At 38.8% G+C, this 62,713-nt stretch overlaps 6 protein-coding genes and 1 non-coding gene across 8 annotated transcripts; 4 read left to right on the top strand and 3 right to left on the bottom strand.

Annotated features, from left to right (window-relative positions):
- The first annotated feature begins 2,214 nt into the window (after positions 1-2,214).
- Positions 2,215-8,176, top strand: LOC104111174 (putative proline-rich receptor-like protein kinase PERK6). Of its 2 annotated transcripts, XM_009620811.4 has the most exons (9): positions 2,216-2,362; positions 2,562-3,068; positions 3,856-4,428; positions 4,898-4,984; positions 5,650-5,720; positions 5,818-5,894; positions 6,450-6,591; positions 6,697-6,858; positions 7,455-8,176. In XM_009620811.4, exons 2-9 carry the CDS (start codon positions 2,642-2,644, stop codon positions 7,674-7,676), a joined length of 1,761 nt encoding a protein of 586 aa, XP_009619106.3. In that variant the 5' UTR covers positions 2,216-2,362; positions 2,562-2,641; the 3' UTR covers positions 7,677-8,176. The 2 variants fall into 2 exon arrangements, with proteins under 2 accessions (XP_070043625.1, XP_009619106.3); XM_070187524.1 differs by lacking the exon at positions 3,856-4,428 and having other exon boundaries at positions 2,215-2,362.
- A 498-nt stretch (positions 8,177-8,674) lies between these two features.
- LOC104111171 (cyclase-associated protein 1-like) lies at positions 8,675-15,254 on the bottom strand. Its single transcript, XM_009620809.3, has 10 exons — positions 14,788-15,254; positions 13,663-13,831; positions 13,527-13,591; positions 11,168-11,477; positions 10,944-11,091; positions 10,651-10,760; positions 10,489-10,544; positions 10,329-10,385; positions 10,075-10,218; positions 8,675-9,045 (listed from the first exon to the last, which is right to left on the bottom strand). The coding sequence occupies exons 1-10, from the start codon at positions 15,064-15,066 to the stop codon at positions 8,959-8,961; spliced, it is 1,425 nt and encodes a 474-aa protein (XP_009619104.1). The 5' UTR covers positions 15,067-15,254; the 3' UTR covers positions 8,675-8,958.
- A 2,770-nt stretch (positions 15,255-18,024) lies between these two features.
- LOC104111173 (NADH dehydrogenase [ubiquinone] iron-sulfur protein 8, mitochondrial) lies at positions 18,025-29,012 on the bottom strand. Its single transcript, XM_009620810.4, has 8 exons — positions 28,856-29,012; positions 20,979-21,078; positions 20,461-20,514; positions 20,281-20,372; positions 20,021-20,134; positions 18,672-18,739; positions 18,476-18,587; positions 18,025-18,344 (listed from the first exon to the last, which is right to left on the bottom strand). Exons 1-8 carry the CDS (start codon positions 28,907-28,909, stop codon positions 18,249-18,251), a joined length of 690 nt encoding a protein of 229 aa, XP_009619105.1. The 5' UTR covers positions 28,910-29,012; the 3' UTR covers positions 18,025-18,248.
- A 14,073-nt stretch (positions 29,013-43,085) lies between these two features.
- TRNAQ-CUG (transfer RNA glutamine (anticodon CUG)) lies at positions 43,086-43,157 on the top strand. Its single transcript has one exon. It is a non-coding gene; the product is annotated as a tRNA-Gln (tRNA).
- A 1,816-nt stretch (positions 43,158-44,973) lies between these two features.
- Positions 44,974-45,711, bottom strand: LOC117273535 (probable LRR receptor-like serine/threonine-protein kinase At2g16250). The gene has a single exon (XM_033652714.1). The coding sequence runs from the start codon at positions 45,709-45,711 to the stop codon at positions 44,974-44,976; it is 738 nt and encodes a 245-aa protein (XP_033508605.1).
- Positions 45,712-49,296: 3,585 nt separating this feature from the next.
- LOC138899699 (uncharacterized) lies at positions 49,297-50,499 on the top strand. Its single transcript, XM_070186382.1, has 2 exons — positions 49,297-49,694; positions 50,031-50,499. The coding sequence occupies exons 1-2, from the start codon at positions 49,297-49,299 to the stop codon at positions 50,497-50,499; spliced, it is 867 nt and encodes a 288-aa protein (XP_070042483.1).
- Positions 50,500-52,447: 1,948 nt separating this feature from the next.
- Positions 52,448-52,894, top strand: LOC138899698 (uncharacterized). Its single transcript, XM_070186381.1, has one exon. The coding sequence runs from the start codon at positions 52,448-52,450 to the stop codon at positions 52,892-52,894; it is 447 nt and encodes a 148-aa protein (XP_070042482.1).
- The last annotated feature ends 9,819 nt before the right edge of the window (positions 52,895-62,713 follow it).

Here is a 62,713-nt window from a genome sequence, read left to right as displayed (position 1 = left end):
TTGGCTAGCTTAGGTTAGTAAAGATGTATACTACGGGCAAGCTTATGGTACGACCACAGGATGTACATGAATTCTTTGTGAGAGTGAGCGAATTTTGTTCAATTGTGTGATGTCCTTAAATATGTTCAAGGGCATACATGAATGTGTGGACTATTCTATATTCACTCTTTTGTTTGTTGGTAAGGGCACATGATCTGATGAAGGATTAGTGATGTTGTAAACTTCTTTTGTTGGGTGAGTGCGCGAGTTGATGGTGCTTAGTGGTAACGAGTCGGCTCTTGAGGAAGGGTGGTGATCGATCGGTTGTTTGAATTGATTGAATTGAAATGTTTATACTTGGGCATGCTTGAAACGAGAAGAATGTGAAAGTTGTATGTTAGTGCTTGATTGCCGGTATCAATCATAGTCAAGGGTAGAGTGTATGGTTAAAAATTAAAGTGCTCCTTTCTAGTTGAGATGTGTACGTTATTGGGGTGTAGTTGATAGTCCAATTGCTCGAGGACGAGCAAGAGTCTAAGTATGGGGTGTTGATAGTTAGCTTGAAGTATATATATTTATATGTATATCGCCTCATATTTTACTCGTTTTTCGTGGATTTGGATGCAAAATGTATTGATTTATGTTAATTCATGATATTTTTATATGTAGGAATCATCTGGAGGCAATAGGGGGCTATAGGTATGAGATTAGAGTCAAAAAGAAGCAAAAGATGAAACATTGGCCATTGTAGCGCCACAGGCAGCGTAGGGCGCTACCTGTGGCGCCATTTCCAGAATGCTTATTTTTCCAACGCCCCACACTGTCCTGGGCGCTGGTGACGAAAACTTCTCCAACTTTTCCCGGGACAAGGTTATTTCGTCCCATGACCTACCCAACGCGTATAAAAGCAAGACTAAGCCTATTTTGAGAGGGGATACGCCACTTTGAAGGAAAAATACACACGAGGAACATCCAGGAGCGAGGATATCTCAGTTTTCTTCATCTTTTCTTAGTATTTTTAATTATTCAACACTTGTGATTTTGTTTTGATACTATCATGAGTAGCTACAACCCATAGTTTTGGGGTTGTGATTTAGCCATGAATATTGTCGTTTAAAGTTGACTTAACCTTTATTACAATTCACTAATATATGGTTGTTTCTTCAATTCTATGATTAATTGCTTAATTGCCTGGCCAACAGTTAGGTTTTATTTACTATCTATGTTATGCTTGGGAAAGCCATGTTTAGATTAGAGAAGAATTGAAGAGAGCATGATCTTAACTCTAAGGGGGCGAATTTGTGGTTAGGATAGGAATATATCTAGTCACCGTGCTTAATTAAATATCGTAATCGTAATGCATTCTTAATAGATTGATTCCATAGGAATATAGGCGTTAATCTATTTTGAATAAGCGAGTAGTACTTCGGGAGAAGGTTGCGAGAGCAATTGTTCGATTAATTAGCAACCATGAGTGAATTGTATGAAAGAGAGAGTTAATTAGAACACAATAGGATTGGTGAATCAATCACAACCCTGGAATATTCGTCTCTACTGAATACACAATAACCACTTTGTTGCTTGATAAATTAGTTACTTGTTAGAATTATTGCGTAGAATAATCACACTTTTGAAGTCGGAAATACTTGACTGAATAATAATCTTAGTGAAACTAGTGAGTAGTTAACACAAGTTTTTGTGGGTTCGACACTCGACTTATCATTTTATTACTTATACGACCATATATACTTGCGTGTGCATTTGGGAGCAACAAAAACTTATAAAGAATACATTACAGCAACACCTCCAGGCTCAATAGAACTACTTCTGATAATTAAATGAAGACGCTCAATTAACAATTTGTATTTAAAGTTAACGAAACGGGGCTTTACAGCGTCAACGAGTTCTGAATCAAGACCTTGCCAAACATTCAAAAAATGCGCTTAGTGTTCTGTTAGCCTTGGTTAATAACCGGATTGAAATTACGTCCTTTTTCTTTGAGATAACTCTCTTCCTTTTGATCCCCTTTGTTGGAGTTATTATTTCTTTAGTGACTCGAATCCAAGAGTCTATGATTATAGGTGGGGGTGCTGATCATTTGAGCAACCCGTCTTGTCACTCTGGATTTAATCAAAGGTAATAACACAGAGATCAAAATAGAAATAAAGTAATAATTACTCATATGGTCGAAAGCCGTTATTTCTCCTTAAGATATTAGTAGTAATAACAAAAGAAAATAGTAATTAGTCCTTTACTTTAGGAGGAATACGAGGAAGGAAAAAACGACTCATAGTTGCTTTGTAAAAAAAAACTATTATCAGGTAAACATGTTTTCTCCTTTCTTTCCTTTGAGAATCCTCCCTGCCCTTCTCCTAAATTAAAGGTATCACCTCTCCTCCTCCTTTTTTTCTTCTTAATTTCTCTCTAATTCTTTGTTAACATTCTTAATCTTTGATTTAATATATCATTATTACGATGCCTCATATTCATTGTTAAGGAAGAATTTGATGATGTTTTATGATAATCCAATATAGTGGCATGTTTTTACATGTGATTAATTAGTGTCATGATTTCTTCAACAGGATTGATTATTTTGGGAGAGTGACAAGGATCTATACGACGTTGTTCTTTTACCTATAGGATAACTAGGGCCTCTTCAAAAATGTCTTCATCTAATGACGATTTATCACCTAGTTCATCTTCTGCAAATAGTAATAGCGTTTCTCCTAACGATAACGATAACAATAATAACAATAACGACAATGACAAATCTCAGCATTCGTCTGATTCATCTAAGGGAGGATCGCAATCACCTCCACCCCCACCACCGCCCCCTCCACCACCACCGCCACCGCCACCGCCACCGCCACCTGACTCTCACTCAAGACATAAGTCACCACCACTACCAAAACATTCTTCAAATGATAGTGACAATAATCATGAGAAAGCAATACTTATAGGAATTGCTGCAGCAGCAGGACTATTACTTCTTGTTATGCTAGTTTTCGTAATATCTTGCTGTAAAAGGAAAAGAAGAAAGCCACGTGATCAAATGGGCTTCTACAGGGACAATTCTTATAGAGCCAAGGGTATAAATCCTTTCTCTTTTCATCTCTAATTACCTTACATATATTGTTATATTGCTGATATAATGTTTTTTTTTTTCCTTACATCATATCTTAGCTATATAAATATTTTTTTTTAGCCAGTACACTGAATTCAATGCCTAAATAATGAAAAGCATATTAGTCAAGTCCATTATTTGTGCTTAATAGCATGCTTGAGCAATCTTCTAAAATCAACTTGTTTTAAGAAGTGTTTTTTTCAAAAGTGTTTTTCTCAAAAGTACTTTTGGTGAGAAGTAGTTTGTGTTTGAACAATCAATCTGAAAAACACTTCTGAGAAACAATTAGTGTTTGATCAAGCTTTTAAAAACTGCTTCTAAGTGTATTTTTCTCAAAAATATTTTTCAAAAAAATACTTTTGGAGAGAAACTACTTTTTTCTGCTTCTCCAAAACTGCTTCTGCTTCTACTCAATACCACTTTTTTCTTCTAAAAGCTTGGCCAAACACTTCAACTTTGAAAAAGGCATTTTTGTTTTTTGCCTTGAAGAAGCTTGGTCAAACAGGTTATAGGAATTTAACCACTGTACATTGACAATATAAAAAGTTCTTTAGACTGTCAAGTCATTTAATTTATAAGATCATTAAGTATAGTGACTCGTAATAAGTGAAATTAGTAACATGAAAAATAAGGTACGTGACCTTCTAGTGTAAAAAATTCGAAGTAGATAATTCTTCTTAATCTTGTTAGCTTTCTTGCTTATTGCCATTTTTTGGTTTGGCCTCTAACCAAAGTTTCACACATTAGTACAGGTGGTGACTATTATAACAATGAACAACATGGGAATTGGAACAACAACAATGTCCAATCTTCAGAACATGTTGTTAAAATACCCCCTCCAACCAATAGTGCCGGAGTAAGCTCAGAATATAGTTGGCCAATACCACCACCACCACCGCCACCAATGAGCAATACGAGCTCTGCTGATTTCTCTGGCACACAACAACAACAACAACAACAACGAAAACCTCTGAATTTTCTACCTCCAAGCCCAATAAATATATCATTTGGTTTTACCCAAAGCAATTTATCTTATGATGATTTAGTAACTGCAACTGGCGGGTTTTCTAAGGCTAATCTACTTGGACAAGGTGGTTTTGGATTTGTACATAAAGGGGTTTTGCCTAATGGTAAAGAGATAGCTGTAAAAAGTTTAAAATCTAATAGTGGACAAGGAGAAAGAGAATTTCAAGCTGAGGTTGAAATTATAAGTCGTGTACATCATCGATATCTTGTGTCTTTAGTTGGTTATTGCATTGCTGGATCTCAAAGGATGTTAGTCTATGAGTTTGTTCCTAACAACACTCTTGAATATCACCTTCATGGTATGATATTAACATTACTTAACACTCTGTTTAGCACGAGATAAGTCATTTTCCGCGAAAATGTTTTCCATGAAAAAGTAAGTTTCTGGTGTTTTCTCTAACCAGAAAACAATTTCAAGAAAAATATACTTTTTTTAAATAAAAAAAAACTTCAGTGGAAAATGACTTTTATCGTACCAAACACACCTAAAAAACTGTAATATTCTAATTTAGTTTTTTTTTAAATGTTACTTAGCTGTGTATTTAGTATGACAGAAGCCATTTTCCGCGAAAATGTTTTTCATAAAAAAGTAAGTTTATGGTATTTTTTCTAACCAGATAATATTTTTAAGGAAAACATACTCTTCATGGAAAATGACTTTCATCATACCAAACACACTTTAAACTATAATATTCTAATTTGGTTATATTATTTTTTTTAATATGTTAGTCCTTTCTTTAAAATTTATCTCCTTTTACATCCTTGTAGGACCTGGTAACGCAGTAATGGATTTCCCTACGAGAATTAAAATTGCAATAGGAGCAGCCAAAGGGTTTGCTTATCTTCATGAAGATTGTAAGTTTACTTAGTTTTCCCTCTAGATAATTGAGATATTTAATTTTTCCCTTCGTGGTTAAGTACTCTTTATTAAGATTAGATTTTAAGTTACAACAACAACAACAACAATAAAAAACCCAGTATAATCTCACAGGTGGGATCTTGGGAGGGTAGTGTTACGCAGACCTTACCCCTACCTAGAGAGGTAGAGAGGTTGTTTCCGATAGACGCTCGGCTCAAGAAAAGGTGGAAAGAGGGGGAAGAAAGAAAGTCGAGGGAGACAAAAGACAATAAGGAAAAAGGGGAGAAAAAATAGCATCAAATAGTAACAATCAGGGAGCAACAATTTCCAGTAAAAGGGGAGAAAAGATTAGATTTCAAGTTAAACCCTTAAAATGTTAAATCAAATACATAGATAATATAAAAAAATATTTACATTATCAGTTGTAAAGGGTATCCCGGTGCTCAAATCACCTCGCGTTCACGCAAGGTCCAGGGAAAGCCGCATGCGGCCCAAGAGGTGTGATACAAACAACCTATCATAATGCAAGTATTAGTGGCTGCTTGCACGTCTTGAACCTGTGACCTATAGATCACACCGGAGACAATTTACTATTTACTGTTGTTAGAAGACTTTCCTTCTTACATCATCATCAGTTGTATAATCCTTTTATAAATTGCAGGCGACCCTCGCATTATACACAGAGACATTAAAGGTGCAAATATCCTACTTGACAACAACTTTGAAGCCAAGGTATATATACATAAGTTACTAATAGAGGTATTTTCCCTTTAGCTTAATACAATGTTCAGCTCTATTATGATCCTAACAAAAACATTTTTATCATCAGGTGGCTGATTTTGGGTTAGCTAAGCTTTCAGCCGATAACTTTACTCATGTGTCTACCCGTATCATGGGAACTTTTGGGTAAGCATTCTAAATATCTGAGTTAATTTGCTTTATCTTTTTTGTTTTAGTTGTCATTTAAGAATAACAAAAAACTTTTGTTCCGAATTATTTGCTTTCTATCATTGAAGGCGTGGATGTCGAGAATTAGGGTGGAAGACTAGTTGAGTGTTTCCTTGTTCATACTAGTAGTAATAGTGTTAGTCTTGTATTTTCTTATTCGTAGATTTCTATTACTATTTGCTACTCTATTTCTTTTGCTTTGGTTTTCATGTTGGATTGTTGATGTTACTACTTGTTGTTACTGCTTCTTTTTCATCTTTTCTTGAGTGGATGGTATACCGGAAATAACATTTCTACCTTCCTAAGATAGGATAAGGTCTGCGTACACAGTACTCTCTCCAGACCTCACTTGTGGGATTTACACTGAGTTATTATTTTTGTTGTTGTATCATTGATGTTTCCATTGTCTTAAAAAAATTATACATATGACATATTTTAATATATATTGTCCACAATAGATTGAAGAGATTGAAGAAAACTTGAAATGTTTTTTTGTTTTATTTCAAAATATAGGTACCTCGCACCAGAATATGCTTCGACTGGAAAGTTGACAGAAAAATCTGATGTATATTCTTATGGTATTATGCTATTGGAACTTATAACTGGACGTCGACCTATAGATGTCAACAGTGATGGTGACAATTTAGTTGATTGGGTATATATATCTTCATCTTTTCTGCTTGAAACAAAATTTAATTAGCCTTAAATTACTTTATATGAAATTATTAATTTGTAAATTTATATTTACGTACATATCCAGGCTAGGCCAATTCTTAGTCGTGCAACAGAGGGTGGAAATTATGATGAATTAATAGATCTACGCTTGGAAGGAAAATTTGATGCTCAGCAAATGCTATGCATGGTTACTTGTGCTGCTGCATCAATCAGACATTCTGCTAGAAGACGTCCAAAAATTAGTCAAGTAAGTTTTCTTTTCTAATATTTTCTATAGTACTCAAATCAGCCTCTCTGCCTTTAAAGGCAGAGGTCACTCTACCCTCCCCAGATCCCACTTGTGGGACTATATTGGGTATGTTGTTGTTGTCGTAGTACTCAAATCACCATAAAAATCCCATTTTATTAGTAATTGGATTTCCTAATTTAGTAAAAAGAGATGTGAGTCATATAATATACAAAAAGAATAAGGCAGTTTGGCGCACAAAGCATTCCGCATTCACACAGGATTCTGGGAAGAACCGCACCCCTAGGGGTGTGATGTAGTCCGCAAAGCCAAGATTTTAAGTTATGATTCCGGGATTCTAATCCTATTAAGTTATAGGGTTCTAAGTTAGTTAATAGATTTTTTTAAGGCAAATACAAGGTTTGAACTAAAGCTACTGGGTTCGGCCCAACCCGTTCCCGGCACTCTAACTCCGCCCCTCGATGTAGACAGCCTACCCTAATGCAAGCATTAGTGGCTGCTTCCACGACTTGAACCCGTGACCTATAGGTCATCCGTAGACATATAATATACGAGTATTAGAAATGGCTTGTTGACGATTGATAATAAATTTGCAGATTGTACGTACTTTGGAAGGTGATGTTTCTTTATTGGATGATTTAAATAAAGGATCAACACCAGGTCATAGTGGAATACCTGGATCAGGAGAAAGTTCTGAATGTGATGGACGTTCATATGACATAAAAAAATTCAAGAAATCTGAAATATCAAGTGAAGAATTCACAAGGAGTCAACATGGATCGACTGGTGAGTTTGTCCATTCCAGAGGTGAAGCATAACTAAGAACATGCAGCCCTTGAGCACAGCATTTGTGAATGTAGATGAGTAGAGTTAAAATTATAGCCGTCCGACCTGAGGAAAGTGCGGTCAGATTGGGAATCCCCAGTGTCTTGGTCTTTACCTTCGCTTCGAGGGCGAAGAAGGAAGGAAGCAAAGCAAGGCTTTCTGAGCTAATAGCAGTACATTGTTTTTTATTTATAAAATATAAAGTGTAGATATAACACATACCTTCATTCTAGACTTGAAGGATGCTTTAGGTACTGAAAAATAGTTTTTTGTATATATACTTCCACGGTTCCACCATAAAACATACATTAGACTGATGGTGGTAAATGTATATAGCTGCTCGTCAAAAGCAGCGTGACATAGTAATTTTATAGGTTAGTTTGTTGATAAGTTGAGTCATTTTATTTTGTTTTGGAATTTAAGACAACAATAGTGCGCATTATCAATATGTTATGTTTCTTAATTGAAGTTATATAACGTACCCATTTGTCAATTGCTTGTATATGTACTATACATCTGTAGGCAAGTTTCAGCTAGAAGCTAGAATTTATGAGGATATCTTGCTCTGTGCATTAATAATCATTCGGTTGAGATCATTTTCTTATTTAGCTTCAAACCCTTATTGCCTGTTACTCTCAGTTTAACATAATTCGTTTAAAGTTATATCAGAATCATAACTACTCAACACAGGTTTCAAAACATAGTTTTTGGCAGACAAGAAATGTAATTTGACAAAGCATAAGAATGATGAAACCAAGCCGAGCTATGTTTTCATTTTTAGTTTCTTTTGGAAAGGTTTAATTAAGAATGATATTTTGAGGAAGTACATTAGTTCAGCTGAAGGAATGTGGAATCCAAGTGCAGACCTTATGAACTGAGAAATAAGAGATTATAACAATGACCAGTCCGATAACATTATATTGACAAGTATTTTGCTCACAATCACAATACTGCCTAATTTAAAATCTGCACTTATCTGCTGAATAAACCATTAGTAGAAACATTACCACCTTTAAAAGGAATATATGAGAAAATTGATGGCTTACAAAGATCAAGCTTTAGTACAAAAAAACAGACGTGTTACAACAACAAAGTCACAGACACTCATTTTAAAAAAACTGCCAACAGGAGATGCGCATAAAATGCACAAGATACAATGATGAGGACATAACTTACACTCAAGAAAGAAAACAATCAACCACCCTTTAAAACTCTCAATCAAATTGGCAAATAATATGAAAAGCATAAGAAATTGAATGTCGAAATTGTCCCCAGTTAACCTCCAGAATGGGAGACAGGTGTCGTCACAAATTGGCCATTCTTGTATACATGAGAAAATTGCTGTGGCAAAGCATGCTCACCCTGCAATAATTGCCCATATTAAACTAGTTCGACCTCATCACAAAGACAAAAAGTAAAAGAAAAAAAAAACTGTTCGAAACAGGGAACACAGATAGATTTTACGCTGCCAGAAATAAGTTCAGCCCCTTTTGTTAATAGGACATAGGTACTCCAAAGTCTACACTATTACTATGATATATCCTTGCCCATCAGTTAAGATGCCAAGTGCTGTTCATCTAAAGCTGATTGAATAAGAGGAAGGAAATATCATCATCTTTTGCAAGGAGAAAAGGGCGTCTTCAGATTTACTTGCTTGTGTGAAACTCAAGATGTTGCAAAAAGAACCCAATGAGAAAAAGAAAAGAAAGAAAAACACGACAAGAAGATGAGAATATCACACAGACATAGCAGGATCTTCTTTAAAAATACATGGTTTGGCTTCAGCTCAGCGCTTAGCTCACAGCTTACCTTACAGTTTTTAGATGGTGTAAAGTATGTACAGAACTATGCTTGAAACCAATAACAGAAAACTCAGATTATAAGCATCAGCAGCTCCTTTTCTGTTTTGTCCCGTATCAAAACACCAAGGTGGCATTTGTCAATGAGTTCACTTGCACATAAAGAGGCTTCACGTTGCAAGTTGGTTTAAGTAAAGTTGAGAACAAAATCTAAACTTGAACTTCGAAAGAAACTTTCAAGTTGAATTGTGGTTTGAAGTTTCAAAATCTACACCCACATTGATCTTCTACTTTCACAAACTTTTCTTTTTCAAAACATAACTTCACTTACAGAACTTTTTACCAAATTCTGATTTAAATAATTTTTTCTGAATTCAACTTCAAATATATATGTCCAAAAATTGCATGAGTTATCTTCATGCACACACTTGTAAGGTATATTTCAATTAAGCACTTGTTACCAAGTGAGATGTCATTTGGAAGTCATTAGCTTCTAAGTTCATTCACATCTGATTTTGATGATTAGCAGTTAGCACAAGCACAAAAAGAAATACATGAATAGATAATTAAGAAAAAGGGAAAAAGAACATGCCCAATCACTATCAGGTCCAGCATCAGGAACCAAAACATTGATTTCACTTGACTTGGCTGTTGTAATGGAAGTCTCCAAAGAACCTTTGCTCAAGTACAACTGGCATCCAGTTGTATTATCGACTGAAATTGTTGGTGCTGAACCCTAAAGAGCCCACACAACAGAAAAAAATGCAATCACGAGGTCATGATACATAAAAATGAAGTTCAAATAAAAACATCAGTAAACCTCAAAGGAAAGCATTATTTGTATACCTGACATTGCACCTCCACACCATTGCAGTTGACAACCTCACAAGCTGCCACAACATCCTGTCCACCAAATTTATAAATCAAAATAAGCGCTTAGGTCTAGAAAAGAACCACCATTAATACTTGAACAATGTATTCCCTCCTTTTGAAGTCAATCACTGACCGTGAATACAACTCCCATCTTAGTGCACTTATCAACTGTTATGTTGTTGACTTTCCCTGTGACATCAAACAAACATCATCTCTGCATATTAGAACACTGAAAACCAACTCATCATTCTCCAGATTGTACCAGTACTTTATATTAGAGGAAAAATGAAGTTACCTTGGATCTGCAGAACTGAATCTTTGCAACCAAAAATATAAACAGATTGCTTTGCATCGCAATCATCAATGACTAGATTCTTTTTTCCTATATGATTCTCGACCACCCATCTGGAGCAAACACAACATCAAAGTCAGAAGCATATCTACCTAATCTCAAGCATGGATTAATCCCCTATCCCGGAGGGATAGCGGTAAGGTCTGCAAAAGACCCCACTAGTGGGATTCTACTGGGTTGTTGTTGTTGTTGTTGTGGTCAAGCATGGATTAATTGAAAGCAGAAGTTTTACTCACTTACGACCCATCTGAAGCTCCAATTTCGGAGGTCCAGCTTTAGAAAAAGAGGGTGAGCTAACATGACCTTCCTTTCCTCCTGCACTAATGACACCAGTTCTGTCTGCCCAGTTCTTTGTCTTCATATCATCTGTCACCTTTCTCAATCCTAGACAAAAGAAAAAAAATCAACTAAGGGCAAAATGATATCTACATTAAACAGGAGGGACGGTAGCTGAATTTACCAGAAGTCACTGGCTTTCCCGAATTAATTTCATCAAAAACAGCTGTCATCCCTTTCGTTTGACGTGATGATGAAGCCTGGGGAGATTCAGAGCTGAACAAAGAAGCTGGCGGTGGAGGAGGAGGCATGGGAGCACTTGGTGTGGGAGCTTTTGGTGGTGCAGATACAGCAACTTTCCCTGTAGCACTCCATACAGGACCCAACGGATAGTGACTCTTAACATAATCTCGCAAGCCAGGGAGATAAAGCTCTTTCAAGGCTTTTGCCCATTCAACATGATTCGAGTCTTTGTTTCGGAACTCCACAAGGACCTATATATCATGAAATTTTAATAGAAGTTAGAACAGTATTACACTTTATATAGTGCGCTATTAATGAGGGCAAAATAACATATATAACAGAAACCAAACAGCAGAAAATAAATTGGAATATGATCTTCCAGCTCGGAAGAAAATCCTTTTCCATCAAGGATTGAATGGACTTGGTTACTGTTTTATTCTAGCTGGCAACTCAATCAACTCTTGGTATTTTTTTTTTCATTTTTGTTTTGGAGTCCTAAAATTATGGAAACAAAGATAAAATACATTTTGTAAATCCCCAAGGAGATGACGTAGTGGTTGAAGCATGGGTGTAATAACCTAGAGCTTCCAGGTTCAAATCTCAACTACAACACTAGGGTGAGCTTATGTGCTAAAAATAATTCAAATATCTAAAAAATACAATAATAAAAATATGTCTAAATTATGAGATAGGTGTAAGGTCTGCGTACACACTACCCTCCCCATCCCCACTATGTGGGATTATACTGGGTGTTGTTGTTGTTGTTGTTATGTCTAAATTATGAGATATTATGTGGAAAACTTACAAGGTATTCCAAGAAGGAGAACATATTGATCAAGAGGAGAATCCAAAGGAGATAAAAGGAAAAGAACTGACATAGAAATTTCGTATTCCATTTTTTTTAATTCCACCCTAGCTTTTGTTTTGATTTTAGAAATAATTGTATCTGTCTCGATCTTTTTTTATGAAGTTATACCTATCCCGAATAGGTCGATTTTGGTCAGAGCACCCAAAATTGATTATCCGGTACGGATAGCACACCCACATCCACACTAGCACTTACGTCGTGTTGACACGGTGTGGCACCGAAAGTGAAGAGTCCGAGCAACTTAGTTTTCAGAATAATAATAAGTGGATTTACACTTGTTTGGGAACCGTTCTACAAACAATTAGCTACAAATTCACCCTCTCTTATCAATCCTTTATCCTTGCCACCACTCTAACCTCCGGCCTTCATTTGGTGATTCTGGCTTTGACTTCCTCATGGAGCCCTCCCACAAATCGAGAACTTGGTAATGGAAGGCCTTGATTTTCTGTTAGAATTCCGAGATCAGATACCACCAATTCCTAGGAGGCCTCTAGGAACTCAAAATTCTGAAGTATTCACTTTGTCCATAGGTGCTTTCGGCCCTTTCGACTTCTCCTCCCTCCTTATAGATTGAGTTCACACCCCTCCTCCACTCTTTTAGATGCCCGTCATCCTTCACTTCAAATCGCAACAACCTCTCATGATGTTTTTTTAGGGGATTCAGACTGCTAGACAACACAGACTTTGACATATGTCTGCTATGTTTTGTTCAGTCAAAGCAGACGGAGCTGAGCACTTAACAGATTGCCTCTTTCTTTCTTGCTTTTTTCCCCTTCTTTTTCGTCTATAACCAAGAAATCCTTGTTTCCAACTTTGAAACTTGCCGGATATTGTACCCATACCTCTACCAATCTCCACTTAAATACCAAGCCGGGTTCACTGATTCGAGTTCGAACCTGTAACTTGTGCTTACCATACATCTTATACTAGAAACTTATATGTCAATGGCAGGGTTTGAACTTGTGATGTGCGTCCAACATTTAGAAATTGACTGTAGCCTTCAATAATAAAGATATATCACCAAGACACGATCTTTATACCCTATCCTACACCTTGAACTATTACCATATATCACATATTTTTACACCCAACCAAAAACTAGAAACCGACAGAGAAAAAAATTTCAAAGTTAAATATTTCCATGGAAGACGTTTTGCTCCAATCCAAAGCACCAAAAATAGCATTCACTTCTTGATATTGCATAAAAGGGCATATGGCGGGAAGGTTAGAAAGGTGTAAATGGTTCTTTTCCCCCAAAATAAAGGACGTAAATTCAAGAAACAACATCAATCAAGGAAATTTAGGGTATGAACAAAATGATCGTGGTTCCTTTCCACCTAATTTTGGCCAGGCCACAAAAATATTAGAAATACTTTCTCAAGCAAGAGAATGATCAGAGGAAAGAGTGAGCAGCTAGAGGAAGTCCAATTACCTTGTTATTGTAAAATTCAGCCATCTGCCAACTTTCTTCCACGTGTGCAATAGGCATACTCAAACCTAGAGAGCACCAACATCGTCAACAAGTGGACTGGGACTTAACAAAGTGGAGAACTTAGAGAATATCCTACCACAATCCTTTCCAGTGTAAGCTATCCATGCCAGGGCTGTCAGACTATCAACAGCAGCCTTCAAGTGATTGAAGAAATCAGGTCGCCGTCCTTCTATCATTTTTGTAGCTTTCACAATCACATCATTCAAAGGCTTAAGAAATTCAGCCAAACCAGACATGTCAGGTTTCTGCACGATCAAGACCAAAAGTGAGCATAATATGGGTGCATAAGAAAGAAAAGTATATTTCAAACACGTAACAGATTCGTTTGTTAATCAGAGCACATTATCACAACAAGACATCTCAACACTATGTTTTCTATATAATGAACAGCACGCTGTTTAACAGATAGTCCATTAACAGTCTATAGCTGCAGTATGTGTCTTGCATTAAATGAAAGGAGATCAACTTGAAAGATTCCACATAACTTGCATAAGATATTACATTTCAAAGTGATAAAATCAACACCTATATTTTGACAAAATTTGTGAGTGCAATACAAAAACTCGGATAGCTCACGATTGTTTCAATTAGCAGAACTGCAGAAGTTACCGATAAGACCCCTTTTATAAGTAGAAGTTACCAATTAGACTTATTCTGCTTCTGAGCTCTATCTTCTCCATGCAGTTGAAACGAGACTTCTTATCCTCCAAATTAACCCCTCTTTCCAGAGAAATTACAAGTCCTATCCAAAAAGTCGGACATCTCCTGACTGTTTCAGTTAGCAGAATTCACCAACAAGACCTATTCCAGCTCTTGAGTACAATCACCTCAATGCACTTGAAACGAGTCTCCCGAAGCTCCAAATTAGACTATTCATATATTGTAAGAATCACTCGTGCTTTTCCACTCATGATGCACAAATAAACCACATGAAATACAACAATGACAAAACAAAAGGGACATGCTATATAAGTTCTAGCATTTGTACTACTAAAATTAAATAGACAAACCGAAGTAAATATAACTTCCATCATAATTATTCAACTGTTAATCGACGCAGTCAACTAGTATATCAGAATTTAGACAGTGAAAGTGTATCAATCAATTACGTTTCTATCTCAAACTAGTAAGAATCAGCTATACAAAAACCTCTCAATCTATAACGTTCGATATATTGAACTAATTTAAGAGAGCTAATAACCTGAGTCTGCTTGATTTTGATAAGAAGTTCACGCTGAGCTTCAAAAGCCTCCTCAACAATCTTTGTCACATCCAAAACTCGCCCTCCAATCTTCTCTGCAGCACTTCGAACTCTCCCGACGAACTGAGACCTCAGATCGTCAAAGGCAATAATCGACGGATCTAAAACAGCCGCAGCTTCACCCTCCCCCGGCGAAACTCCTCCGCTGAAGCCGCCGGCTGACAGTGCCTCAAGCCGTGTGACGGCGGACTCCAATCGCTGTATCAACTTCTCATCCATCGGCAACGTCAACGCATGAAGCTAGAAAACTCTAGCTGTCTATCTATCCTCTAGAACTTTCTCTCTCTAGAACTGAAGTTGTGATTCGTAGATAGAGTAGATCTAAGGATCGTGTGTGTGTTGTTGTGATGTTTCTGTGTCTCTCTCTGTGTGTAACTGTGTATGTGTATTGAGTGGAGAATGTTTGTGATAAAGTTATTTGAAGTCTTTACTTTTGAAACGCCGAAAGGGGGAAAAAAGAGAAATTTTGCGGATGTGGAATATTATTATGTTTGCTGTCTGAAGTTTAGGCAATCGGATTTGAGGGCCTACACGTATCTGATTAAGTAGAAAATTATGTCTTTTCTGCGTTGTAACTCACTTGGAAAGTGTTCTTTTTTCTTTTCTTTTTTTGACTGTGTTGGATGTCACGTACCTTGCCATATCAGTGTCCCTAACCCATTTCACCCCTTTTTTTTTATTTTTTTTCTACTAAAATTTTCTTTTTCTCTATCACTATTGTCACCATTACCGTTACCATAAAAATATTATATTTCAAATTTAATCTTTTATATATGGATTAGGGGCGCAGAAGTTGCATGTCATGTGACATCCACCTCATCAAATATCACTGTCACGTAGGATTGGATGTCCACCTCAAACAAACTTAACAGAAAAGGCGTATATTTGAACCAATAATATTACGACAAGGGTATATTTGAACCTAAAATATAATGAAGGTGTATACGGTCAAAATCGAGTTTGTCCTTCGTATAATTAGTCAAGATTTGAACATGATGGACCGAGGGTCGTCATTATAATATCGAGATATGATGTGAAGCTAGATTATCGAGCTCAAGATTCATGAACTAATCAATACCGAGCTCAAGCTAATATCGAGCTCCAGTCGATAGCGAGCAATGATGAGAAGTGGTCCGAGCTCGAGTCAATATCAAGCTCAAGTCAATATCGAGTTCGAGTCAATATCGAGCTATGATGTGAAGTTGTGTTATTGAGCTCAAGAGCCAGAGACCGATCGATATCGAGCTCGGGTCAATATCGAGCTCGAGATCCAGAGACCGACCAAGATCGAGCCAAGAGACAAAGAGCCGTTGTAGCCGCACTAGCGGAGAGAATCTCGGCGGGAATTAAGGAAAAGTTATTTAACTAATCTATCATAGAATCTCCACTATGTATTTTTAATAATATCTAAAGTAGGATTCCTCCACTATATTAAGAGTGGCTATCATTTCTGCAAGGGGATCCATCACACATTGAACATTCAGACATCAATACACTCTCACATTTCAGATATTATTGAGATTTACACACATATAGTAAATATTATCCTTTTGGGGTTTTTTTTTTTACATTGGTTCATCTTGTTCATTTATAAATCATTCTCTACTCAATTTAGGGTTTGTATTTTATTCCCTTTTTACAATCAATATTTGATATATTTCTACTTATTTCTCCAATTTGTACCAAGTTATACCACGTGTCCTTAAAACTACGTATAAATTTAACTCTATCCGTTTTTCGGGTAAACAGAAGAATATATTTAAATATTTTCTCATAGTATAAGGGTATATTTGGTCCTTTACCGATTTTTTTTTCATTATTCTCTTTAATATTTCTTCCTTAATAGTAATAATCTCCCTCTGAGACAAAAGTACACACAAATCTAAACACTCTCCAAACTGATTAACAGTGACGACAATTTTTTGGATATAATTCTCAAATGAGATATAAGACCGTTTTCTAGAAATAGCTTGTCCCTAATTGAACGCAAGGAAGAAGAGTGGGTTCCCCGAACCTTAGCGCTACCTCTGATTTTTCGTCTTGCGCAACATCTGCCTTTACTCGAGCCAATTATGCGTGGCGCTGAAGAGTAAGGCGTCCCGTAATAGGCCAGCCGTCCTACCTAAACCAAACCGTCATAATTAATGAACAAGTGTAAGCTTCGTTGCCCAATAGTTTCATAGAGAGTAATTGCATTTGGATTAGAAAACACACCCCTCCGCTTTTCTTGCTCCAACATTTATTTTCCAGAATTGTTCTGATATATTATTTTGCAGACATTTTAAACAAAGTATAGTCGAAACTAATGAGAGCGTGCTGTAAAATTCCTACCCTCCAAGTTTACTTTACTTCACTTAATTGTGTATAAAAAGGTTGTGGAAAATATCAAGATAGTACCGGTTCAGATTTTGCTTGTAATCTTGAGTCAAACACAATTTGCAGATCAAGATAAAAGGATTGCTATCTAAAGTTTACCAATATTGATATGACACATCATTGTTCAAGTGGTAAGATTGAAATCCCGAAAATACAGTAACAGTGAGCAAATAGAGGAGCAGCCCGTCTTATACAATAAGCACTCAATCCTTGAACCTAAAAGAGACACCAACAACAAACCCAGTAAAATTCCACAAGTAAGGTCTGGGAAGAGTAGTGTATACGCAGACCTTACCCCTACCTTATGAAGGTAGAGAAGTTGTTTCCGAAAGACCTTCGGCTCAAGAACAGTAAAAATGAAGCAATAGAGAAGCAATAGCAACAAGGTAATAAGACAATGGGAGCAAATAATACAACGAGTAATAACAGAAATCCAGGGATACGAAACGACAAGAAAAGTGCCAATCCTACCGAAAATAATGACACACCGTATAAAAACAAGGGACTAGGACCCGACTAGTACTACTACTACTGGTAAGACAAGGCGAAACTCTAGACTGTCTATCAACTCGCCACCCTAATTCTCGACCTCCACACCTTTCTATCGATGGTCATGTCCTCGGTAAGTTGGAGCAGAGTCATGTCCTGCCTAATCACCTCACCCCAGTTCGTCTTAGGCCTCCCTCTACCCCTCCTCTGACTCGCAATGGGCAACCTCTGGCACCTCCTAACCGGGCATCTAAAAGAGACACCATGTTTGATATATAATTGCACTGATGAATCAACTAAATTGACAAGATCTTCAGAAAATATCATCTTGAAGCACTAGCATCAACCTTTTCAAATATAAAAAGATGTAGCTCCATATTTTCACCAATTTGTATGTATATACTAAATAGAGCCATTTCAACAACAGAAAGACAAGGGAAAGAACAAAAAACAAGGAACAGACTTCCAACAGTTTCCTTTACTTTATTAATTACTCAGAAGCTAGAAAGTTTCATTGTATCTCAACTCAAAAGTACTCAGCGGTAGAGGCTTTCAGATCTCAGATTCTCAGCAATCTCAGTTTCCCATCGATCACCATTCTCAAGAAGCTTCTCCTTGTCGTAAAGAAGTTCCTAATGGATTAAGCAACGCATTAGTCAAGCAGTGTAGTTATAATCCACATTTTCATGCTTCGGAAAATAGATTATTTGAATATTTCAACTTTAGCTTTGACACTGTAGCTAATTTACTTATTACAACAAACCTCATGAGTTTCAGTTGCAAATTCAAAGTTGGGCCCTTCAACAATTGCATCAACAGGGCAGGCTTCTTGGCAGAATCCACAGTAAATGCATTTCGTCATGTCAATATCATACCTGTAAAATTCAATTTACACATAAGCATGGGTGATGGATGTCTGAGTAGCTACTATAACACTGAAAGAACCGCCCATAGTCTACCTAGTCGTCCGACGACTCCCATCCTCTCGGGCCTCGGCCTCAATAGTGATAGCTTGAGCAGGGCAAATCTGTTAAAATTCCATTTTTATTTGTTTCAGTACTTAAGACACATCATACCATATAGAATTGAAGTAGGCTAGTAACATCATTGACATGAATCATAGATTAAATTAGGAAGCACCACAGTTCATAATGGTAGACGCAGCAATCCTTTGAAGAGAGGATGCAAGATCACTGGTCTAGTCCATGGCAGCTCCTTTTTTTCTAGTTTGGGTTGTCACAACGTAAACTAAGTTTAAGCATTCACCATACCGGTGACCATTTACACTTCTTGGAGCTGCTCTATAAAGCATAAACTGCATTTGCTTTTTCCAGACAAGAATGCTGTAATTGTCACAGCTTTCACAACCTTGAGAGTAAAGCATACATCATCAACTCTTGCCTTTAATCACCATGCTAACTGATCCGGAAAACATGAGATGTTTCAAGGTTGAATGCAATAAACTAACTACACTCCATCGAATCATCTTAGGGCAATTTGAACCCTTTCTCTTTTTTTTTTTACGGTCAATCAAGAAATCCCAAGGGCCAGTAGTGGTGGTGATGCACGGTTTGCAAACCAGGTGGATACTAGGCTCCCCCTCTACCCTTCTCCCCTTAAATACCAGGCTTTTGTCCGCTGCAGTCCGCTGCAGGATTCAAACTAGTCACTCGCGCCTACCCCGCACATTATACGTTGCACTCTTACCACTAGACCAAAGTCTTGAGGGCCATCTTGCACTTTCTTCAACCGCTATACGCTTTTTTTAGTAGGGAGGGCAGTGAAGAAAATTAGTGCCACAACAACAAAAATTTTGAGAGTGTACACTTAAGTGCATACACTACCTTGAAGTCTAAAAGTAGAAGCTACCAAAAATACAAACAGTTTAATATCAATTTCAAAAATACAAGACCAACTTTGATATTCTACCTTCTCAAAGTCTCACATTATTACATGATAGTGACCATGCATACGCAGGCATCTAAATAATTCATGAGGGTAACCAACGGTGATCAGTGTTGGACGTAAGCAAGACGCAAAGAATAACATGTAGCACTATCCTTTTTTTTAAACTGAGAAATCTTGTGGGTTAGTTATCCCAGCCCCATTTGGCGTGCAGGTCCAAAACTCGAGAGTATGCGCCCACCCCTCTACCCCCTCCCACTTAAATACTAGGTCTAAGTCCTCGGCAGGGTTCAAACTGGTACCAGACTCTCGCATTGTACTTCCTTTACCACTAGACCAAAGCCCCTATGGCAACTGTATCTCACTGTTTCAGCTGTTATAGTTATCTCAAACTAGCACTTACAGCTTCACAAAGTTTACACGCAATGCATCGTTCTTCTCCAGTTGGATAACGCCGAAGAGCATGTTCTCCACGAAAACGAGTGCTTAAAGGGCCCTTCTCAAATGGATAGTTAATCTGCAAAGTGAAAATGGTTATTGGATTTTCTGCTCAATTGAGGTAAAGACACCATAACATGTAAAAACCATGTTTAGGTGAGATGGAGCCCAGCCAATCAGCAAGTGGCTGAAAGGAAAAGATAGTAGAAGCAGAATTAGACTTACTGTTACTTTCTTTTCAAAGAAGTACTTGAGCGTCAGCATCAGACCTCGAACCATTTCAGTCAAAAATAGTGTATTGATGCTTCGCTCAAAAACTGCATTTATTTGACAACTTTCAGCACTCAACAATGCAAGCAGTGCAGAGAAACCAAATGCAAAGCTAAGTAGAGGAAAGGATTTTACCTGAATTCCAATCTTTTGATAACTCCTTTGCTAGCTGCTCTCTTTCTTCATCATCTGAAGCATGAAAAAAGGTAACTAGGATCATTTACATTCTACAAAAAGAACCCAGTAACTAGATATCAGGAAACAGCTTGACAAATGATCCCATCAACTCTGATCCAAGTAGTTTCACTTGCAACATTTTAAAACTGGAATAGATCGCCATATTGTATCACGAGACAACAAAGTTTATTTCACTTTGTCCTTAATCTCAGTGGATAGTGAATATGGACATTCATACTCCAGACATGAACATAATCTTTTTTTATGTTTGGTGGCAGAGGTCATACTACACTGCACATTGTATGTGAATTCTAGGAGGCAAAAAATCATGCACCTCTGGGCACTCATCAGTAGCCAATACAACATTAGCCTAGGCTCGGTCATCCATATACGTGCTTTATATGTTAAGATATGCAAAGTAAAAGGGGGCTTTTGACCTGGGGAATTTTGGGATGACTGGAGAACTTAGCAAATACCTTTGTCGGTAGAAAACGAATGCTTAGTAGCAAATGAGCGGGTACCAAGCAGAGTCCCACTGGGGGCATTAGTCCCTTGCAATGCTTGTCCTGCCAATACCTGTATTTCCCAAACAAAAAAGAAGCAACCAAACCATTAGTTTTGAGCCTTTTGACACACTTCATAAACACATGCGCACATGTTTATGTTGCAATACACACCAAAAGCCTAAAGTAGCCAAGTAACCGACACCTCTCTCCTCTCCACCAAAGTTTCTCAAACAGACAGAATATCTAAATGGTGTCAATCATGAATAAAGGTCAGCAACAAAAGATATCCATTATATTCTTGTCTTTTTCCTTTTTCACCTACCCCAAACCTCTTCTTCCCCCGACTCATGTAAGCTAATTCAAATATCAGATCAGCCAAATATCCTATGATGGTATGCATTGTAAGGGAAGGAAAAAATGGAAATGCAGCAAAAACCCATTCTTTATCCTACTTTTTTCAGATATTCTTCCAGAATAATGAAAACGTGCCTTGAAGGAACTCCAATCTGAAAAATAACAGTATGCAAAGCAAAGGTGCCGAGTAGTGTTGGCATCCCATAGCGTTCGATGGCAAAGAATCAAAAGCAAACACTAAATTTACAAGACAAGGAAATTCTCCTCTCAAGCATAAGCTAAGGGTACATGGATTATGGCAAAAGCTTACAGTGACATAATCTAGTGACATGCAGGTAAGTTTCAATTAAACAATCAGCTTCTTCTCAACCCAAACTATGGGTTTCGCTATATAAATCATATACATCCATTACCTCTATCCAAACTTAATTTCCAATATTGTGCAGATAAGTTTAACGTCAATAATAACATCAGGGTTTCAAGAAGCTCCGGGAGTAAGCAAGGATTATGAAATGGTTAGATGCACATAATTCTACTGAAATTAGAATGTGCAGAGAATACATAAATGTTTGAGTGTTTTTTCACGCGGTCACAGTTCAGTCCAATAATAGAATTTGGTTTTCGAATATTCTGATGCATATTTTGATTATATATAAAGTTTACACCCTCCGAGTTTGCTTATTCTAGTGTGCTTTCAAGAAATTATAAGTGTAGGAGTATTGTACTCCTATTTACAATTTCTCCTATGATCAAGACTAATTCTGACATGTTTTATTTCTTTACCTGTTTTTCTGACCTTTAGTGGTAGATTATAGTTCCCGTTAGTTCCTTTATTTTATTTCTTCACCTGTTTTGTGACCTTTAGTGGTAGATTATATTTTGGTAATTCATTGTATCTTTGGTCGCTTGTTTTCGGGATAGTGCTTGCGTAGTGACTCATAGATTATAGTGGCTTTGGTGAACGATGGTAAGGTAAAGTCTTGTCCTCGGGCGTGCGGGGGGTAGGAGGGCTAAGGGAGCTACTAGGCTCAAAGTGGGGTCTTGAAACATAGGAACTTTGACTGGAAAACCTGCAGAGCTAGTGAAGATTCTCGAGAAAAGAAAGGTTAATATAGCTTGTGTACAGGAGACTAGGTGGGTAGGAGATAAGGCGCGTGATGTGGGTAGTTTCAAACTTTGGTATCCTGGGAAGGTGGGGGGCAGGAACGGGGTAGGTATCTTGATTGATAACGACCTCCGTGAACTAGTGGTGGAGGTTAGGAGGGTGAATGACAGGCTGATGACTATTAAGCTAGTTGTTGGAGGTTTTACTTTGAACATAATCAGTGCGTACGCACCCCAAGCAGGCTTGGATGAGGAAGTCAAGAGGCGTTTCTGGGAGGATTTAGATGAGATGATGCGTGGTATCCCGCACACCGAGAAGCTTTTCATAGGAGGAGATTTCAACGGCCACATAGGAGCGACGTCTGGGGGGTATGATGATGTGCATGGTGGCTTTGGTTTTGGAGATAGAAACGGAGGAGGAACGTCTCTGCTGGACTTTGCTAAAGTATTTGATTTGGTGATAGCAAACTCGAGTTTCCCAAAGAAGAGGGAGCACTTGGTCACCTTCCGGAGTTCGGTGGCCGAGACTCAGATTGATTATGTACTCTGCAGGAAGTCCGACAGGGGTCTTTGCACGGATTGCAAGGTCATCCCGAGTGAGAACCTTTCGACCCTTCATAGGCTCCTGGTCATGGACCTTAAGATCACGAGGAAGAGGAGGAAGAGGGCGACGTATAGCCAACATAGGATAAAGTGGGGAGCCTTGACGGAAGCTAAAGCGCAGGAGTTAGGGGTCAATCTGGTGACTATGGGGGCTTGGAGGAGTAGTGGGGACGCAAGCACTATATGGACCATGACTGCGTAGTGCATTAAGGAAGCCGCGAGAGAGGTATTAGGGGTCTCAAAGGGTTACTCTGGTGGTCACAAGGGAGACTAGTGGTGGAATGGAGAGGTGCAAGGAAAAGTGGATACCAAGAAAGCAGCGTATCTGAAACTAGTGGAAAGTGTAGACGAGGAGGAGAAGAGGGCGAATAGGGAGCATTATAAGTTGGCTAAGAAAGAGGCTAAGCTAGCAGTTACGACGGCCAAGACTGCAGCTTTTAGTCATTTGAATAAGGAACTCGAGGGCCGAGGTGGGCATAAGAGGTTGTTCCGATTAGCCAAGGCGCGAGAAAGGAAGGTGTGTGACTTGGACCAAGTGAAAAGCATCAAGGACGAAGAAGGTAGAGTTTTGTTGGTTGCGGGGCTTATCCGTCGGAGATGGCAGACCTACTTCCATAGTCTCTTGAACGAGGAGGGGGACAAGAGCATTGTACTAGGTGATTTGGAACTCTCCAGGAGTCGTTGCGACGTTGGGTATTGTAGGCGGATTAGAGTTGATGAAGTTGAGGGGGCTATGCGTAAGATGAGCAGGGGCAAAGCGACCGGGCCGGATGAAATCCAGGTGGAGTTTTGGAAGAGTGTGGGCAAAGAAGGCTTGGAGTGGCTCATTAGGTTATTTAATGTCAGTTTTAGAACGAAGAAGATGCCTAAAGAGTGGAGGTGGAGCACGATGGTTCCTGCATACAAGAACAAGGGTGATATCCAAAATTGCAATAATTATTGGGGTATCAAGCTGCTTAGCCATACTATAAAAGTTTGGGAGAGAGTGGTAGGGCTAAGGGTGAAAAGGAGTGTGACTATTTCCGAAAATCAATTTGGGTTTATGCCGGGGCGTTCGACTACAGAAGCCATCCACCTTGTTAGGAGATTGATGGAGCAGTATAGGGAGAGAAAGAAGGACTTGCATATGGTGTTCATCGACTTAGAAAAGGCGTACGATGAAGTTCCGATGGAGGTTTTGTGGAGATGTTTGGAGGCTAGAGGAGTACATATTGTCTACCCTAGGTTGATTAAGGACATGTATGATGGAGTAAAGACTCGAGTGAGGACGGTGGGGAGGACTCGGACCATTTTCCGGTTATGATGGGTTTACATCAGGGGTCGGCACTCAGCCCGTTTTTGTTTGCTCTGGTGATGGACGTACTGACACGCCACATCCAAGGGGAGGTGCCGCGGTGCATGCTATTTGCAGATGATATTGTATTGATTGACGAGACGCGAGACGGTGTGAACGCGCAATTAGAGGTATAGAGGCAGACCCTGTAATCTAAAGGTTTCAAGTTGAGCAGGACCAAGACAGAATACTTGGAGTGTAAGTTCAGTGGCGAGACTCTAGGAGGGGAAAGGGAGGTGAGGCTGGACTCGCAGGTCATCCCTAGGAGAGGAAGTTTTAAGTACCTCGGGTCTATTATTCAGGGGGATGGGGAGATTGATGAAGATGTCGCACATCGTATTGGGGCGGGATGGATGAAATGGAGACTCGCTTCCGGTGTTTTGTGTGACAAGAAGGTGCCACCGAAACTTAAGGGTAAGTTCTACAGAGTGGTGGTCAGACCAACGATATTGTATGAGGCTGAGTGTTGGCCAGTCAAGATTGCTCATGTCCAGAAGATGAAGGTAGTAGAGATGAAAATGTTGAGATGGATGTGGGGGCACACCAGGTTAGATAGGATCAGAAATGAGGTTATTCGCGATAAGGTGGGTGTGGCCTCTATTGAGGACAAGATGCGGGAAGCGCGGCTTAGGTGGTTTGGTCATGTGAGGAAGAGGAGCACAGACGCCCCGGTGAGGAGGTGTGAGAGGTTGACATTGGAGGGCCTACGGAGAGGTAGAGGTAGGCCAAAGAAGAGGTGAGGAGAGGTGATTAGGCAAGATATGACACAGTTTCAGCTGACCGAGGACATGACCCTTGATAGAAAGGTATGGAGGTCGAGGATTAGGGTAGTAGAGTAGGTAGTGTAGAGTGTTCATAACATTAGTATTGGCACACAGTCTCGCTTTCTTTTGGTAGTAGGTTTTTATGACTAACCGTTGTTTTCTTTCATTGTTGATCACTTTACTGTCTTGTTGTTTTATTCTGCTTTTATATGGCTTTTTGGTACAGTCCCTTCTTGCCTATATTTTCATTAATGTGGTGCTTATACTATCCTGAGCCGAGGGTCTATTGGAAACAGTTTCTCTATCCTCACAAGGTAGGGGTAAGGTCTGCGTACACACTACCCTCCGTCCCTCCCCAGACCTCACGGTGTGGGATAATACTGGGTATGTCGTTGTTGCTGTTGTTGATCAAGACTAATTCTAGGTACAGATTGTAACTCCCTAGACGGAGACATGATTCCTTTAAGCATATTAACAACAAGTAAAAAATCCATCTCTAGTACTAGGTTATTAGACCATGATAAACACACCAGGGTACCCCAAATGGATCTGCCAAAAATTGAAAAGGTTTAGCAAAAACTATGACCAATTCTCCATTTTTTGTTCCTAACAACTCATATCCGGAACTAACAGTTGCATCACTACTAGTTGTTAACTTAAGCATATTATCTTATTGCTCTCTCTCCCATATAATTGATCTGCTAGTGAGCTTCAGTTCATATACTTCCACTTCACTGCATATTATATTCTAACATCACCAAATTTCTATACTTGGCCAACTCCTCTTCAAGAATATTGTCAAATGAAAAATAATTTCATGAATAATCCTTGGAATATAGCATTTTAATCTTCCATATTAGCATAGCACCTTGCTTCCACAATTTCAACCAAGTGAAAATTGGGTGCTTGACACAGACTTTTATGAAGATAATTTTGAGCATTAACCTTCAACCAATTATGTAAAAAGTGTGTTCATGTCTGGCTATGCCAAATACTCCTGCAAAATAGTTCCATACTATTCTTGCAATATCCCCGAAAACAAAGACATGTTCATCAGTTTTTCTTTCTTGAGGATTTATGCAACAAGTACACTTTGAGACAAGAAGAAGGCAAAAGTTCAATATTGTCTCATCCACTAGAATTTTCCATTTAATTACTCTCCACACTAAAACTAAATTGTGTGGATCCTAGGAGTGCCATAGATTTTGCAACAAAATGGTTTTTGTGTTGTCCTTATGCTATTAATACTGTGAAGAATTGGGACATCAGCAATACGAGGAAAGGGATGAATTTGTTGTGGTTGGGTCAACGATGGGAAGATAAATCTTGATATTCGTTAGACTTGTTCGAGCTTCTGAACTAGTTGGAATGGATTGTGTAGAATAGTATCACCCAAACAGAGTATCAATGCAATTTGGATTTAATCAAGATGTGCCCCAATTGGTTTGAATCATGCAAGTGATACCCCACAAATTGCTTGGAACAATTATGAAGACCAATTAAAGATGACAAACTCTATATACCTTCGGGGCTCTTCGACTCAAATGTTGGCAGACGATACTTAGAGTGGTGGAAGAACCAAAAATCACACGTGAAGATGCAGTTGAGCATGTAATGAAGAGACAACGGTCTAAAACTCATGAAAGGATACCAAGAATGTCTCTGTGACAGTAAGAAAGATGAATGCCTATGTATGTGGTTATCAAAAAAAATATGAACGCCTCTGAATGTTGTGAGTTTGTACAAAAATGTGATGAGGTTAGAATAGACGGCAAGTACAACAATGACAATGTGGCTTTAAGCTCAACTTGCCTAATAGTTTAGAACTTGCAAATGAGGGTCCAAATGCAAACAGGAGCAATGGTAGATATGCAGAGCCTTCAGCAGTCTCGTCGAACTGAGTTCGCATATGGGCAAAGGTTCCGTGGAAGTATGTAAAGTAACTACAATATCGACATAACTAAAGGAAATACGCATATAGGAAACACAACTGGGCACATCTTGATTAAATTCAAATTGCATTAATACTTTGTTTGGTGATATTGTTTTACACAATCCATTTCAACTAGTTCAAAAACTCGAATAAGTCTAGCAAATATTAAGATTTCCCTTTCCATCGTTGACCCAACCACAACATTCTCACCCATTTCCATGTAAAATATTTTGATGTCCCAATTCTTTACAATATCAATAGCATAAAGGTGACACATAAACATTCTGCTGCAGAATGTATAACACTCCTAGGATCCGCACAGCATAGTTTTTAGCATGGAGAGTAATTAAAACGAAAATTCCAATGAATGAGAGAGTATTGAACTTTTGCCATCTTTTTGTCTCAAAGTGTAGTTGTGCATACAACCTGAAGAAACAATGTTGAACATGTCTTTATTTTCGAGGGGTTGCAAGAATGGTATAGAACTATCTTGCAGGATCATTTGTCATAGCTAGACAAGAGCACACTCTTGGTACAATGTTACAGAATTGGTTGAAGGTTAATGCTAAAAAAAAAAAATCGATGAAGTAAGTGAAATATCATTAAAAGGCGAGGATTACAAAAGAGGGAAGATGTTAGCTCCAATACAAGGTTAGTACTCAAAATTATCCTCATAGAAGTCTGTGTCAAGTCACAAAATTTTCACTTGTTGGGAGTTGTGGAAAGCAATGTGCTCTACTAGATACGGAAGATTAAAATGCTCTATTTCAAGGATCATTCATGAAGCTAATTTCCACTTGAAATATTCTTAAATACGAGCTAGCCAAGGATAAAGATTTGGTGGTTTTGGAATAAAAGTGAAATATAAGTATGCGAACCTAAGCTCACTAACAAACCAATTATATGGGAGAGAGCAATCAAATAATATGATTTAACTAAACATCAATGGCAGTGGTGACGCAATATGAGTTCCGAGATTGGAGGAATTGTTAGGAACAAAAAATAGAGAATTGGTCATGGCTTTTGCTAAACCTCGTGCAATTTCAAGTAGCTTCATTTGGTATATCCTGGTGTGTTAATTGTGGTCTAAATAACCTAGTACCTAGGTTAGTCTTGATCACAAGAGAAACTGTAAAAAGAGTACATTATTGATACACTTAGAATCTTCTTGAAAGCACACTAGAACAATCTAACCAACTTGTAAGGATTGAGTAATAGGCCAACCTACCGTCACTCTCTTCCTTTATCCAGATTTACCAAAGCACCAAAGATAAGGAAGTTAAGGCAGTTCACATCAAGCCACCTTGAGGAACGTCATGTGATGATCAGGATACAAGAAACGACGAGGGGGAGGGGGAGAATTATCCAACTCTAGTATTTTACGAGTGTTCTTTTCAGGAAATGTTTTCCAATGAGCAAAAATACTTTGGGAAACATTTCTTAAGCATTGATAAAAAGGTCCAAATATTGGATTGTGTTTTGCATTGAAATATTTGATGAAATTTTGAAATACCAATAATAATGTCTAAGCGTTGGTTAGAACAAGTAAGTAGAAATATTCTCAGAGAAAATTAGGTCCGCTCTTAAGTGATGATAGTCATTTTCTAGGTTTCAATTGGAAAGGAATAATATTCTATGACTAACAATTTATCACGTGGATCGACTACGCGAAGCTCAGATAGTGAATCCCAACTAATTTGGGATCGATTGGATGATTAATGGATTGGAATTTGTAAAGAAGAGAATGGAGACTTACAAGCTGACGAGAACGTAAAGCAGACAGAGATTTGCGAGCTAAGATGGCAGCCATTAGAGATGAAAATGGGGCCTCTTCCTTCAGAACCAGAGCGATCGAGCAAGAGCTGAAAAGCTAGTTTTGGGTTAAAACGTTGCGTTTTACTACTCTCTAATACTGCCGCTTGTTTGGATGGTTACCTTTAAATATAATTTTATTTTAATTATCACTTAAATCATTAAATTTTTGTTACATAAAAATTAAAAGTAATAATCATTTATATCTTATTTTTTCTCTCATCTTGCTCTTTCTTATTAGTAAATAATCATATTTTATGTTTTACCCTACTTTTTTATATAACAAGTCCACCTCATGTTTACTTTTTCTTTGTGATATTACAAGTTTATATTTTTTATTGTTGGTGCATGACATCATAAAACGACGACAAACGATATAAAACATCCAAACATTGTTAAATTTTTACCCGTAGTTAATAGATTACATCAGATTTTTATCGTAGTTAATTGAAGGGTAAGACGAATTTGAGTTTTTTACACATATGATCTCTTTGTAAAAATTATTTTCGTAACTAATAGTATTTTCTGTTTGTTCCGAATATAGCAGATTTTATTACAGATATGGCATTAAAAAAAAACTCATTAATTGGTATCCCTTAAATACCGCTATAAGGGGCATCCTATTTAATAGCCAAAATGCAAGCACCCAATATCTAAGGAAAAACGTTACAATCTTCACTAATACCGTTGCATAGTTTTTCTTTCCATAAACAAAAAAAAATGCGAAAAATCTCAAAGAATTTTCTATTTCGCTGATTTATGCCATCTTCTTCAAATAGGATTATTGTATTTGTCGAAGATACCTATCATACCTTTGTTCTTCAATATTATTATGCTCATACATAATAGAATATCATTGTAAATCTATACACTATTAAATATCATCATTATAATATATATATATATATATATATATATATATATATATATATATATATATACACATATTTATACATAATTATATACTATTATAATATTGTGTATACAGGGGCGGAGCTAGCCTTCTGCTTACAGGTTCGGCCGAACCCGGTAGCTTTTGTGCAGACTCTGTATTTGTCTTGAACGATTCATGGAATATGTATAAATTATTATTATAGAATCCAGTAATTTAAAATAACTAGAATTTTGAACCCATAAATTTCATATGTATTCCTTGTATATATCTATTATCTACTATTATTAACATCAATGATACACAATCAATATACACAATAGCTGAAGAATTTTTGATAAAATATAACAAAAACATATACCTGGGTTTTACTTAGTATATTATCTGGTATAATTTATATATGATTTACATTGTGTATAATTTATCTATTATAATTTATTATAATTTATACATTATTTATACAACATATATTATTGCAATTATGAGGTTATATTCCAAGCTTCGGTATGTATATTATTATACATGTTATTTTCCAAATTTATAAATTTTATTTTTATAAATGAGAACTAATGGGTTATGTAAAGTGAGCAATAAGCGTAAGTATTTTTTTGGATAGTATAACTTGATTAGCATTATATTTTTGTATATAAAAATGATAAATGACTATTGTATTAAAAATATTCTCTAGCAAAGAAATGGAAGACAAGTGTTTGAAAACATGTGCAATATATATGGAAAAGAAGGGATTCAACCGTTATGAAGCTGATGTAGGGCGCTAAATTAGGCCGTGAATCAATTTAAAGAGAATATTACGAGATAAACTAAGCCCCTTTTGACTTTTTGTTAGAAAACTAATGCTTTAGATTTCTTTAAACGTGATTATCGATCCAAATTGATAGCTTTCTGCTGGGGTTGTATTTATCTTGTTGCCATATATGTTGTTTACTCTAAAATTCGAGTAACAATTAAACTTATTTAGTGGTTTTAAGGATACGTAATTTAATCAAATATCAATTGACAAACAAGGAATTGAAATAGATAATCAGAATAGTAAAATAAATCAAATCAGTGTTCTAGCAACGCTTTCGACCTCGGTTCGAGATGGTCTCGAGGTTGGGTAAGAAGAACAGTAAAGAACAATGATGAACAGTAATGGATAATAAGTAAAATAGAGAGCGGCATTTTTGTATATTTTTATCAGTGAATCAATGCCCCTTACAAATGAATAGGGTCCCTCTTTATCTAGTAGAGGAATCCTAAATAAGGTACAATTCTAATAACGGAAACAATTCCCATGATTGACGTCAATAACCGCTTGATTTGATCTGTTCCGGGATCTCCGCCGAGATCTTCGGTCGGTTGCTAATATCTTGCCATTCTGTTATCACGCCTTACTCGAAGTCAGTCATGCTCGGTCTCGATCTTTAGCGAGCATTTCGATCTTCATGCACCATACTCTGCCATTGAGCTCGAGCCTGGTCTATTACGAGCTTACTCTCGAGGCAGCTTCTCGTGCCTATGAAATCTAACATGCCTGATTTCGACCGTATACAGATAGTCCCCGCGTTTCTTGGAATAAAATGATAAGAAACGGTTTAAGCCTTGATTTTTCGAAACCTTGATCATGACGTCGTCCTTATGACGTAAGTGACGGATGTGATCGAAACGTCCCATCAGTTCAGTTCCCTAAATCATAAATGCTTATAAATACCCGCTCCTTCATTGAATCAAACTTTACTTTTGCTCTAATCAAACCTCTAAGTATTATCACTCTTTTCATCTCCTCCTTTTCACCGTCTGTAGAGCCACCGTCGTTAGCACTGAAACCACCAGTTTTTCATCTTTCTTCGCTCTTCTTTACTTATACAAATGGAGAAAACCTCAAAGACTGTACCGCAGAAGGGAAAATCTTCTTGCTCCTCTTCCCGGCCGTCCGGCGGCAAGGCGTCGGTGGAGCCGCTTCCCCATGAATATGTTCTCGGCCCGTGTACTCTAAAATCTGACTTCAAGGTCGAAAACCCTTCATCGATCCCGGGCCGATGTGAGCATGTGTTGATGTACATGTGCTCAATATCGAAGAGACACCTCGAGGCCGTGAAGAGGGATTGCAACTGGGGTCCCGAGGTCGTGGTGCAAACTCCTGCTCCCGAAGAGAGCATCACCGCTTATGTGGAGGGGTTCTTAAGTGTTTACACTTACCCCTTCACATTGGGTCCCCTCGACCCAGTGATTATTGATCTCTGTAAAAGATATCAGGTCACCCTCGGTCAAATTCACCCCTCTCTATGGCGCATAGTAATCATGATGCGCTTCTTCTCTAGCAAGGTCGAGGGGCTAGAGTTTACTCTAAATCACCTCATGCGGTTGTACCGGCCTCGAATCTACCAAGGACTAATCAGGCTCCAACGCGGGTCAACGAAGGCCTTGATCTCGAGCATCGATGAGGATAAGGATTGGGGTTGGATGAGCCATTTTATACGGGTGAGGACCTGCAACATTATCCCGAAAGAAAAGATGTCGTTCCTTGAGGAGTGGAACTTCGACCGTAAGTGATCTTTTAAACTTTGTTCTTCATACCTTCTTCGATTTCGTCTGATATCCCCTTTCAATATGCGGCCATTCCTCGGATGCCTCAAGCGGTACCTGACCTTGAAGATTGGGTTTGGAAGTTAGCCTCAACTTCTACATATGCCGAACGCGCATGGCGTGATTTGGCAAAGGGCATATGGGAGGCCAAGTACCACGGTAAAGATCTCCTTTTTCATGTTCTGAAACACTTTTTATACTCCATTCATCACTAATTTTCTTTCATGCAGGCCTGACCAAGGATGCCATTTTGAGGCCTTCAAGTGTTGAGGAAGAAACCAAGTCCCCGATTCCGAAGCCGGGAGAAGACAAGAAGAGGAAAATTGCCTCGCAGTCCGAGGACCCCAAGCCCAAACCTCGAAGGGTGAGGAGGAAAGTAATCGCTCTCACGATGGACTCGGTCCAAAAACTGAGAGATGAAGAAGAGGACGAAGAGGAAAATGCCTTGGCACTGACGGTCCGACCTAGGAAAGCCGTCGAGGTCACCAAACCTTCTGAGCAGACGGCTGCTGCTAAAATCAAGCCTCGTGTCGAGGAGGCTTCCAAAAAGAATTCGGGTGAGGATCCCGAATTACCAGAGGTTGAGACCATTTCTCGGTCATCTGTAACTACACCGGACGGGTCCGGTTCTGAGACCCAGAAGATCGATCAGAGCGTCCCGAGTGACTTGCTCGGGACCATGAGAGCAGGTCATTTGCCTTCTCTCCCGACCTTTTGTAAGGAGGCACTAAGGGAAGCTCAAGAGTTGAAGACTCCCGATATAGGTAGAGGCTCTAGTGTAGGGGATCCCTTTCGGGATTGCTTTATTGGAGTCGATAATGCCTCTGATATCGGTGACGCTTCTATTCTTTTAGAAGAGGCCCAACGTCTCTTATATCGGGTAAGAATCAGTTTACTGTACTTCTTTTCTTTACTCTTCTTTTTCTTTTTCTCTAAATCTGACATGTGTTTTCCTTTTTTGTATAGGCCTTCGCCAAGTTTCGAGCTGACCTTAGCCAGTGTGAAACCGAGCTCCAAAGGGTCTCGGAGGAGAGGAACGCTTTGAAGCTTCTCTGTGGCCAAAAAGACAAAATTATAAAGGACCTTCAAGTGGATTTGGCCAAGGCTCATGAGGAAGAGGCCGAGCTAGATAAGCAGGTGAGCATCCTTTTGATAAAGTACGGACTCGACCCAATTGTGGAGGCTAATACTTCATTATCTCAGTTGCAGCAAAAGGTTGAAATGATCGAGCTGCTTCGGGGAGAAGTCGATCAAGTAAAGGCCGATTGTGATCGGTGGAAGGAGAACATGGACCGCCTGGCTGCGGAAAAAGAAACTACCTCGGCCAAATTGTCATCGGCTGAGGTTCAACTTCGGGGCGTCAAAGAGAAAAGTTCGGTTTAAGCCAAGAGGAATGGGGAGCTCGAAACTAGGCTTACTAAGGTCAAGGCGGAGATTAAGAAGACAAAAGTCATGGCGGGCAAGTCCATTACCATGTACCGGGCCGATACTGAGGCTGCTCAAAAGCAGCTAAGGGAGGCCTCTGACCGAGAGCAATGGATAATTAACTCGGCAAAGTGTTAATCCCTGAGGGAAAACCTCGAAGAAATCCATACTCGAGGTTTTGACCTCTCCGAGGAGATAGCCCGAGCCAAGGTGCTTGAGGCTGAAGCCAGGCAGCTTGCCTCATATGACGATGAAGACGATGATGAAGAAGGCAGTCGAGGTGGATCCGATGAGGGGTCTGAAGGAGAAGTTGCTCCCAAAGAAGAGGTCAAAACCAGTCGTAGTTAGGACTTAGTTTCTCTTTTTGTAAGACCTTGATCGGTCTCTTGTACATAACCTTTTCTATCAATATATAATAGAAAAACTTCTTTTGAATGTCTTCTCAATTTTATGTTCAAACATGTTTTGTGCTTTTGCCTTGTGAAAGTTTTGTTGTTGCAGCCTCCATAATCGAATGAACACTTGTTCGAACTTAGAACAAAACCCTTAGGTTTTTTAGACACGCAAGGGCGAGTCCCCTAGATCAATAATATATTCGAGATTTCGGATGGCTTGATCGATGCCATGACTGCACTGTTTTTATAACTGAGTTCGAGTATGTTTCTAACTTAGAATAGAATAAACCCTTAGGTTTTTTATCAAATAATGGGTAATTTTCGAACTTACAGTAACACACCCCTTAAGGTTTTATGGCGGATCCTTGAGCTAAGTTCAAATCAACTTTATTTGAAATCGGAATAGTGGAACCCTTAGGTCCTAGTTGAGTGAGAACAAAGTCTCGAACTCTAAATGTATTGGCCCTTAGTCTCTTTTAGGTTGGACCCATATGGTCTCTAAAAGACGGCTATTATTTCCCCCTTTCGAATTATTACCCATTTGGTTTTTTGAGGGCCCGATGTCGGTTGAAACCCTTTTACTTTTTATGCCTTAGCACGTTTATGTTAAAGATAATTTGATACCTCTTAAGTTTTTTCGAGGGCTAATTTTATCGAAGCCGTTTTGATTATTTACCGAGGGTAGCCTTTTTTAACCATTTTTTTAGAGAATTTGAAGGTCTATCGTTATTGCGAAATTCGGACGTCTTCGAGCCGCGTTATTTAGGTCGTAGCATTTAGTTTGGCCTTAGCCTTCGGATACGCCTCTTGGGCTTATTTCCCAATAACATTTCAAACTTGTTTGAAATGTCAGTCCCCGAGAATGGTGGCCTTGGCCTATAGATCTAGGGGTGCCTCTTTGAGGTCTTATGCATTTGTGTTTAGATAACTCGAATATGCATATCATCGATGGTAGTCCCCGAGTGTATATTTGCACTTTGGCTCTTGAGCCGTTTCTCGCAATATCATAAGCATGAGGTTTGCATAGTAGATAATTTTCTTCGAGACACAAAATATTTAAATGAAGAGAGAATGCTTCTTTGAATAGTTTATACATGCGCATATGTTTTGCCATCGGGGCTCGACTAATTTATATAGACACGGTTCACTTGATCGTTTGGTCCATTACAAAGATTCCCTATCAAGGCCCTTTGACTTAAAGTACTATTCTCAAAAATACAACATCCGAGGGTGATGCCCTCCAGTATTCGAGGTTGATTGCAAAGAAGACTTGGATACTATTGAATTGTCCTCAGGTAGCACATAATTGTTGCCTCGTTAAAAACCTCGCTGGGAAAACCTAGTTGGGATAAAAATTATTCTAAGGGAAAAAGAGTGCAACGCGTACTTTAAAACCTGAGGTCTCGATGTCTTTGGTCGAACTTCTGCAATGAGTTAGCGCCGAATATATATAAACGAAAGAAGGGAGAAAGTCATATCTTAACAATAATATCGTTTGAGAAGTGATATATTCCAGTTGTTTGGTAATGGTTCGCCGTCCATCGTTCCGAGTTGATAAGACCATTTTCCGACTATATCGAGGAATTGATAGGGTCCTTCCCAATTCAGGCCGAGCTTCCCTTTATTAGGATCCCGAGTATTGATGGTGACCTTCCTTAGGACTAAGTTCCCGACTTTGAAGTGGCGAAGGCTGGTTCTTCTATTGTAGTACCTTTCGATTCGTTGCTTTTGTGCAGCCATTCGAACAAGTGTCGCTTCTCATTTTTCATCTAATAATTCGAGGCTAGTATTCATAGCCTCGTAGTTCGATTCCTCCGATGCATGTCAAAATCATGCGCTGGCTTATCGGACTTCGACTGGAATTAAGGCTTTGGAGCCATACACTAAGAAAAACGGAGTTGCCCTAGTACTGGACTTCGATGTTGTTCGATATGCCCAAAGGACTTCGGGCAAAATTTCTCTCCATTTCCCTTTAGCTTCGTTCAACCTTTTCTTCAGGTTTTGGATGATAGTCTTGTTCGTCGATTCGGCATGTCCGTTCCCACTAGGGTGATACGGTGTTGACAATATCTTTTTTATTTTATGGTCTTCGAAAAATTTCGTTACTTTACTGCCGATAAATTGCTTACCATTGTCGCATACTATTTCTGCGGGTATCCCAAATCGACACACGATGTGATCGCAGATGAAGTCTATAACCTCTTTTTCTCTCACTTTCTCGAACGCATGTGCTTCAACCCATTTAGAGAAACAGTCAGTCATAAATAAAATGAACTTAGCTTTACCTGGCGCCGATGGAAGGGGGACAAAGATATCCATCCCCCATTTCATGAATGGCCATGAAGATAGGACTGAGTGACGTTGTTCTCCGGGCTGATGGATCATCGGTGCAAACCTTTGGCAATTGTCACAATTTCGAACAAACTCCTTAGTATTTTTTTCCATGCTATCCCAATAGTATCATGCTCTAATGATTTTGTGAATCAATGATTCGGCGCCGGAGTGGTTCCCACAAGTGCCTTCATGGACCTCTCGTAAAACATAATCGGTGCCTCTTGGCCCTAAGCACACTGCCAATGGTCCATGGAATGTTCCTTTGTATAATGTTCCATCTTCAGCAAATGTGAATCGAGCAACTTTGGCTCGTAAGGTCCTCGACTCTCTAGGGCCCGATGGGAACTTTCCATTTTTCAAGTATTCAATATATTTATTCCTCTAATCACAGGTTAAGCTTGTAGAGTTTACCTCGGCATGGCCTTCCTCAACCACGGATCTCGAGAGTTGAATGACAGTCCCCGAGCTGATCTCATCTTCCTCGACCGACGACCCCAAGCTTGCAAATGCATCAGCCTCACTATTTTATTCTCGAGGTACATGCTGTAAAGTCCATTCCTTGGAACGGTGCAAAGTTACCTGTAGCTCCAAATACTTTTGCATTTTATCCTCTCGAACTTCGAAGATTTTATTTACTTGGTTCACAAGCAGTAAAGAATCATACTTGGCTTCAATGACTTCTGCCCCCGGGCTTTTAGCTAGCTCGAGACCTGCAATCATGGCCTCGTACTCGGCCTCATTGTTAGTCAACCTAGAAGTTTTGATAGATTGCCTAATAGTGCTACCCGTGGGCGGCTTCAAAACGATGCCTAGCCCGGACCCCTTCACATTTGAAGCACCGTTTGTGAAAAGGGTCCATACCCTCGACGACGTACCCGATTTTAACAAGAGTTCCTTTTCAACTTCGGGTGTGAGGGTTGACGTGAAATCGGCCACGAAGTCCGCTAAAATTTGAGACTTGATGCCCGTCCGAGGTTGATATTCGATGTCGTACCCACTGAGTTCGATGGCCCATTTGGCCAATCGGCCCGACAGTTCGGGTTTGTGCAAAATATTACGAAGTGGGTAAGTGATTAATACACATACGGGGTGACATTGAAAGTGTTCTCTTAACTTTCTAGAGGCGCTTATCAGCGCAAGTGCCAATTTTTCTAACTGTGTATATCTAGTTTCTGCTTCTCCTAAGGTTCGACTTACATAATAAACAGGAAATTGCGCACCTTGCTCTTCCCGAACTAGGACACCACTTACCGCAATTTCTGATACTGCCAAGTACAAGTAAAGTTTCTCATCTGCCTTTGGAGTGTGAAGCAGTGGTGGGCTCGATAGGTATCGCTTCAACTCTTCCAATGCCTATTGGCATTTCGGGGTCCAGGCAAAATCGCTCTTCTTTTTTAGTAAAGAGAAAAATATGTGGCTTCGATCCGATGACTTCGAAATGAATCGGCCTAAGGAAGTTATTCGTCCAGTTAGCCTCTGTACGAATTTTACACTATCCACGACGGCGATGTCTTCGATGGCCTTGATTTTATCGGGGTTGATCTCGATCCCCCGATTTATCATGAAGCCAAGGAACTTGCCCGAACCAAACCCGAAAACACATTTTTCGGGGTTGAGCTTCATGTTGTATTTCCTTAAAATCTCGAACGTTTCCTGCAAATGAGACAAATGGTCCTCTGCGCGTAGGGACTTAACTAGCATGCCATCAATATAAACCTCTATTGATTTACCTATTTGTTCTTCTAATATTTTATTCACTAGGCGTTGGTAAGTAGCTCTTGTATTTTTTAGCCCGAAGGGCATTACATTATAACAATATGCTCCATACTTGGTGATAAATGAAGTCTTTTCTTGGTCTTCCGGGTTCATTTGGATTTGATTGTACCCGGAATAGGCATCGACAAAAGTAAGGATCTCGTGGCCGGACGTGGCATCGATCATGCAATCGATGTTAGGTAGTGGAAAAGAATCTTTGGGGCACGCCTTGTTTAAATCCTTATAATCTACATACATTCTAAGTTTGTCCCCTTTTTTAGGGACTACAACTACATTGGCTAACCATTCGGGATATTTTACCTCCCGAATGGATCCTATTTTGAGAAGTTTAGTTACCTCGTCCTTTATGAATGTGTGCTTTACTTCGGACTGGGGTCTTCTCTTTTGCTTCACCGATTTAAATCTAGGGTCCGGGCTTAGCCGATGTGTCGTTACCTCCGGTGGAATCCATGTCATGTCTAAATGGGACCAAGCAAAACAATCTATGTTATCAACAAGAAATTGGATAAGTTTTTTCCTGAGTTCGGGGGTTAATCCCGTTCCCAGGTATACCTTTCGCTCGGGCAGGTACTCGATCAATATAACCTGTTCCAGCTCTTCGACCATTGATTTGGTAGCGTCAGTATCTTCAGGAACAACAAAAGTTCTAGGGGTCAGAAAATCCTCCTTTTCTTCTTTTATCTCCCGCTTCCCTGATTTGGTCGAGGCTGGTGGCTGTGATTGCTATTTGACTTCCTGTTTATCTTTGATGCTCGACCTTTTCGAGGTTGATAGTGTCGATATCGGGGCTACCTCATCGACCGCAAATATTTCCTTTGCAGCATGCTGCTCCCCGTATACTATTTTTACACCGTCCGATGTCGGGAATTTCATCATTTAGTGGAAAGTCAAAGGGACTGCCCTCATATTGTGGATCCATGACCTTCCGAGCAGGGCATTGTACCTCATGTCGCCATCGATTACGTGGAACTTGGTATCTTGAATTGTTCTAGCCACGTTCACTGGTAGAATAATCTCCCCTTTAGTTGTTTCACTGGCCATATTGAAGCCGTTTAAGACTCGAGATGCGGGTACGATTTGACTTTGTAGGCCGAGATGCTCCACGACCCTCGATCGGATGATATTTGCCGAGCTACCTGGATCCACTAAAATACGCTTAACTTGAACTTTATTTAATAAGATAGAAATTACCAAAGCATAATCTCGGGTTCGTTTTTCCTTAATGATTGATACCTTAGTGCGTTTGAATATTGGTTCCTGTGGGATGTTGACCCCACCGATGATCATATGAATGACATGTTGGGGTTCCTTATTTTCATTTTCCTGTTGGCGTCCCTTTCTCTGAAATGATTCTGGCTCGATCGCTAAGGAACTCCCGAAGGTGACCCTCATTGAATAGACGGGGCTACCTCATCCCTTAATTGCATGCAATCCTCAGTCTCATGACCATGCGTGCCATGATACTTGCACATCAAATTTGGGTTTCTTTAGGAAGGATCGGTTTGTATGGGTTTGGGCCACCTAGTATCTCTGATCTTTCGATTGCCGAAACAATGCCCGATGCACCGATGCTAAAGTTATATTTCGATAACCGAGGTGCCTCTGTGGGATCGACATACTTGTCGAAACCACTTTTGCTCATAAGTCCCCGCGAATTTTGTCCTCGATAACTTCTTCGATCATTCCGGGTGGAATTATGTCCTGAACCATTGTCCCTTCGATCTGCGGTATATGGTTGATATCGGTCCCTGTTCGACCTTGGCTCCCTGTCGACGTCCCTCTGGTTTTTAACTATCGACCTGTTTGGATATACTGAATTGGAAGGGGCTCCTAATTGGTCGTCCTCGACCCTGATCTTCGACTGATATCAATTGTGTACATCTGCCCAAGTTATAGCTGGATACTCGATCAAATTTTGTTTCAACTGCCGTGATGCTATTGAACTCCGTTCGTTCAACCCTTTGGTGAAAGCTTGAATGGCCCAATCATCTGTGACCGGTGGCAACTCCATGCGTTCTATTTGAAATCGGGACACGAACTCCCTTAGCATTTCATTATCCCTTTGTGTTACCTTGAAAAGGTCCGATTTCCTCGTTGCGACCTTTATGGCTCCGACATGTGTCTTTACGAAAGGATCTTCTAACATGGCTAATGAATCGATGGAATTTGGTGGCAGGTTGTGATACCAAATCATTGTTCCCTTCGAAAGGGTCTCTCCGAATTTTTTCAACAACACGGATTCGATTTCATCATCCTCTAAATCATTACCCTTGATGGCACATGTATATGAAGTAACATGCTCGTTAGGATCGGTAGTTCCATTGTATTTGGGTATGTCTGTCATACGAAACTTCTTTGGAATAGGCTTCGGAGCCGCACTTGGAGAAAACGCCTTTTGTACAAACTTCTTCGAATCCATCCCTCTCAAGATTGGCGGCGCCCCAGGTATCTGATCAACTCGAGAGTTGTATGTCTCCACTTTTTTATCGTTGGCTTCGATTCTCTTCTCCCCTGATTCAATTCTTTTGGTAAGCTCCTCAAGCATTTTCATTGCCGCAGGATTAGTCTCCGATTCGTTACCATTCGACCTTTCCGGCACTGGCTTGGTACGATAAGTGATTTCTGGCTTGACCCTATTCGGAGATCTATATTGATTTTGTAACTGAGCAATAGCGGCTTGCTGAGCCCGAAGCATCTCGAATATCAATTGGAGACTGACTCCTTCGTCTCCTCTGCCCTGTGTTCCTTGGCCACTAGATCGACCTTCTCTGCGTACACTCCCTTCGAGATCTGCGCCTAGGTCCGCATTTAGAGCAACATGCAAACTGACATCGACCGGGTTGGCAACCGGTGCTTCCCCAAGATTAGCCTGTGGCACCTCGAATCCTGGAGCGATCACATTTTCATTTTCATCATGGAATCCGAGGCCATTGTTACCGTGTGTGGATGCATTTTGTGAGTTTGACATGTTTTAACCTGAAAGCAAAGGCACTCAACAAGAACAAGAGTAAAATAGTGTATTTTACCGGAATCAGTACTAAACAATCACTATTATCCTTATCCCCACGGTGGCCGTCAAACTGTTTACTCTAAAATTCAAGTAACAATTAAACTTGTTTAGTAGTTTTAAGGATACATGATTTAATTCAATACCAATTGACAAACAAGGAATTGAAATAGATAATCAGAATAGTAAAATAAATCAAACCAGTGTTCTAGCAGCGCTTTCGACCTCGATTCGAGATGGTCTCAAGGTTGGGTAAGAAGAACAGTAAAGAACAACGATGAACAATAATGGATAGTAAGTAAAATAGAGAGCATCATTTTTGTTTATCTTTATCAGTGAATCAATGCCCCTTACAAATGAATATGACTCCTCTTTATATAGTAGAGGAATCCTAAATAAGGTACAATTCTAATAACGGAAATAATTCCCATGATTGACATTAATAACCACTTGATTTGATCTGTTCCGGGATCTCCGCCGAGATCTTCGGTCGGTTGCTAATATCTCGCCATTCCGTTATCACGCCTTACTCAAAGTCGGTCATGCTCGGTCTCGATCTTCAGCGAGCACTTCGATCTTCATGCTCCATATTCTGTCATTGAGCTCGAGCCTGGTCTATTACGAGCTTACTCTCGAGGCAGCTTCTCGTGCCTATGAAATCTGATATGCCCGATTTCGACCGTATACATATGTAAAATACCTATTGCTGCTAGGATTATGAAAAAAATTCGTAAATTTTGGCTGTTTATGTTTCCTTCTCTAAGAATTTGTATTAATTTACTATTAAAAGGAAGTGATGAAATGTTATGTGTTTGTATCTATAAACGATTGTGAATAAAGTTTTACAATTACATGTAAAGAAATATTCAACTGTTATATATGCCAAACACATGAGAATGAAAAAAAAAGGGATAAGTTTTAATTCGTAAAAAAAAATTACTTATTATGCTAATCTATCATGATTAACTAATCAATGGAGGTAATTTTTCATATTAATTAAATATTATTAAGTCAAGAAGTTTATGTAAAGGAACATATCATGGGTTATTGGTTTGATGCATAATCCAACTAATAAATTATGATAAAGGTCGAAATTCCTTTATTCGGTTTGGATATTGGGTTTGGGTCGCCCACATGGACTGACCCGACCTATTTTAAAGAAGATATTAAAGAAGATATGATTAAATGAAGTTACCTAGGGAAGGTATAACTCCTAAAAATAAAACTACCGCATATTGCAAAGTAAGTGGGGGTGTGGGGATCAACGTGGATCAGTTTCTCGGTAGTTTTTTTTTCTGTGACAACTTCCCTTCTCTATATAATTAAGGCTCTCCCTCTTTAGAGAAAGATGCTCTGTGCAATTCTCCCTACAAAGATAAAAACACACTAAAAGAAAGAAGAAGGCATCTAATTTGTGAAAAGCATTTCGTTTCCAAGAGAGACGAAGTCGGACTTGAGCAATTGATCAAAGCAGTTTTTGCAAGACTTCCGTTAACACCGGTACACAAATCGATGTCCCTGTTAGTGTTTAATCATCAATTCTAACCAATAAATACTTTTCATAAAATACTTACCTCTAAGGTGTTTCCACCGATGCAATTTAACTCTTGAAATTACAAATTAAAGTAATAATATATAGCACTTAATTATTATTATGCCTAAAAATTTATAAGACACAAACCAAAATAATGAAAGGGGCATGGACTTATGATTACTGGACTAGATAAAATATGATGATATATTTTACGAGGAGCAGCTTGGTCCCATGGTCTAGTGGTTAGGACATTGGACTCTGAATCCAGTAACCCGAGTTCAAATCTCGGTGGGACCTTTACGTTTTTATTTTGCCACTATTTTCCATTTCGCATTTGTTTTCTCTTTTCTTCTTTCTTCAATTGAGTAGTTGTTTACATAAACCCGAACAGCCAATTAGGATCCAGCTTCTATTGAAAATATAAAATTGTCAAACATGTTTAATATCTTAGAACATACAATAAACTTTCAAACTTTAGTCTAGCTTATTTCTATAGTATGTCTTTTTTCAATTTAGTTTGCTCAGAAAATCTAGAAACTTACGGTAAAACTAGAACATCAGAATAATTTTTTTAGAGTTGTCAAACAGTACCAGGAAAACTTTCAAAGTCAAGAGTCATAAATAATTGATGATGTCTGGCTTTTTTAGTTTCCTTTGAATAGAACTTGGTAACTTGGACTAATTAACCCAAGTATCCAAAATGGGAGGAGAATGTAGAGGGTACCAACGAGAAACGGAGCTAAGATTTGATTCTTATGAGGTCAAAATTATAATTATTTTAAGTTACCGGGTTCTAAATTAATATTTTATACATATTCATTGAATTTCTTAATACAATACAGGATTTGAACAAAAGCTATTGAGTTCGGCCGAACCCGCAAATAACATTGTGGCTCCACCCCGATACCAACAGGCTAGGCAACTAAATGAATTGCCTAGATACATTATTGAATACTACTAACTCGACTAGTTTAGATTTGTATCGCATAAACTTATCAAAAACATAACCTTTTCATATCATGTTTTCAACGTTTCAATCAGATAATCTTTTAATTAGGAGATTCACAAATGGTTGGCTTGCTAAATCATTAAAAGAGTTTTCAGAGACGGCGCGTACAAAAGTAAAAAAGACTCGTAGTATTTTTAACAAAAAAACTGAAAAGGTAAAATATAATTAATCATCGATAGTTATACGGTACAACGTTGCATTTTAGTTCTACTAAATAAAATAATTCTTCTTTAAGTTGATTGATTATGATTAAAAGAAGGTCCTCAAGTATTTATACTACCTTGGAGAATGGACTGGAGAGGACAAGACATCAGTGGGCCGCGATGTTTACTATAAGAGCAAGCCCAAGAATCATGTAAACCTACAGGCGCGAAGTACATCAATAGCCACTTTTAAGCCCATTATTTAAAATATATTCATAATTTATAATATATTTAAAGATTAGCCAATTCACCAAACTTCATTACTAAGTGTCCTGAATTTCTGAACTACTAATTTAAAATTCATGACATAAGATTCAAACTTTAGGACATAATTTTCGAAATTTAGGACACGATGTCCTGGAGTTTGAATTTTGAGGTTTAAACAGTAGGATGCCATGTCCTATAAAGTTTGAGCGAAATTGACTAATTTTTAAATATATTGTAAAATATAGATATATTTTAAACAAAATACTTAAAAGTGGCTACCTGGTGTCATTTCTACTAAACCTACACAATATCAAGGCCCACCTAGTAGGACCCGAGTCCACTTGAAAAAAATATTGCATTGATTGATATAGTTCACCTTAAAAAGGAATTACAATGTTATGTACTCCCTCGGTCCAAGTTTTTTTGTCTATTATTGACTTAGCACACCCCTTAAAATAATAAACAACATGATAATTCTACTATTTCACCCCTATTTATTATATGTAGGCAAATGAATTAGAAATAACTACATAATAAGAAGGGTAAAATATGTATAAAACGGTAAATTATCCATTGATTGATTTTTTAAACTGGACAAATAAAAGTAAACATTTATTTTTAGTACAGTAAACAAATACATTTGAACAGTATCATCAGACAAAGAACTCTTCCCAATTGCATTCGCCATATGTTCCTAATCCACTTTATTAAGGTAACCAACTTGGACAGCTATCGAATAAGAGAAGCTATTATTTAAAAGATTCAAGAATCTCAACTTGGATAAAGTCCCAATACTAGGAGGAATAGGCCCCGACATATAATTCGAAGACATATCGAGCATAATAAGGTTCCTAAGAGACCCAAATGATACCGGTATTGACCCGACAAGTGAATTACGTGAAAGATCAAGAACCGCAAGACTCGACAATTGGCCCAAACCCGATGGCACAATCCCAGTAAGATTATTATTGGACAAGTATAAAATAGTTAAATTACTCAAATAGCCAAGATTTGATGGAATATGACCAGTAATTGAACAAAACCTAAGATCAAGAATTTGTAAGGTAGATGCAAGTTTAAAACCAAACCACTGGGGAATAGGACCAGGGAGTGCAAAATTGGATGCATTAAATGTCTCCAAAAATGTCAAATTTTGAAGGGCTTCAACAGAGAATTGAGGATTTTGTTGCCCAACTGTAGTACGTTGAAAACCGGAGATGTTGATTTCAGTAACATGGCCATTTTTGCAACGAATTCCTTTCCAATTTGTACATGAATTTGCTCTTATAGGCCACTCTTTGTCTCTTAATCCTAATGAAGATCTCAATTGTCTCAAAGCCAATCTCTCTTCTCGCAAATTCAACTCAAATGTTGAGTCAAACAGCAAGAAAAACACGAAAAAAAGGTAAAGCCTTTTACTCAGTTGGTGCATCATTCAACATTGAACATTCTCACATTGTCCCCTATACTATATAGGTATCACTAGCGAATTGTCGAAATCCATTACTTTTATAACATGTATGCAACTTTAGTATAATGATTACTTTCTTGCCATTTTTTCTTCAATGTTATTATATGTTTTAAAAATATTTCCCATCAAAGTCGATTGCTTGTTTCAAAAGAGAACTTTCTCAGATTTTCTAAAAAAAATTGTAAGGAAAATTATAAATGAGCCGGTAATTGAGTGACAAATCATCTAGGCGGAGTCAGTATTTTAATTTTACGGGTTCAAGATTTTAGAACAACGTCTTCAAGTGTCAATAATAGATTCTAAATTTAATATTTTTACATATTTAATGAGTTTCGTAACATAAATATACTGTTTGAACAAAAGTTATTGGTTAGTACTTAGTAAAATACTACCAAGTTAATTGACGTGCTCCTATGGGTATTACCATGTAATCAAGACTAAAATGCAGATTTCACTGTTGTGAAATCTCCGTAGGACCACGTCAATTAGGCTCGGTTAGTGGGCACCCGATGTTTATGAGCAGTAGCAAACACAAGAAATTTTATTGGCGGTATCAATAATTGAAGAATTAAACAGATAAATAAATCAATACAACAATAAGTGATATTGTTTTTGTATTTATACCTAATATATACATAGTTATGAACAATTTTGGTATAGCGGTGTCACGTGACACCGCTGCGGATAAACCTACGCCCCTATTTATGAATTTACATCCTTTTTGATTAGTGTTCTCTCTTTCATGTTAACTACAGTATATTGAAAGAGAAAAGAAATTCAGTTTCATCGAGGTGTAGTACTAAATGAATCACGAGCCTCAAGCGTCATCGATTGTCCCTTTTTATATCACCTATAAATTAGTAAATGATTTTTTTTTTTAGAAATGAGTTAATATCCTAAAACCCCTTAAACTATCACATTTTTGTTAGTTTCCTACTTAAACTATTTGGTGTTCCCAAAATTCCCCTGAGCTATATTGCCGCTCGTATTAAAACCCCCTCGACGCTGGCATGTCATAACAAGTGTAGATACTCGCTGTAACACCCCGTAAATTCTGCTTAGGTGTGAATGTGTTAAATGAGTAGTAATGTTATATTTTGGACATGTGAAGTTCTATCGGTATGAGTATGGGTGGAAATAGTTGTTTTAGAATCAAGACGGAGAGTGAGGTGTATAAGGTTCGATAAAATCGACTAAGTTGACAAAAGGTCCGTTTTTCAGAAGTATTTAGTCAACTGTTTTAAGGAATTTGGAAAAACACAAAACGCGAACGTTGTAGCCCTTTGAAATAGCTTTCCAATGATATATTGTGGAGCCCGAACGGATCTCTGTGCAAAACGTTATATGGGTTTTACTGAATAATGCGTAGTATGAGCGGCCGGATAGTCCTGTGCGCGGCCGTGCACTTGTGGCAGTGCTACTGCCCTTCTGCGCGTTCAGGTGAGCGGTTGCGCCTTAAGGTGCATGAGGGCGCACCCGGGGGGTCATTTTAAAGCCCTACTTCGTTCCCCACACCCCATAACACAAAAGCTTGCTCTAGAAAGGGAAGCTCTCAAGAACCTAACCTCTCCCACGGTTCCTACACCATTCAAGGTGAGTTCTAATGATGATTCTAACTTAATTTTAATTTTTCAACATCTTATTAACATGGATAAACCCTTTAAATCATTAAATACTGGATAGGAACATCATTGTTAAGAAAAGAAACTCTAGGACTCGAATTTAAGAGGATTGAATGTCAAAAAGATAATATCTTCACCCTCTACTTGATTATAGTATTATATTAATGACGATAGACTCTAGTTCATGGGATATGAGTTGATGGGTTTAACAGAAAAGCATGAACGGTTATAGGTTTGGGTTGTTGATTGTTGATTATTAGTTAAGGGTGTTATTTATCTTATGGGTGATGAAGAATGGTGCTGATTATAATCATTTGAGATTTTAGAATTTATCTAGGAGCAAGAGAATGTGTTATTGGGTGTAAAAACACGATTAATAAGGACTATGAAGCTTTATACCCACAAGTGTTTGATAAAATGCCTAAGTGACCAAAACATGAGTATTATTGCTAATATTGAATCCCTTTGACTTGTATTGATATAGATTAAAGTTGAAAGGGTTGACAAACGTTGTATTACGCTCAAGAGCAGGAAGTTAAGGTATGTGAGGCTAACTCTCTACGTTAGGAATATTTATGATTCTCCCTACATCTAATTCTTTATGACTATTATGAATTCCTCAGCAAGTAATTATGCCTCAGTTCCATGAATGGTTGTAGAACTTCTTTTCTCTAGATGACATAGTTCGTAATTCATTCAATATCTTATAAGCCTCAATTGTGACAAATTAGTTTATTATGAATACATGTCCCAGTCTAGTTCTATTCAACATTCCAGTATCATGTAACTCAATATGATTCGGTATTTTAGTATTATGTATTGCAGTATGATTCTCATTTCCTGATTTTAAATCCCTGAATGTTGAACACCTGTATTTGGGCCTAAGGCCGCAGTTGATGCTTTATGCATCTTTGGGCCTGAGGTTGCAGTTTATGCTTTATGCATTTTTGGGCATGAGGCCACAGTTATGTATACGTATAATTGGGCCCGAGGCCGTAGATTGTGCACATATATATATATATATATATATATCGGGCCTGAGGCCGCAGTTTAATATTCAGATAAACACGTGGTTCATCATTCAGAAGAGGGAGTATTCATATCCTTACTTCCTTATCTATTCTCAGTTATCAATTATCAGTTATCAGTTCAGTTTCAGTTTCAGTATTTACAGTTCTTTCTTTCAGTTGTTTTACATACCAGCATAATTCAAATATACTGACGTCCTTTTTTGCCCGTGGCCTGCATCTCGCGATGCAGGTAATGATTTACAGGTTGACGACTCTACTTGCTAGGGCATCTCGTATCAACTATTTGTGAGCCCTTGTCTTTCGAGGCATTATCCCTCTTTTCTTTCAGTCTTTATAGTATTTTAGTTAATAAGGTATACCGAGGATCTTGTCTCGGTAAACATTTAGTATTTCAGTATTCTTTAGAGGCTTCGTAGACTATAGCCCAGTCAGTTAGATATTAGCATGCTTTTATGTGTTAGCCTTGTCAGCTACTCATTTATACTTCCAGACTTTTCAGTACTTTCCGCATTTATGATATTTCAGTCATACTCTTTAGTAGATCAATATGTTACATGTTTATATTCAGCTTACAGTTATACCGCATGTTGATCCAGGTATCCAGTTGGTTCGCTCGGTCATATGTAGTTAGGCACCGGGTGCCGTGTTATGCCTAGGCCACGGTTCGGGGCGTGACAAAGCTTGGTATTAGAGCCTAGGTTCAAGAGTCCTAAGGAGTCTATGAAGCCGTGTCCGGTAAGGTCAAATTTTATGTGTGTATGCGCGCCACACGTATAAACAGTTAACCACCAAGATCTAGGATTGCTCCATTTCTTTCATACTCTAGATCATGCAGTTAGAGCTATGCTTTTAGGAATCCTTCTAACTCGTGTTAATTGCGTATTTCAAAAAAAATGCCTGCAAAAAAAAAGTACACCAAGAGGGCCTCAGTTACTAGCCAAGGGGCTACGACTAATGCTGCTCAGGAAGAGGACACTCCGGCCCAGGGAGTTGCATCGGGCTCAGTGCCCAATACTTCAGACATAGATGTTAGGGGAGCTATCCAGTTTCTCACCCAAATTGTTGCTACTCAGGCTCAAAGGCAGGGAAAAAGTGTTGTTCATGAGACTGGTAGTTCCAGGTCCAAAGAATTCCTCAACATGAAACCTCCAGTTTTCACATGGTCCAGAAAGGATGAGGATCCGCAAAACTTCATTGATAAGGTTCAAAAGATATTTCGAGTGATGCATGCTACAGACACTAAGGCAGCAGAGCTTACTGCGTACCAGCTGAAGGATGTTGCTAACACTTGGTATGAAACATGGGAAGAGTCCTGAGGGGGGGGGGGATTTGGCTCCTGTGACTTGGAAGGAGTTTGCGGATGTGTTCCTTGAGAATTTTCTACCCATTGAGGTCTTGGAAGCTAAGGCTTTAAAGTTTGAGAGACTCAAACAGAATGGGATGAGTGTGAATGAGTATTACCTCAAGTTCGTCTCTCCGGCCAAGTATGCTCCGGAAATGGTACGTGATATGAGGGCCAGAGTTAGGCGGTTTGTGTTAGGGCTTTAAGATGATTTGTTTGCTGATGCTAATATAGCTGCTCAAAACAATGACATGACCATTACTAAAATGGTTGTCTTTGTTCAAGGGAACGACAAGACAGGTTGAAGGAAGAAGAGCGGCTAAAGAGAGAGAAAGATAGGGAATTCAGCAAGAGAGCTAAGTCTGCAGGAAATTTCAGCTGTGAGGGATCTCAAGCAGGTGGAAATCGCCAGTTCTTCAGGAAATCAAAATCAGGACTTGCTCCATCTTCAGGTAGTGCACCAGTTCAAAGGTCCAAGTTTAACAGGAAAAACCAAAATTTCAGAGCAGCAGACTCACAGTCACAAGCTAGTGTGGACTACAAAGTCCATGGTTTCCCTGTTTGCAACACGTGTGGTAAAAGGCACCCAGGGGTATGTCATTCAGGCACAAATGGTTGCTTTGGGTGCGGTCAGCATGGCCACTTCTTGGGGGATTATCCATCAGAAAGGCAGAATAATGGAGGCAATGTAGCTCAGTCCACTAATTCAGCAACCCCTCAGAACTCTCAGGCCCAACAAGGGCATGGTGTTTGAAAGTCCGGTAATACGGGCGGTGGTCGGAACTGCTTGTATGCGCTGGTAGGCCGTTAGGATACATAGGCTCGTGGAGATGTTGTCACAGGTATGCTAACAGTCTTCACCTGTGATGTTTACGCTCTTATGGATCCGGGACCCACCCTATATTATGTAACCCCATATATTGCTAAGAAATTTGGGATAGAACCAGAAAAGTTGTGTGAACCCTTTGAAGTATCCACTCCAGTTGGAGAATTAGTTATAGCAAGAATCTATAGGGGATGTCCAGTCAAAGTGTATCATCGTTTTACTGTAGCAGACTTAGTAGAATTGAAGATGGTAGACTTCGATGTAATCATGGGCATGGATTGGTTAGAGTCCTGTTATGCCACAATGGGTTGTAGAACCAAAATAGTAAGTTTCGAATTTCCCGGCGAACCAGTCTTATAATGGAAGGATGATGTAGTAACACCTAGGGGTAGGTTTATTTCCTATCTTAAAGCCAGAAAGATGATTTCTAAAGGGTATATCTATCACCTGGTTCGAGTTAGAGATGCAGATGCTCTGATTCCTACTCTTAGTCAGTACCAATTGTAAATGAATTCCCAGAAGTATTTCCCGAAGATCTTCTTGGAGTCCCTCCCGATAGAGAGATTGACTTTGGAATTGATCTACTCCCAAGCACTAAGCCGATATCTATTCCTCCCTATAGAATGGCTCCAAGAGAGTTGAAAGAACTAAAAGTCCAATTGAAAGATCTTCTAGATAAAGGGATTTATAAGGCCAAGTGTCTCACCTTGGGGCTCACCGGTCATGTTTGTCCGAAAAAGGATGGATCTTTGCGCATGTGTATGGACTATCGTCAGTTGAATAAAGTCACCATCAAGAAAAAGTACCCTCTTCTCAAAATAGATGATTTATTCGATCAAGTTCATGGTGCCCAGTGTTATTACAAGATTGACCTCAGATCGGGATACCATCAGTTGAAGGTTAAGGAATTTGATATTCCAAAAGCAGCTTTCAGGACTCGATATGGGCATTTTGCATTTTTGGTAATGTCATTTGGTTTAACGAATGCACCAACAACTTTTATGGACCTTATGAATAGGATCTTCAAGCCATATCTTGATTTTTTCGTTATTGTATTTATTGATGACATCTTGATTTATTCCCGTAGCAAGACTGCCATGTAGAACATCTCAGAATTGTGTTGCAGACACTACAGGATCACAAGCTATATGCGAAATTTTTTAAGTGTGAATTCTGGTTGAAATCAGTAGTATTTTTGGGCCATGTCATCTCAGGCGAAGGCATGAGGGTCGATTTTTAGAAAATAAAGGTAGTGAAGAATTGGCCTAGACCCACCTTAGTATCCGATATAAGAAGTTTCTTGGGTCTAGCAGGCTGCTGCAATCATTTTGTAGAGGGATTTTCCTCTATTTCATCCCCTTTGACTAGATTGACTCAAAAGAAGGTCAAGTTTCAGTGGTCGGATGCTTGCGAGAAAAGTTTTGAGGAGTTAAAGAAAATGTTGACTTCAGCTCCAGTTTTGACACTACCAGAAGGAACTGAAGGGTTTGTTGTTTATTGTGATGCTTCAGGGATTGGTCTTGGGTGTGTATTAATACAGCATGGTAAAGTCATAGCCTATGCATCGAGACAACTCAAGGCTCACGAGAAGAATTATCCGAATCATTATCTTGAGTTAGCAGCCATGATATTTGCGCTTAAGATCTGGCGCCATTATTTGTATAGGGTGCATGTTGACATTTTTACAGATCACAAGAATCTCCAGTACATCTTCAAGCAAAGAGAATTGAATCTACGTCAGAGAAGGTGGCTTGAATTGCTCAAAGATTATGATGTTGATATCCTCTATCATCCGGGGAAAGCAAATGTTATAGCTGATGCTCTCAGTCGGTGTTCTATGGGAAGCTTAGCTCATGTTGAGTAATACAAGTGAACTATGACGAAGGAAGTCCACCTCTTAGCAAGTCTAGGAGTTCGACTTTTGGACTCCGAAGGTGGTGGCGTTGTTCTTCAGAAAATGGCTGAATCTTCCTTAGTAGCCGAAGTGAAGGAAATGCAGTTCAGTGATCCATACTTATTGCAGTCGAAGGAAGGGATTCACAAACACAAGACTACGGCTTTTGAACAAGGGAGAGATGATGGTACTTTGAGGTACAGAGGTAGACTATGCGTTCCAGACATAGATGGGCTGAGAGAGCGGATTATGTCAGAAGCCCACAATTCCAGGTATTCTATTCACCCAGGTTCCACAAAGATGTATCATGATCTTAAGGAGATTTATTGGTGGAACGACATGAAAAAGAACGTTGGAGATTTTGTGGCTAAGTGTCCAAATTGTCAGCAAGTGAAAGCCGAATACCAAAGGCCTGGTGGTTTGGCTTAGAGTATAGAAATTCCCGTTTGGAAATGGGAGATGATAAACATGGACTTCATAACAGGTTTACCTCGTTCCTTTCGGAAGCATGATTCGATTTGGGTGATTGTAGACCGACTTACCAAGTCAGCTCACTTCTTGCAAGTTAAGGCTACATATTCAGCAGAGGATTATGCCAAGTTATATAATTAGGAAATTGTCCGATTGCATAAGAATCCTTTATCCATCATCTCATATCGTGGTGTTTAGTTCACATCGGACTTTTGGAAATCCTTTTAGAAAGGATTGGGCACAAGAGTGAACCTCAGCACAACTTTTCATCCTCAGACAGATGGCCAGGTAGATGTAACGATCCGACCAATCATTTTGAGTATCACAAGCCCGTTCCCCTATTTACTGCTCAATTTATGCCTTACAATTGATTTATGACTTATCAGGTTAGTTGGTTCGGGTCCGGAAGGATTTCAGGGTGAAATGAGACACTTAGTCTCATAATTGAAAACTTAAGTTGGAAAAGTTGACCGTATATTCACTTATATATAAATGACCTCGGAATTGAATTTTGATGATTTCAATAGCTCCGTATGGTTATTTTGGACTTAAGAGCATGTCCGGAAAATTATTTGGAGGTCCGTAGTAGAATTAGGCTTGAAATGGCGAAAGTTGAGTTTTTGAAAAGTTTGACCGGGGGGTTGACTTTTTGATATCGGGGTTGGAATCCGATTCTGAAAATTGGAATAGGTTTTTTATGTTATTTATGACTTGTGTGCAAAATTTGAGGTCAATCGGACTTGATTCGATAGGTTTCGGCATCGAATGTAGAAGATGGAAATTTCATAATAGACTAAAGTTCAAGTGAGTTCGCATAAGACCCAATTTCAAATGAGCATAACTCTCATGATACGAAGTGTTATATGGTTTATTACCTATAAAATGAAAGATGTTTGAGTCTAGTTTCTAACGCTTCAAACCGTTCGTCATTTGGACATCCCTAAAAAACGTTATGACCAAATTACCAAAGGTTGGAAAAATGCAATTCTGCGACCAATTATGCGATCGCAAAATAGTTATGCGATCGTAAAATAGTTATGCATCGCAAAACTGCTTCTGCGACCGCAAACTGGTCGCAGAATGAACCAGAAGAGCCCAGTTCTGGGCACCGATTTTACGATCAACTTTGCGGCCCGCATACCCATTCTGCGGTCCATTATGCGACCGCAGACCTGCTTTCGGAGGGTTAATTTTTCTATTTTCATAACCCGATCCCATTTTGATAAATAGGCTTTGGGACTCATTTTTAGAGAGAAGGGAGAGTGTTCTAGAGAGAGGAAGAAGCTCAAGTACTTTGTTCATCAAGATCTTGTTCAAGCTTTGAAATCCAACAAGGAAATATCACAAGATCTTCACTCAAGAGGTAAGGTTCTAACCTCTAGTCTTCAATTTCGAGTTTGAGTAAAGATGGGTGATTAAGAGTATGATTATTGGGTGTAATAGTATTATTTATATATTATCAGTAAGGTTTATGGAAAGATTGTTGACTTCAAATGGGTAAGATTGGGTTGAAAATAGTAGAAATCTTCAAAGATTTTAATTAAAGATTTGAGGGCTGAGTTGATGTCAGAATTTGGTGAAATTTATATGGTTGGACTCGTGGTTGGTTGGGCGTTCATATTTTGTAACTTTTACCGGGTTCCGAGACGTGGGCCCCACAGGCAATTTTTGAAATTAATTTCGGATTTTTATTGAAAGATTAGTATTTCCGTATGAAATTATTACAATAATTGGTATTGACTGAATCGAATTATTTATGGCTAGATTCGAGGCGTTTGGACAACAATTCACGAGGCAAAGGCATACCGGAGTAAAGAATTATACGGTTTGAGATAAGTAACACTTTTAAACTTGGTTCTGAGGGTATGAATCCCCGAATTTGGTATGATATGAATTATTTGGAGGTGACACACACGATAGGTAACGAACATGTAGACGTGCACCACAGAAAGTGTGTCTTGAATAAATCCTGTGAAGTAGTAGAATTAAAGAATTATGTTATTATCTGAACATGTGACACGTGTTAGAGGAATTAAGCTGAGGCTAGTAATAAAGATCATGTTTAGGCTATGTGCCGATATTTTAGGACCCATGGGGTCGTGATGCTATTGAATTAATTGTTCTAAAATATATATTTCACACTCAGTAATAATTGTCCATTGTGAGGATATTTATGGGATTGAGCTGCACAACGCAGCATGCCATTTGGCTTTATATATGTTATTATTAAATGGATCGGGGTTGCCCGCCTGCAGCAGGCCAGAATGACTTTATATATTATTATTATTATTCTAGATCGGGTCTGCTCGCCTGCAGCAGGCCTTATTGGCTTTACTATTTTATGGATCGAGGCTGCTCGCATGCAGCGGGCCTTATAGGCTTGTTATTATACAGATCAGGAATGTCCGCTGCAGTAGGCCATATTGGCTTTGTATTATACTTGGGCTGAAGGAGCCCCTCCGGAGTCTGTACACACCCCCAGTGAGCCTAGATGATCATCGATATTCGGGATGGACTTCCCAGGGCATGGACTTGCAATACTTATTGCTTATATATATATATATATATATTTGGGATGGAATTTCCCAGGGCATGAACTTGCCTTACGTATTTGTATTGTAATGAGTTTTCCTGGACATGGATGTTGATCGTATTATTTATATTAGGGGATAAATTATCCCAAGGTTGGATTGGCCTTATACGGTACTAGGTGACTGACTGTCAGTCGATATGTATTTATATACGGGTTGGAACACCCCTAGGCTGGATTGGCCATAAACAGTACCGAGTGACCAGATAATTTGTGACCAGTATTTACATGAGGTCTTTCTACTGAGATGTCATATGCCTCATATCATGCAGTATTGATCTATTTCACTTGTACTGAGTTTAACTGTTGAACTTGAAAGCATGCCTACATTTCTGTATCATTATTTTTACTGGACTGTACCTGCGGAGCTCATCATTTTTTTCAGCCCAGAGGCTAGTCTTGTTACTTATTGAGTTAGTTGTACTCATACTTCACTCTGCACCTCGTGTGCAGATCCAGGTGCTCCCGGATACGACGACTGCTAAAATTCAAAGTTATTTTTGTTGGAGAGTATCAAGGTAGCTGCTTGACGACCACAGACTTGATTCCTTTCCTGTTTAGTTATTGTACTGTTCTATAATTCAGACATTGATATTTATCACTCAGACTTTGTATTCCTTTAGATGCTCATGTACTCAATGGCACCGGGTTTTGGGACTGTTATATTTAAAATTGTGAGATTTCTTCCGCTGAATTTAATTATTGTATTTTCAAACTTAAGAGAAATTGTGGTTTATCAAGTTTTTTGACTTGCCTAGTATTCAGATAGGCGCCATCACGACATGTGATATTTTGGGTCGTGACAGTAGAGCGCACCATTCATATTCTTGAGGATATATTGAGGGCGTGTGTTATCGATTTTAAAGGTAATTGGGATGATCATCTACCCCTCATTGAGTTTGCTTTTAATAACAACTATCACTCTAGTATCAAGATGGCACCGTATGAAGCTCTGTATGGGCGAAGGTATAGATCACCAATTGGTTGGTTCGAAGTTTGAGAAACGAAGTTGTTTGGACCCGATTTGGTCTATCAGGATATGGAGAAAGTTGTAATATACTAGAATTTGTAATAGAATTTGAGAAGAAGACAATGAGAAGGAATAGAATTTCTTTATTGATATGTAATAGAATTAGAAATGTTACAATGTTTCTTATACCATAGAGCTACATTTACACCATGGATAACCTGAAAGAAGGAGAAGAGAAAGAGGTTAGAGGTGAGAAGAGAGAGAGAGAGAGAGAGAGAGAGAGAGAGAGAGAGAGAGAGAGAGATAGGTTGAGAGAGAAATTAGTTAGGAAGTTGTAACTGAAATTTACCAGAAATTGCCTATTGTTTCCTTCCCTCCTCTGCGTATTAATACTCCTTAATAAGCTACTTGTGGACTGAATTACTTGTGGGCTAATTTGTAATTGGGCCTGCTCTAGTCTGTCTCCGTTGGCCCAATAGCGATAGAGACCAAATTGAACCCAATGCTTAGCTTGATCCACTTCTGATATAAGACCTCAATATAGAAATAAGATCCCACTTTAGGAATATCCGCCTACTTTCCTAATTCATTCCTTTCAGACATTACAATCCCTACCTCTCCAAGAATGACCTTGTCCTCAAGGTCTTTGCTGAGCAACAAAGTCAGGAAATCTGCTTTTGATATAGCTCTAATCTTCCCATGTAGCATCCTCTTCCCTTAAATTTGCCCATTGAACCAGAACTTTCACCCACACACCATTATTTTCCTTCACCATGCGTCGTTGAAGGATTGCAACAGGTTGAATCCAGATTCATCCTTCGCCATCACAAATTGGTGGTTGTAGTTGTGGAGTAATGGATGGACCAACACGTTTCTTCAACTGGGAGATTTGAAAAACAGGATGCAGCTGAGACCCTTCAGGAAGCTCTAGCCGATAAGCTACTATTCCGATTCTTTGCATGACCTTGTAAGGTCCATAAAAACGAGCACATAACTTGACATTTCTTCTGACATCGATGGAAGATTGTCCATATGGCTGTAGTTTAAGGTAGACTAGATCTCCAACCATCAGTACTCGTTCAGATCTTAACTTGTCAGCATATAACTTCATTCTAGATTGAGCCTGTGTCAAGTTGTCTCTTAGAGATTCCATCATCTGTTGTCTCTGAGCTAGGCACTCTCGTGCTGACTGATGACCAGTCTGTGGTAAGGACCCCAGTGGAAGTTGTGGAGGAGCATACCCATAGAGTGCCTGAAAAGGTGTAGTCTTGAGGGAGTTGTGATTGTTGGTATTGTACCACAATTCCGCTAAGTGTAACCATTTTCCCCGCTGCTTAGGATTATTGAAGACCATAGCTCTCAAATAGGTTTCCATGCACCTATTGAGTCTCTCTGTCTGTCCATCAAATTGAGGGTGGTAAGCAGTTCTCATGTTGAGCTTAGTGCCCAATGCTTTATAGAGATGTTGCCAGAAATGGCTGGTGAAAACAGCATCTCTGTCAGATACAATAGTCTTTAGTAATCCATGTAACCTATAGATTTCCCTGAGAAATAATTCTGATACATCTTGAGCTGTATAGGGGTGTTTGAGTGCCAGAAAGTGCCCATACTTGGTAAATCTATCCACTACTACCAAGACTGCATTTTTGTGCCCAGAAATGGGTAAACCTTCTACAAAGTCCAATGATATGTCTTGCCATGCCTGTGTAGGTATATGGAGGGGTTGTAGAAGCCCAGACGGGTGAATGTGTTCTGATTTAACTCTTTGACACACATCACACCCACTTACCCATTTGCAAATCTCTATCTTCATGTTTGGCCAATAGAACACAGACTGTATTCTCCTATAGGTTCCCTGTTGCCTGAGTGCCCTCCAATAGGTGACTGGTGCAAGGCCTCTAAAATCTTGGTTTTCAAAGTAATGCTTCTCACAATGTATATCTTATGTTTATACCTTATAACTTCTTGCTGCAATGAATAATCTGGGTTGCTGGAGGGAGAAATTGATAGTTCACTGAGTAGTTATAAGGCTAAGGGGTCAGATTCATAGCTATCACAGACTTCTTCAATCCATGTAGATTGAGTGGTGGAAAGGGCTAAGAGGGTAGAGTCCTCTTCATGTCTTCTGGATAAAGCATTTGCCACCTTGTTTTCTACCCCTTTTTTATATTGCACCTCATTGTCCAATCCCAAAAGTTTTGTCAGTCCCTTCTGTTGTAATGCTGTAGTTACCTTCTGCTCTAGTAAGTACTTTAAACTCTGATGGTCTGTCTTAACAATGAAATGCCCTCCTTGCAAGTAGTGTCTCCACTTTTCTATGGCTTATAGCACATCCATATATTCTTTCTCATAAATAGAAAGTCCTCTGTGTTTAAGGGCAAGAGCCTTGCTAAAATAAGCTATAGGTCTGCCAAATTGCATCAACACAGCTCCTATCCTAGTGGGGCATGCATCAGTCTCCACTACAAAAGGCTTAGTAAAGTCAGCTAGAGCCAAGACTGGAACTGTTGCCATAGCTTCCTTCAGTTGCTGAAAAACCAATTCTGCTTCTTCATTCCATTGAAATGCATTCTTTTTAGTAGGTTTGTTAGGGGTCTGCTAATTACCCCATAGGACTTAACAAACCTCCTATAGTAGTCTGTGAGCCCTAGAAATCCTCTGAGGGCCTTGATAGATTTTGGCACAGGCCATGACAACATAACTTCAATTTTAGCAGGATCAGTAGCTACCCCTCTCCCTGAAATAATATGTCCTAGATATTCTACCTTATCCTGCCCAAATGAACATTTGGACAATTTGGCATAAAGCTACTCCTTCTGTAGAACTTCTAGCACTGTTCTAAGATGAAGTGCATGAGTTTCTAATGTAGGACTGTAGATTATTATATCATCAAAGAACACCAACACAAACTTCCTCAGAAAAGGTTTGAAAACATGGTTCATTAGGCTTTGGAAAGTGGCAGGTGCATTGGTCAAGCCAAAGGGCATGACCTTGAACTCATAATGTCCTAAATGAGTTCTGAATGCAGTTTTAAAAATACCACCCTCACTCATTTTGATCTGATGATAACCAACCCTCAAGTTAATCTTTGAATAGATGCAAGATCCATTGAGTTCATCCATTAAATCATCTACCGAAGGTATAGAAAATTTGTCCTTAATTGTCATCTTATTAAGCTCTCTGTAGTCAATGCAAAGTCTCCAATTACCATCTTTCTTTTTAACTAAAAGTACTGGTGAAGAGAATGGGGAATGACTAGCCTGGATAATTCCATTTGTCAACATTTCATTAACTTGCTTCTCTATTTCATTCTTCTGAAAATAGTTATATCTGTAGGGTCTAATACTTACTGGTGCTGCATCAGGCTTGAGGGGAATGGAGTGATCATGGTCCCTCTTTGGTGGTAAGGTCTTTGGCTCTGCAAACACCTTGGGAGAGTCCTGGAGCACTGATCTGATATCTTCAGGTAATTCTGCTGTAACTTCTACTTCCTTAGCTGAGATTGAAAATAAATGTACCCACATCACTTGACCCTTCTTCAACAATTGTTTAACCCAGAAGAAGTCATGGCCTGTAGTTGGCCTTCTTCAGAAACCCCTTCAATTCCACTCTTTTACCATTGACACTCACTTGGAGTCTATAGCCAATAAAGTCAAATAAGACTGGATTGTGTTTCCTCATCCAGTCTACTCCCAACACCATGTCACACCATCCAACATCCAACAACCTGAGCTTGTGCTCAAATTCAATTCCATGTATCTTCCATTTGAATGAAGGACAGGAATGATAACTCATCAGATGACTGCTATTAGCTGCAGTAACCCTCTTGGTGCATTTACCTTAATTACACACCCCAACTGTTTTGCAGAACTACTAGCCACAAAACTATGAGTGTTACCACTATCAGCTAGGATTATCAGCTTCTGCTTCCTATACATCCCTTTCAACTTGATGGTATTATAGGTTACAGTTCCTGATAAGGCATTGAGGCTTATGGCCTCATCAATTATCTCCCCTTGATCATTTTCAACTTCTTCTATTTCTTCTATTCTTTAACTTTCCTCTACTGTATCCTGATCAGTAGTATCATGCAAGATGTTCAACTGCTTATCCTTGCATTGATGACATGGGAAGTACTTCTCTCCACCTCTATAGCATTCACCCCTGGCTTTTCTTGCTTCAAACAACTTATTACTAGAGATGTTGGAGTTAGAATAACTCTCTTTTTGTATATTCCCAGATGTTCTACCCCCTGCTGCTCCAGTGTATGCATTGTACTGAGTTGACTGCCTTCCTGCACCCCCTCTATTCTTTCTACTTATTGAATCCAACAATTCTTCCTTATGTCTATCCTGTTCTACAGCTTGACTTAGGGAAAATGGATCAAGCATTTTGACTGTATGCCTGATTTCTTCCTTAAGGCCTTCAATGAAAAATCCTAGAAAGAATTCTTCTGGAATGGTTGGGTGTCTGATTAGTACCCAAGCCTTCAAATCTTCAAACTTCTCTAGATATTCATTCACAGTTCCTTTTTGCTCAATTCTCTTAAATTTTCCCAGTAGATTTAGATGACTATTATCAGAATCATTAAATCTTTTACAAATTTCATCAACAAAATCTGGCCATCTCACCATACCTCTACTTAATTGATAAGAGAAAAATCAAGACTCAACCCTCCCATTTAAGTGAAGAACTGCAGTGTCTAATTTTTGTTGTGGGTCAATTATACGATTATAATGGAAATACCTTTAATATTTTCGCAGCCAAGATCTGGGATCTCCCTCTTCGAAGTAAGGGCAGTCCACCTTAGCAGCAATATTGTTCGAGTAGAATTTTCCAGTTGAATTCTCCTGTGGCTCCATCATTCTCATTCTGCTGCTCGATCCATCCAATTGATGAGCCTCAGCTGGAGCACTACCAAGGATTCCATCCTTATTCACGAATAACTTTTCCATCATGACATCAATTTTGTGGTTTAGATCATCCATTTTGGAATCAGTAGAATCTAATTTCTTATTTGTTTCTGCCATGTAACTGTGCAACTGGGTCTCCAGTTTTTTGACATTTTCTTCTATGGATTTTGCTCGAGTTTCTGGGGCTGTCATGGTGCCAGGATTCTGCTCTGATACCAATTGTAATATACTAGAATTTGAGAAGAAGACAATGAGAAGGAATAGAATTTCTTTATTGATATGTCATAGAATTGGAAATGTTACAATGTTTCTTCTACCATAGAGCTACATTTACACCATGGATAACCTGAAAGAAGGAGAAGAGAAAGAGGTTAGAGAGAGAGAGAGAGAGAGAGAGAGAGAGAGAGAGAGAGAGAGAGATAGGTTGAGAGAGAAATTAGTTAGGAAGTTGTAACTGAAATTTACCAGAAATTGCCTATTGTTTTCTTCCCTCCTCTGCGTATTAATACTCCTTACTAAGCTACTTGTGGACTGAATTACTTGTAGGCTAATTTGTAATTGGGCATGCTCTAGTCTGTCTTCGTTGGCCCAATAGCGATAGAGACCAAATTGAACCCAATGCTTAGCTTGATCCACTTATGATATAAGACCTCAATATAGAAATAAGACCCCGCTTTAGGAATATCTGCCTACTTTCCTAATTCATTCCTTTCAGACATTATAAAAGTCAACTTGATAAAAGAGCGTTTGAAGATGGCTCAGAGTCGCCAAAAGTCCTATTCGGACATGCAGCGTAAATACTTAGAATTCCAAGTTGATGATTGGGTGTTTCTAAAAGTTTTGCCTATGAAAGACATTATGAGATTTGGGAAGAAGGAGAAGCTCAGTCCCCGCTATATTGGGCCATATAGAATCCTGCGAAGGATCGGGCAGATGGCTTATGAGTTAGAATTGCCACAAGAATTAACTGCTGTACACCTAGTGTTTCATATGTCTATGTCGAAGAAATTCATGGGAGACCCGTCTCTTATGGTTCCTACGGAGATTATAGGGGTTAAAGATAGCCTGACTTACGAAGAAATTCCAGTGGCTATTCTTGATCTCCAAATCCACAAGCTTAGAACTAAGGAAATCATTTCCGTAAAAGTGCTTTGGAGGAATCAAAAGGTTGAAGAGGCTACTAAGGAAGCCAAAGAGGTAATGAAGTCTAGATATCCCATCTTTTTGAAGAACAAACAAAAAATATAGAAGGTAATTAACCGTTTCCATTTAGACCTTATATTATAATCTTCATGTCTTTCAGT

Source organism: Nicotiana tomentosiformis, chromosome 10 (genome assembly GCF_000390325.3).
Source record: "Nicotiana tomentosiformis chromosome 10, ASM39032v3, whole genome shotgun sequence".
NCBI lineage: Eukaryota > Viridiplantae > Streptophyta > Magnoliopsida > Solanales > Solanaceae > Nicotiana > Nicotiana tomentosiformis.
This window is presented reverse-complemented; position numbering and strand designations above follow the sequence as displayed.

Coding starts and splice junctions, on each gene's coding strand:
- LOC104111174 (XM_009620811.4), top strand. CDS start 2,642: ATGTCTTCATCTAATGACGATTTATCACCTAGTTCATCTTCTGCAAAT. Junction 4,985..5,649: donor TGCTTATCTTCATGAAGATT/GTAAGTTTACTT, acceptor TATAAATTGCAG/GCGACCCTCGCATTATACAC. Junction 6,592..6,696: donor GTGACAATTTAGTTGATTGG/GTATATATATCT, acceptor GTACATATCCAG/GCTAGGCCAATTCTTAGTCG.
- LOC104111171 (XM_009620809.3), bottom strand. CDS start 15,066: ATGGATGAGAAGTTGATACAGCGATTGGAGTCCGCCGTCACACGGCTT. Junction 11,478..13,526: donor CTGAATTTTACAATAACAAG/GTAATTGGACTT, acceptor CATGATATATAG/GTCCTTGTGGAGTTCCGAAA. Junction 10,545..10,650: donor TTCAGTTCTGCAGATCCAAG/GTAACTTCATTT, acceptor TTGATGTCACAG/GGAAAGTCAACAACATAACA.
- LOC104111173 (XM_009620810.4), bottom strand. CDS start 28,909: ATGGCTGCCATCTTAGCTCGCAAATCTCTGTCTGCTTTACGTTCTCGT. Junction 20,135..20,280: donor TCTTTGAAAAGAAAGTAACA/GTAAGTCTAATT, acceptor TTCACTTTGCAG/ATTAACTATCCATTTGAGAA. Junction 18,345..18,475: donor TTGCAACTGAAACTCATGAG/GTTTGTTGTAAT, acceptor TTAATCCATTAG/GAACTTCTTTACGACAAGGA.
- LOC117273535 (XM_033652714.1), bottom strand. CDS start 45,711: ATGCACCAACTGAGTAAAAGGCTTTACCTTTTTTTCGTGTTTTTCTTG.
- LOC138899699 (XM_070186382.1), top strand. CDS start 49,297: ATGCCTGCAAAAAAAAAGTACACCAAGAGGGCCTCAGTTACTAGCCAA. Junction 49,695..50,030: donor AAGGATGTTGCTAACACTTG/GTATGAAACATG, acceptor TCTTTGTTCAAG/GGAACGACAAGACAGGTTGA.
- LOC138899698 (XM_070186381.1), top strand. CDS start 52,448: ATGACGAAGGAAGTCCACCTCTTAGCAAGTCTAGGAGTTCGACTTTTG.